Source organism: Bubalus bubalis, chromosome 2 (genome assembly GCF_019923935.1).
Source record: "Bubalus bubalis isolate 160015118507 breed Murrah chromosome 2, NDDB_SH_1, whole genome shotgun sequence".
Lineage (NCBI taxonomy): Eukaryota > Metazoa > Chordata > Mammalia > Artiodactyla > Bovidae > Bubalus > Bubalus bubalis.
Window position 1 is genome coordinate 124,319,508 of NC_059158.1, and position 70,061 is coordinate 124,389,568.

The 70,061-nt window shown below is 53.4% G+C and overlaps 1 protein-coding gene and 1 long non-coding RNA gene across 3 annotated transcripts; both read left to right on the top strand.

The window, feature by feature from the left end:
- The first annotated feature begins 12,003 nt into the window (after positions 1 to 12,003).
- Positions 12,004 to 17,617, top strand: INHBB (inhibin subunit beta B). The gene is made up of 2 exons (XM_025277483.2): positions 12,004 to 12,487; positions 14,945 to 17,617. The coding sequence occupies exons 1-2, from the start codon at positions 12,037 to 12,039 to the stop codon at positions 15,718 to 15,720; spliced, it is 1,227 nt and encodes a 408-aa protein (XP_025133268.1). The 5' UTR covers positions 12,004 to 12,036; the 3' UTR covers positions 15,721 to 17,617.
- Positions 17,618 to 30,580: 12,963 nt separating this feature from the next.
- On the top strand, positions 30,581 to 60,690 carry LOC123331690. Of its 2 annotated transcripts, XR_006548441.1 has the most exons (4): positions 30,581 to 34,973; positions 35,275 to 35,410; positions 57,822 to 57,957; positions 58,393 to 60,690. It is a non-coding gene; the product is annotated as an uncharacterized LOC123331690 (long non-coding RNA). The 2 variants fall into 2 exon arrangements; XR_006548440.1 differs by having other exon boundaries at positions 30,584 to 35,410.
- The last annotated feature ends 9,371 nt before the right edge of the window (positions 60,691 to 70,061 follow it).

Consider the following 70,061-nt stretch of genomic DNA (forward strand, 5'->3'; position numbering starts at 1 on the left):
CTTACTTTGAATCCCCTCCCCCAGATCTCTGTGACTGCCTCCTTATCTTTGGATCCCCTCCTCGGAGAAGTCTTTCCTGACTTATGTAGCCTTCTGACTAGTCTTCATCCCATGAACCACCTTTTAAAAATTCATGACACTTTTCACCCTTGGAAATTCTTTGCTTTTTAAAAAAGTCCCTATTTATTTATTTTTGGCTGAGTTGGGTCTTTGTTGCTGTGCTCAGGCTTTCTCTAGTTGCCACACATGGGCTCAGCAGTTGTGACATGTGAACTCCAGAGCAAGGCACATGGCCTTAGTTGCCCAGAGGGTGTGAGATCTTCTGGGACCAGGGATCAAACCCTTGTATGTTGCATTGGCAGGTGGATTCTTAATCATTGGACTACCACGGAAGTCCAGAAATTATTTGCTTTTAAAAACATATTTATTATGTGCTTCTTTCTTAGATAGTCAGTTTTGTGAAGACAGAGATTTTTACTCTCTTGTTCACTTCTATAGCTTCTGGGCGTGGCAGCTGGGTATTCAACTAGTATATGTTAAATCAATCAGTGGAATAAGATGACTTTAAAGAATATCTGAAAGAACTTTATCTTGGATGTCTCCATCCATCACAGAATTCCTTCCCATGTATTTGAAAATAGGTTTGCGAACACCTGTGGCTCATTCATGGTTGCTGGGCTTAGCGATGGCCACAGAAACATGAAGACAGCATAGTCTTGCGCTCCATAAGACTAGAGTCTAGAAGGCAACATGGATTATTGAGCTTGAGGGTGCTAGTGGTAAAGAATCCCCCTGTCAATGCAGGAGACTCAAGGGATGCAGGTTCGATCCCTGGGTGGGGAAGATCCCCTGGAGAAGTGAATGGCAACCCACTCCATTATTCTTGCCTGGAGAACCCCATGGATAGAGGAGCCTGGCAGGTTGCAGTCCATGGGGTTGCAAAGAGTCAGACATGAGTGAGCGACTGAGTAGCACAGTAGAGGCAAGTATTGAAGAGCTGGCTACCGGGAGGGAGACACCGAGGGAGGGGCAGTTGGTCCATTTCAGTGGAGGCAGGAGCTGACTCAGAGGAGCTTTGTGGAGGTGACTTTGGATACAGGGTGTTCCTAAAGCAGACAAGGTTTAGGGGGAGGATGCTGCAGTTGGGGGTGATGGCATCAGTAAAGTTTGACGGGGTGAAGCACCCAGTGTGACCAACTCTCCCAGTTTGCCAGGGACCATCCACGGAATGTCCCACTTCCAGGGAAACTCCTCAGTCCCCAGAGAGCCAGGAGCAGTGGTCATCCTAGAGACATATGGCTATTCGGGTCACTAGAAGTGGTCCCTGGTGGCTGCATGAGAGAGAGTGTGAGTATCTGGGGCTGAGGAAGGGAGTGCTTCATCAGAAGCAGGAGAGGCTGCGGGAGTAGGTGAGGAGCCTGAGACCTCATCAGCGATCTGAACCACTGCCCTGACAGTGGAGACCCCTATAAAAAATGCACGGCAGAGCGAGGTTGTGGGGAAGAGTTAACTGTTTATGAGCTGGAGAATGATTCTTCCTCCTGGGGCTGAAGGTCACCAGCCTGCCCGGTGGCGGGGGCAGGAGTGCCCATCGTCACTTTGTCTCCACGCAGACTCTGGCTCTAGACCAGTCAGGCTAGAGGCATGCTGTCCACCCAGCCCCCCTTCCCCGGCACTGAGGCTCATGGGCGGCTTTGGGAGAGCCACCAGCTGCTTCCTTTGGAGCCTCTGATGACTGCATCTTGCAGACCACACCTTCTTGATGTTTCTAGGGAAAGTCATTCCAGGGGAATCTGGGGAGCATTTTCTTTCTGTGGCTGTGGGGACTCGAGAAGAACGGGAGGGCCTGGGCAAGTCTGTGCTTTCCTGTCCAATGGGGTGGTGGCCATATGACCCATGTGCAAGGCCCTGTGGACCACCTCTGACATCCGGCTTGTCCACGGGGCAGGAGGAGGCCCCCATGCCAACACCTGCTGCTCCTGACTCCTCCTTCTCCATCTCCTCCCCTGTCACACACTCCTATGAATTCTGCCTTCTAAGCTTCTCCTGAAGCCAGGAGTGAGTTCTTAGAGGCCAGAAAAGGGACTTAATATTGTTTCCCTCAGTCTTAATCTCATTGGCGAAAGTATCCTGAGACTGGTCATTATCCCTGTATTTGGTGACTTAGTTACACATCTACACACACACCATACCCACACCCCTGCTATACTAACACACGTGCACCCCAACACACACATCCCAACACATAAAACACGTATGCCACCACACACATATGCCATCACACACTGGTACAAACACTAATACACACATTTGCTACACACACTTTAACACACACAAAGACCCATACCCAAGGCATACATACCTCAACACACACACATACTTTCACCATCCAGCCTTTTGAATTCAGTTCCTGCAATGACCTTTCTGGGCCTACCACCATTCTCTTCCTCCAGCTCCTGGGCTGGGCTTCAGTTTGGGCCTCCATGTCTACCTCTCAGTGTAAGATGCCCCAGGCAATCCTTTCCCCCAGGGACTTGGCCCGAGGGCTGCCGGCAGGCCTCCCATGAAGTCTGCTTACCTCTACCGCTGGGATTCAGCCATCCTGGGACGATGTCCCCTTGAAAGTGGGAAAGCTCCCAGGTTTGGAGGCTGACCCCCTGAAAAGACAACCTACCCCCTCAACCTCAGCCTTGAATTCCAGACCCTGAGGTCTGGATCAGGAGGGACACAGTGCCTTTTTGCATCCACAAGTCTCCCTTCCCCTGGGCAGGTTGCTCATTCCGAGACCACCCATCCTCTGGCCCAGGGTGCCCCCAGAGTACCCTATCCCGCCTCCCCTGGGACCCTTCTGTTGCTCTTGGCCTTCTTGGCCATCCCTACTCCTGTAGCCCCTCCAGCTTCGTGACACAACCCTGTCCTGGCTTTTATTCCACATCTCTGACTGCTCCTTGTCTGTTTCTTGTCTTCTTTTCTTCCTGCTCCCTATCTGGGTAGTCACCCCGTTTCAGCCGCAAGTCTCCTTGCTCTCAGGGCTGCTGTGGGAGGGTGCAGTCCTGCCGTCAACATGACCCCACTAGGGTCTTTCTGCTCCTTATTCAGAAGTCTGCTGTCTGGAAGGCCCCGGCCAGATACTGTCCCTAACTTCTTCCAGGGTCTCTCCAACCTTGGGCTCCCCTCTTCCTCCATCCTCTGCAGATCCCACAGTGCTGGGGAGGGGAGGAGAATGGTGGCAGTGGAGGGGAAGGGGAAGGTGTTGCCCACTCATCTGCTCCCGACATGCTGCTCTCTGGGGGGCCTAGCGCTGCTGCCACGAGGGGCCTGGCGTCAGAGTGCTACAGCCCTGTGGTTGCCTGGCCGATTGCTCTGCTCCTACCTGGTCTTCTGTATCACGGCATTCTGTATGACAGATAAAAAAGCACTTTGGGAAGAAAGGATGGAGGCATCGGGAAGGGTCAGAAATGATGCTGAGAAGCCCTGAACCCAGAACACGCCCTTGTGGCTGGAAAGGATGTCACCTCACTTACATGCAAGATTTGGGGTGTGTCAGAGTATTTCTATATTGAATTGATAAGGGATTCTTGGGGCAGTACTTCCCTGGTGTCCAGTGGTTGAGACTTCACCTTCCAATGCAGGGGATGTGGGTTTGATCCCTGGTCAGGGAGCTAAAATCCCACACGCCTAGCAGCCAAAAAACCCAAAAACATAAAACAGAAGCAATATTGCAACAAATAAGGACTTTAAAAATGGTCCACATAAAAAAATCTTTAAAAAATAGGATTCTTGGGGAACTGAGCTTAGGTAAATAACAGTTTGACCACATTCCTTATAGACATCAACAATGTCATAAGGGATTCTGTATGAATGCTTATTCTTAGCTTCTTCTCATTAGGGAAAGTGAATGTCAGTGGATGAGTGTTTTAGCTCCTGTATCCTTGATGAAAGGCAAGGCACTGGCAGCTTCTTTTTATTTTGAATTAAGTTCCTTGCTCTGTGCTGTAATTTCTGAGTCAGTAGGACATTGTGGGGGTTCCAGAAGTGTCAAACCCTCTAAGTGAGGTGACGCTCAAATGAAAGTTGAATGTTGTATGTGTCTTCATCCTAAAGATGCTGGTTCCTTCCTCCCTCCCTCCCTCCCTTTGTCTCCTCTCTCCCTTCCTTCCCCTTTTTCTTTCTTCCTTTCTTTCTCTTTTCTCTTTTTTTGGAAGGGTAGAATAGGGCAAATCCTCAAACCCCCAGGGCTTGAGAACAGCTTGCATGAAACAGCTCTGGGCAGATGGGCCCCGTGAGCAGAGAAAGCCTTGAGGACTCTGGCGTTCACCAGGGTCCTGCTCCTGGTTCTATTGATGGCGCTAATGCAGACCGACTCTGGGTCCCTTTTACCAGCTCAGAGAACAAGCACATAATAGTTATTTGTCCTTCAATAGGCCAGAACGAAAACACTTCACCCCCTGCACAGTGGGGGCTCCTAATTAGATATAAATACATTTATCCATCAAGCAAAAATCAGAGCCTTTCCTTTTCATTCTTCCTTTTTTCCTCCAGGATTTCAACTCATAAGCTAATATATGGGGGAAGGGAAGGGGCTAAAAAGAGCTGAATGCTCTCAGCCCGAGCAGGGGTGTAAGAAATGCCTCTTTTCTGGGATCAGCAATTGACTAACAGAGGCCCGGGGCCTGGCCTCTGCCAGAGGGAGAGGGCTGAACGTGGAGAGAACTTGACATTAACACAGCTTCAGGAGCCAGTTGACAGGCCTGGGCTCTGGGGGGATGAAGCTGGTAATCGTGCTGGGTCTTTTTTCCTTCTTCTATAACCACAGTGGTTACTCCAAAGAGTTACCTTCATTGGTTAGACAGAGACCATTGTACTGACTATGAGGATTCGGTTAGTGTATTCTGTAAGGAAGAGGAGACTGCGTGGAGCACAGCATCACAACGGCCTCTTTCTGAGCTGCTGTACTGCGGGAGCCCCCCAGGGATGGATCCATAAGAATGTGGGGCATAAAGTGCACTGCGGTGTGGAGTGACCTGTGGCAATAGAGGTCCTTAGCTTCACATACATAAATGGATGAACATGTTCATGGTTCTTGTTTAAAAAAGTGAAAAAGATGTCTTGCCTGCACCTGTATACAAGGTTAATTTCCCTATTTTTTTTTTTTTTTTCCTGTCTTGTCCCTGACTTTCATTAGAACCTGAGAAACCCTGTCTTGGGTCAGCCATGCATTTTTCATGACTGGTGACTCACTGGATGGATGGATCAGGCACACCTCATCCCTCAAGGAGCAGATATGAAGGTCAGTTCTGAAGTTTAAGAATGTCTGAGGACCAAGGAATGACATTTAAGCGGAGTTTGATGCTGGGACCCAAGTGTTCCTGAAGTGGACACAGTTGGGTTTGGAGACCCCAAATAAAGAAGCTTTAGAAATGCTCCCCTTGGCACTTCCCTAGTGGTCCAGTGGTTAAGACTTTGCCTTCGAGTGCATGGGGTGCAGGTTTCTTGTGGCCAAAAAGTCAAAACATAAAACAGAAGCAATAAAGACTTTCAAAATGGTCCACATAAAAAAAAAAATCTTAAAAGAAAAAAAGGAAAAGAAATGCTCCCTTTCCCTGTGTTAGCTGCAAAATAACCAGCTCTTTGGGTTCTGACCACACACAGGCATCTGGAAGCTGTATACAGGATCTCTCATGGCAGAAATGGGGTGGAGGGAGAGCCTCAATTCTTCCTGCTTATCCCCCTACTTGGCACCAGCTGCCCTGGACTTCTGTCCTGAGGAAAAAGGTCACACCCCACTTCCTTCCTGGTGGTCCTCACTGCCTCCCCGATGCCAGTGGGAGGCACTTCCAGCCCCCAATGTTGCCAAGTCTTCTTCAAACACTCCTGCCAAGGACCACATGCCCTTCTGGCCTTGACACCCCTTTCTGGACTGACAAGGCCCCTCCCCAGCCTCGTCCCCATGGACTTGCCCTTGCTCTTCACCTGGACCACATGTTCTCATCACTTGGGTTCCCCTCAGCCGATCTTCGCTCTCTCACGTCCACCTGGACAACGCCTCCTTCTGCTTCAAGTCTCAGCTCAGATCGTGCCTCCTCTGAGCCTCCTGGCAGATGGAGGTGTTCCTTGTCCTGGATCCTGCTGCACCACAGGTATCAGCAAGCTGCCCGAGCTGTTTCCCAGTACACCCAGGGGGAGGGGGTGAGCAGGGTCGGGACTTTGATTCTGCGTTGCTAGATCCCCAGCAGCTAGTTCAGTGTGGTTATCGAGTGGATAGGAAGGAATTCTGTGCCAGGACTAGTTTGTGATGAGCAGTTTGAAGTGGGACACTCACCAAATGCTGTATTTAGCACCTCTATTTTTCCAGAAAAAAACCACCAACTTGGACAGCCATCCCTACGGGCCTGCTGTTGAAATAATTCCTGAACATTCAAAACATGTTGAATCCTACTCTCGCATAGCCTCTGGCACCCCTGCCCCCAGTCTCGCTCAGGAAAGAGGATGGGGGCTCCCTATGTTCCCTCAGGCTAGCCCATTCCCAGGAATGGAACCACAAATACAGTGATTTGTGTGGTTCTTGCTAACAGACAGTAGATTTCAGGAGACGGGTGCTGAGGGAATCAGGTCAAGAGGAATGGCTAGACAGAAGCCCTGCAAGGTGATTCTGTGTTGGAGCTGGTTTAGAAACAGCACAGGGCCACACAAAGGTGTGACATGGCTGTGTCAGATGCTCATGCCAGGTGGGAAGCTGGGGAAGTGGCACGCATAAGGTGGGATGCCCTGTGGATTCACTGGAATTCTTGGGTCTGTGTTTGAACCCCAGGACCACCGGCCAGGTCACACACAGCTGCAGGTGAGCAGGTGCTGAGTTGGGTGCCAGGCATGGATGCTCCGTAGCACACGTGGAGTTTCAGAGATGACTGGCATAATTTCCAGGCCACAGCAGAAGGACTTGGGAATGTGAAGGGCTGCTGGGTCTTGGAAGGTGGGCACTGTCCAGTTGCCCTGGTGAGAAATAAGGGGCTGCCTTATTAAAGTAAGCCTCCCATGCCCACTCTCTCATCAAGGACTTTCCTCAGGATGGAAAATGCATGAGGTGAACTTGGGACTTCCTGAAAGGGCTCTGTGTTGGAGCCTGGGCTTTTATACAGGTCAGCTGATGGTCCTCTGTCCCTTGTGGTTCCCTGGCTCCATCCTGCTTTGCACCTGGCTCTGGGTTGTCCTGCTCTTGTGCCCGGGGCTGCTGGTGGGCAGGCTGTCTTGTGTGGCCTGGCATGAAGCGCCTGTTCAGATAGCGAGCTGCCCTACGGAGTTATCATGCATGATGGTGATGTCTGGCAGCTGTGGCTTCTTGACCAGTGGTGAAAGTGAACACCGATCCCTGGAACCCGACTCAGACAGAGGCCCCTCTCCACCCCAGGCCTGGAGCACCCATGTTGAGAAGGACTGTGCCCCAACACTCCGTAGGGTCCGTGTGGCCAAGAATTGCATGCTGAGATTCGCTTTTATCATTTGCTTTGTCATTTCTGGACATCTTCGTCAGCTCCAAATTGACACTGAACTGCGGGTTATGCAAAACCAAACAATACACGCTTGTGAGAACACGTGCTCTGAGCTCCCTGGGGGAAGCCTCTTAATGCTCTGAGTGCCTGGATCCGTGTTGTCGTCATGATTCCTCCTGTCTTTCCCATTGGGCCCGAGTTCCTTGATGGCGTCAGGGAGCCAGCATTCCGTGTGGGTGCGGCCCGGTCCTGCAGCCTGTCTAGAGGGCGTTGGCTGAAGTATTGATGTACATTATTGTATTCAAAACTGACAGGCACAGTCACATCCCTGGCTCAGACTGAGGGCTGAGGTCACCCTCAATCTAAAGGAGAACAGAGTCCAGTGCTAAATGAGGCTTTGAAGCAACAGGAAAAGGTCCTTGCCCCTCAGCAGGGAATGGGGAGCTCCCCCACAAAGCACAAGGTGATCTGGAAGAACTCAATTTACACCCTTGGCTCCTGAGGGCTGGGGGATCAGCAGAGGGCGGGATAATCCCAGCTTCTCGAGCAGATGGTTTCTGACTACCGCTTGACCCAGTTCCCTCCCAGCAGATGACTGGCAGCGGGGCTGCAGCTCCTTCATCAGGGGAGCAAAATGTGGACCCTCCTCTGAACCTCATCTTCCCTCCTCCGACCAGCAAGGGCATGGTGGCCTTTGCCTCTTCCCAGCACCAGGGCGATGATCAGGATGCTGCACATTCACAAAGGCGTGGAGCCCTCCCCTCTTCCCACAGCTTTGCCCAGCTCTGTCCACAATAAGAAGGGTTGTGGGGCTTCTCTGATGGTCCAGTGGTTAAGACTTCACTGCATGGGGCCTGGGTTCAATCCCTAGTCAGGGAACTAAAACCCTGTATGCTGTGGGGTGTGGCCAAAAAATAAACAAATATAAATAAATACATACATAAATAAATGGGCTTTCCTGGTGGCTCATAGAAGGTAAAGAATCTGCCTGCAATGTGTTAGGCCGGGGTTCAATCCCTGGGTGGGGAAGATTTCCTAGAGAAGGGAATAACCCACTCCAGTATTCTTGCCTGGAGAATTCCATGAACAGAGGAGCCTGGTGGGCCCCAGTCCATGGGGCCACAAAGAATCAAACACAACTGAGTGACTAACACTTTCACAAAAAAATAAATAAAGGGTTGTAACTGAGAAGGCAAGGAACACTACTGTGAGTTTGTGCTGAGAAGTAGAGGTTTTAAATCCTTTGTTGGCTTACTGACTTCTTTCAATCCATCAATCAGTCAACCAACCAAACACTGGTTCAATAAGTGCACCTGATTACCTTCCAGGTCTGGCATCACACAGAGGCCTGGTCCCTGTCCTGCAGGAACCTGAGGCCCCACACAGGAGATAGGTGAAGAGGAAACATCTGGGCACTGATCTGAGGGGCAAAACCAGCAGACAACTATTCAGGGCACAAGAAGGCCATGGCGGCTTCGCCAAGAAAAAATTGGGCTGGGTCTTGAGGACTGGGTGTGAGTTTCCCATGTAGGTTGGTGGTTGTGGTGATGGGATGGACCAGTAGACCAGAGCATGTGTGCCTGGCAGAAGAGGCAAGCAAAATCACAAAGGTGGGTTGGGCTGGCTCAGGGCCACCGCGTAGAAGGTGGTGGTACAAGCTGCCCAGGAGGCAGAGGTACCTCCTCTCTGCTCAGGGTTTCCCAGGCTCTGGGCCAGGGCCAGGGCCAGGGGTGGTAAGGCGAGGGAACAAAGGGCTGTCAGTTTGGGAGTAGCAACGATTTAGGATCTGGAGAAAGCCCTAAGGAACCAGAAGGGTTGCCATTTCGAGGACCCTGCCGGTCCCCTATTTCGGACTTTCGGTTGATAAACCCAGAGCAGCCCATTTTTGTACCGTGGGACCGGCCCTGCGCACCTTTGAGTCGGTTCCTCGGATCGGGAGGGAGGGGGCGCTCCGCCTCTAGACTTGCGGACCTGGGTGAGGCTGCGGTCCGGCTGAGGCTAAACGGCACGGTGCTCGGCTGGCCTGAGAAGCTTGCGATGAGGGGCCGCGGGTGCTGGGGGGAGCCCTGAGCCTGAGGCCGCGGTCCACCTCGGTTGTCCCGGGCTCCCAGACACGCTAAGAAAGCTAAACTCCCTGCAGTTGCGTTGTTATGCGGCGCATTCCCTGTGGGTGGGGGTCTAGGCAGTTGAGACGAGAGCGCAAGGCCGTGTTCCTGCTGCACCCTAGGAGCACCGTCCTGTTGCTCCACATGGTGGTCGGGACGCCAGGTGGAACAGAAGGAACGGACTGCACTTGGGGTTCTGGACGAGGCTGGGATTCTGGTGTTCACTGACAGCGTCTTTCGTCTAGTGGCCTAAGAACGGCAGCCTTGGAAGGGTAGTTTCTTGAGTTCTGTGAGGAACTTGGCTCCGTTGCCTACTTTAGGGCTCCCCACCAGCCAGTGTGATAATAGTCGTTACTGTGCCCCGTGTACGCGGCAGAGACTAGGATGGGAAGGCTCTAGCCATGGTCACTCCGGCAAGGCCGGCCGTAGCGGAGCCTCGTTTGGGACCTGGCTTTGTCTGAGGCCAAGATTTGCCAACTAGGGGGGTGGCGGCCGCAGTGGTGCTGGAAGCCTCTCCAGCCTGGCAAGCCCAGAGCTCGGGAGACTCATGGGCCACGAGGCCGGTTCCCCATGCAGTCGAGGAGCTTCTCGGGGAGCGGCGCCGGCAGAGGTAGCGGCCCCCCAGACCCCTCCAGTGTGCGGGGTCCACGTCTCACCCAGCATGCTGGCGGCCCGGGGCGCTCGGCTCCGGCACTGCAGCCCCGGAGCGACATCCACCGGCGGAGCCAGTCCGCGGCGCCCGCGGCCGCCCCGCCGCCCCCGCCTTGCCGCGGCCAGCGAAGGAGCACCCCAGGAAGGCCGGGGGCGGCTGCGGCGAGGAGAGGTGCCTCTCATGGGCGGGGAAGGAGGCGGCAGGGACTAGGACAGGGCCTGCGCGGCCGCCGGGAGGAGACGAGCGCTGGGATCCTGGGTCGGAGAGCCCGTCGGTGCCGCCCGCCGCCCAGCCGGGCGGGGGTCCGGGGCGCCCACGTGGTGAGAAAGTTTCGAGACCGCAGAAGTGGCCCGGTCTTGTGGGGTAGGGAGGGGAGGGGAGCCAGCCGGTTCGCTCCTCCTTCTCGCTAAGGCAGAAGGAAAAGAGCGGAGGGAAGCTGGGGTGGGCGGGGAGCGGGCAGCATCAACCTGAACAGATTCCGCCTCCCCCTCCCCCTGCATCCCCCCCGCAACCCCGGGAAGCTGAGCGGGGAGGCGCGGAAAGTCTCCTCCCGCACGGCCAGGGCGAGATTGCCCCCCCCCCCCTTTTTTTTTCCTGCCAACCTCTATCACAACGCGCGCGCACATACGGAGATAGTGCGGCTTTTTTTTCACCCTTGGGAGAAAAACCGAGGAGAGTAAAAGAAGAGGGCAAAGCGAAGAACTCCTCCTCGGCGGGCTCCGCACTCTGCCGCGGCCGGGCACAGGGACGCGGCCGCCACCCGCCGCTCTCTCCCGGCCCTGCAGCGTGTGCCGGCGGGAGAGCCAGCGAGGGCACCCGCGCCGGGGACGCGGTGAGACTTCTAGGAGCTCGAACCGACATCGCCGCCGCCGCGCAAGCAGAAGAGACCCGGACGAGGAGGGCCCCGCCGCCGCCTAGCCTGGCGCTCGGAGCCCCGCCGGCCCGCGCAGGCGGGCGGAGGGAGGCAGGCGGCGAGGAGGCGGGCGGAGCAGAGGACCCGCCGGAGCGCGCAGCGGCCGGCCCGCCTGCCCGCCTGCCGGTGGATGCGGCGCCCCGGGAGCCTGGAGACAACTTTGCCTTGTGACGCGCCGCGAGGACTGCAGGGCCCGCGGTCCCGGGCTCCGCGCCGCCTCTGAGAGGGCCCTAGCTCCGCGGCGCTCCCGGCACCGCACTCGCTCCGCTGTCCGCCCGCCAACCCGTGGAGAGGACGACCCGCCCGTCGCCACAGCCCGCGGCCCTTTCTCGGTGCTAGGCGGCGAGGGCGAGGCGCTCAGGTGCGAGCGCGGGGCCCCGCCGCAGCGCCCGCCGCAGCGCCGCGCCAAGCCGCGCCCGGCTCCGCTCTGGGGGCTCGGGGGCCTTCGCTTCCTTCTCGCCCAAGTTGCGTCGACCGGCCCTTTTGCCACCTTCCGAGCCCGGCCGCCAAGCCGCCACTGCCGCTGCTTTCGCTTCACCCGAGCGGGGGCAGCGGGGCCCCGACGCGGAGAGGATGGGGGGAAAGCTGCGGATGCCGAGGAGCCCCGAGACGCCCGTACGGCAGTAACCCTCCGGCCCCTGCCTCGCCAGGTCGCCTCTCCGGCCTCCCGCGGCCCACGGCGCCCCTTCCCCGCCGCGCGGGAACCCCCGCAGCCCGACCGGGCCCCCTCCCTCTGTGAGCCGGCTGCGGCCCTCCCGGCGGGCGGGCGGAGGCCCGGGCGGGGGCGGGGCGGGGCGGCGCGCCGGGAGCCGTGAGCCGCCCTGCGCTCGGCTCGGCTCGCCTCGCGGCGGGCGCCCTCGTCGCCAGCGGCGCACCATGGACGGGCTGCCCGGTCGGGCGCTGGGGGCCGCCTGCCTTTTGATGCTGGCGGTGGGCTGGCTAGGGCCCGGGGTCTGGGGCTCTCCTACGCCCCCGCCGTTGCCCGCCGCGCCGCAACCGCCCCCGCCGCCGCCCGGAGCCCCCGGCGGCTCGCAGGACACCTGCACGTCGTGCGGCGGCTTCCGGCGGCCGGAGGAGCTGGGCCGGGTAGACGGCGACTTCCTGGAGGCGGTGAAGCGGCACATCTTGAACCGCCTGCAGATGCGGGGCCGGCCCAACATCACACACGCCGTGCCCAAGGCCGCCATGGTCACGGCCCTGCGCAAGCTGCACGCGGGCAAGGTGCGCGAGGACGGCCGGGTGGAGATCCCGCACCTCGACGGCCACGCCAGTCCGGGTGCCGACGGCCAGGAGCGCGTCTCCGAGATCATCAGCTTCGCCGAGACAGGTGGGTCGGTCCCTCGAGCGGCCCTCGCTATCTCCTCCACCCGTTTCTCTTCGCTGACTCTGGCCGCCGCCGCCGCAGCCCGCGCGCCCTGGGGGAAACCCGGACTGCTGGCTCGGCCCTCTCGCCTTCGACCCTGTGCGCTCCGACCGGGTTGCGGTCCTTTTCTCGAAGGCAGCAACCCCTTCCTACTCTCCTATCCCCGCCGAGGAGCGCTCTGTCTTCCACCCCTGCTCTCCGAGACGGGCCCCAGCGCCTTTGGACGCGCGTCCCCCTCCCGGCGGACGCGTGCGGCCCTGGCTCCGCGGGCACTCGCTTGGTGATTGCTTAATGTTTTTGTTTCCCACGATCGGAGTCTAGGCTTAGCAGTATAGATGGAGATGTGTGTGCTTGTTGATATCCGTGGGCCGGAGGAGTGTGTGTATGTGTGTGTGACTGTGTGTGTGTGTGTGCCTGCGTGAGAGGCCCCTGGGGCCGCTTCCATCGCCGGGCGGCGTGGGCTTGCCAGGATTGCTGAAGCTTCGCTGGGGAGAGCTAGGCAACCTCTCTTCCGATTGTGTGGGCACCGGAATCGGTGGAAGGCAGGCTTCTCAACAGGTCCCATCATTTACGCAGAGAAAGGCTGCAGCTCAGGGGGCAGCCCCGTGCCTCTCGGCTTGCTTGGGAGCTGAGGCAGCTCCCTGGCTTTAGAGCCAGCAGAGTTCCTACTTAACAAAGGGTCGGAGTCCTTTCTGGAATGTTCCTCCGGCCCTATATTGCAATTTTTTTTTTTAACCACTGTCTGAATATAAAAATCAAGCTAGGAAAAACATCTTTCGAACTTTAAAAGAAGGAGAAAAATGTGCTCGCGCTGAAATGCTGCAAGTGCTTTCGGCTCTGCTGTCCTTTTCAGGACTTGAATGAGCCAGGCTGGCTTTTGTGCCTGGAGCTCAGCCCCATTTGTGCAGGGGGACTGCCGAGAAGGTCGCAGGGGGAAGCTCGGGTTTGGGCAGGGCCGGGTGGGCAGGGAGCCTTGGGGGGGGGCGGGGGAGAGTTGGTGGCAGTTGTGTCCCCAGGCTGCGAATGCCTCCCCCCAACCCCCAAGGCAGCAGGCAGACTGTGCAGGTGCCGCCTAGGGATGAAAAGGGATGAAAAGTTTTGCATGGCCGGGTGTGGAGAAAAGCAGAGACAATCAGGGCTGGTTTGTGCTTAGAAAGAAATGCATTGCCATTTTAGCTGTCCGACAGAGTCAGGGGAATCTGGACATGCAATTAGAGAGCTTGGATTAAAAGGTGCTTTGGGGCCCAGAGCAGAAATGTGATTCTGGAAGGTCGAGGAGGCCTTTTGGTCCCGGTGGCACAAAATGACAGCGGGGGCTGTTATATTTCTGGTCGGTTCCACGGAGCCAGCTCTTTGACTTATAAATAACAGATTCAGGTCACAGGCAGCTCGTCCAAGACCAGCTTTTAAGGCTGCACTTTCCCCCATTTCAAAGTCAGATGTCAGTGTTATTAGAGGAGCCAGGCGAGGCCTGAGGAGGGGGCTGGGAGGGGGGCAGTGGTAGGAGGTTTGATAAAACCATCCGAGGCCACACAGTTGGCTTATTTGTTCTTCCTGGAGGAAAAAAAAAAAGTAGGGATCGTCAGAGAGCAGGGTCACTGAAATGTAGGATGAGAAAGGATTCTTCTCTCAGTTGGCATGGCCTCTCTTCTTGTTGAGCTGAATTATTGAGACCACTAATAAACCAATTCTCCTTATCGATGGAGACTTCAAATATGCCATTCACGGAGAGCCAGTGTCTCATGAAAGGGGTGGACTTCAAGTTTCAAGACTGCGCACCCTGTCCCTTGGAAGTACTCGGAAGCAAAAGCTGCACTGTGCAGCCTGCAAAGCACACGTTCCTGTGTCAGAAATCTGAGCAGAGCTGGCTTGTTTGCAGTGGAGGTTCCACTGGGGGTTGGATCAGATCATGCTTAGGTAAACACTGGAAAGAGGCTGTAGGTGGCTCAGCTGGATTTTGCAATGCCCTAAGTTAACCAAAAAAAAAAAAAAAAGAAAGAACCCAAACTCTGCTAAAACAACCCACCCCAAATCCTTAGTGAGATCCTGGTTTTGTTTTTCAGATTTCACAGATACCCATAACAACTTGTTAAGATCTTGGCCTCCTGACAAATTCCTCCGTTGAGCTTTGAGGCCTGACAGCCTGTCTCCAGGGAACCCTGGCCTGGGAGAGGTGAGGCCGGTTTTCTAGGCCCGGACCCTCCGGCTCCAACCTGGTCCGGGCTTCTCAATAGGAAACAATTTTCCCTGCCTCTCCCAGGTTACCGTTGGAGGCCGCGGCCCCAGGAGTGGTATTTCTGGTCAGGACGGTCCTCCAGCTGCTCGGCCAGGGCCCGGTCCAGCGTCATGCGGCAGAATGTTTTCTGCAGTGCCTAGTGTTCTCCTTGATCTAACTTGGCCTGCTCTCTCGCTTCTCCGCAGATGGCCTGGCCTCCTCCCGGGTCCGCCTGTACTTCTTCATCTCCAACGAAGGCAACCAGAACCTGTTTGTGGTTCAGGCCAGCCTGTGGCTCTACCTGAAGCTGCTGCCCTACGTCCTGGAGAAGGGCGGCCGGCGGAAGGTGCGGGTCAAGGTGTACTTCCAGGAGCAGGGCCCTGGAGACCGCTGGGCCGCGGTTGAGAAGCGCGTGGACCTCAAGCGCAGCGGCTGGCACACCTTCCCACTCACCGAACCCATCCAGGCCCTGTTCTCGCGGGGCGAGCGGCGTCTCAGCCTGGACGTGCAGTGCGACGGCTGCCGGGAGCTGGCCGTGGTGCCCGTGTTCGTGGACCCGGGCGAGGAGTCGCACCGGCCCTTCGTGGTGGTCCAGGCGCGGCTGGGCGACAGCAGGCACCGGATCCGCAAGCGGGGCCTGGAGTGCGACGGGCGGACCAACCTGTGCTGCCGGCAGCAGTTCTTCATCGACTTCCGCCTCATCGGCTGGAATGACTGGATCATTGCGCCCACCGGCTACTATGGGAACTACTGCGAGGGCAGCTGCCCTGCCTACCTGGCGGGGGTGCCGGGCTCGGCCTCGTCCTTCCACACGGCCGTGGTAAACCAGTACCGCATGCGGGGGCTGAACCCGGGCACCGTGAACTCCTGCTGTATCCCCACCAAGCTTAGCACCATGTCCATGCTCTACTTCGACGACGAGTACAACATCGTCAAGCGGGACGTGCCCAACATGATCGTGGAGGAGTGCGGCTGCGCTTGAGGGCGCGGCTCCGTTGGGGCATGGGGACCAGGGTGTGGCAAGTGGAGCGCGGTGATGCCCGGGAGGTGCCCGGGGCCGGCCTGAGATCTTTTCCTGCTTCCTCATCCAGCAATCTGTCAAAAACAGAGGGAGAACCCTCCACAGACACGAAGGACTGGACAATGCACACGTAGACGCGCACAGCCAGACGCATCCTGCCACCCACATGGCAGCCTCCAGGATCCCAGCAAGTGTATGCGGTGATAAATAGCAGCTCAGCCACAAATGCTTGTCACTCGGAGAGAATGGGGTGAGCAGCCACGTCCCCCCACGCCCCCCCAGCTGGCCTGGCCACTCTGAATCGCGCCTTCCGAGCACACAGAAAAGCACAAAGACAAGAGACACAGAGGGAGAGAGAGCGAGCGAACCCGGAGCTTGGAGAGGAGCCGCAGATGCGGGGGTAGGGAGCAGGCAGCCTACAGAGGGCCGCGAGTCCCCCCTGTGCCTGTGCAAGGCCTCCGGGGTCCCTACATCTCTTGGCTGCAACATGTGGGCTTGCTCCCCTGGCCTGGGATCCTTCCTGCTGTGGGGAGCCGGGCAGCCTGTCCTTTCCCATCCTTGAAGAAGGAGGCCCAAATAGGCTACCACCTGCCAGAGACCGGAGACCATGGAGCTGTGGTAGTGACCATTTGACTGTCGCTTGGGGCCCTGGTGTGACTTCTGTGTGTGTGTGTGTATTTTGGGGGTGGGGAGGGAGGGAGAGGAGAAGGGTCTTAATTTGATGCTTTAACTGATCACTAGCAGTTGAATGGTCATTCATTCCGGTTGTATAATTGAAAAGGGACTTTTCTACCAGGTCTGACCTTTTAAGTTAAAATCTGAACTGTTCCAAGTGGAACAAAAAAAGTTGCAATCTGTGCCCTTCCCTGGGGAGATTCCTCTAGGACTGGTTAGGGAGGGGTGGAAATGACTCTTAGGCAAGGGGAGGGCGAGCTCTTAGAAGGAGGGAATGGTGGGGTGAAGGCATTCTGGAGATGCTAGGGGGGTGGGGTTGCCCCTTCTGCAGGGGTTGAGGGAGGGGAGCAGTTGAACGGGTCTGGGGAAAGGGAGAGGCTTTCAGCTGCTTTGCAAAAGTGGCCCATGTGGGCTCTGGCCACCAGGGCCAGCCACGGATGTGGCCCCTACCTGCTCGCCCGCCCCCTTCCTAGCACTTGCACACCCACCTGAACGCACATGATACAACCCTTGCCCATCTGCTTGTATCCAGAAGTGGCCCTTGGCAGAGCATTGAGCTCACCCCAGAGGTCCAAGTGCCATGTGAACTATGCAATTTAAAGGGTTGACCCACACTAGATGTAACTGGACTCGTACGACTCTTTTTATATTTTTTTATACTTGAAATGAAATCCTTTGCTTCTTTTTTAAGCGAATGATTGCTTTTAATGTTTGCACTGATTTAGTTGCATGATTAGTCAGAAACTGCCATTTGAAAAAAGAAGTTATTTTTATAGCAGCAAAAAAAAAATACAGTTAAATGTATTATACATAATTTTGGAACCAAAGAGGCCAACAGATCAGTTTTAATTTTTATTAGATGGTGAGGCCATCTTTATGAGGTGGACGTTCTGAACAATCCCTTGAGTGGCCTGCCAATGTTTCAGGGTATACATGGATTTTGTTTATTCAGTTTGATGTGTCTTTTCTATCCTTACACACCCAGAAGCTAGAGTAAAAGCGACAATGGTAGAATGCAGGTGTGTATCCTTAAATCCCCATCTTTATGTTTATTTAATAAAGCTCCCCTTAGGTTCTGTTTCATAATAATTTAAAACCAAACAATTTTTTCCCATAGACTTGCTGTTAAAGTATTTTACATTTGTGTACAGTTGAAGAAAATAAAAGATGGAGTGCCACGGGCTCCCTGCCTTGTGTGATATCTGGGGTGGTGGGCTCCAGACTGGAGGGGGCAGCTGGGGGGAGGGCGAGTCCAGGTGTCCGACTTTGAAGCCAGTGCCTCCCTGGGCCGCACCCGGCACTCTTTTGAGTCCTTGCCACAAGCTCGGATGTCAGGCAGAGTCTAGGAAAAATGGCAGGAGATCAAAATGAAGGACAATTAGCAAATTCATGAATTACACATTTGTTTACCCTTCTAGTCCCAAGACTAATTATGTTGCACCAGGGCCGAGTCTATTACCATTTGAAAGTGCCAGTGAAGCCCCCTGTCCCTGGGAGGAAATGTGAAACCTGAGAGGTTTAAGCCCACCTGACCCCATGCCCATCTCTGTTTATTAATAGAGATGACTGCAACTGGGAAGAGGTTAATATCTTGGAATGGAAGCCAGAAGCAAGGCTTCCATCTATCCTGAGGATGCCAGTTGTCCTTTTGCTGTGGGGATTTTAGCAGGTGGTAGATTGGGTGGTGGTGGTAGTAACACATGCCCAACTACAGTTGAAGGGATTCCTGGAGATACCCACTGGATGGTGTTATCAGGCAACCCTTGTATCATACCTTTGCAGGAAATTATTTCATCTTTGTTTCCTAGGGTTTGGAATCTGAGGCTCAGAGAGTTTCAGGGCTTACCTGAGGTCACACAGCCAGGACAGGCACCCTGGGCACTGGAGTCCAAGTGCCACGGCTGGTCTGCTTGTTTCCCTGGGAGGACTTTGGGGCTAAGGCCTTGCCTTCATCAGAGGCCCTCTGGGGTCAGAGGGGCTGCAACTTGTAGCTTAGAGGGGTCACATGGGGTCTTCCCCGAAACCTCAGGGCATTTGAGTAGTGGGACCTTAAGGGGTTATATCTAACCCCATTAAGCAACAATGGGGAAACTGGAGAGGCCCACCTCAATCCACATGGTCAGCTGGTGGCAGGAGGTAGCCTCTGGCCTCTGTCTTTTTCCATCCTTCTCTCGTTTAAGAGAGCTACTGCCCTGCCAGGCGTTTGTCTGAGGGGTGGATTTGTTACCCTGTGAAATATAGAGATGGTATGAAAATTAGTGGGGGCTAAGAACAAAATTTCACGAAGACAGGACTGGCCTGGGCACGTTAGGGTGTAGAGGTTACCATCCAGCTGCCTGTGGCTCTACGGTGGTCTAAGCCCTCAGCCCAGCCCCTACCCTGGCCCTGGCCCAGGAATTTTTGTTGCAGCCTCCAAGAGGGGGCGGCATGTGAGTCACTGGCGTGTTTCTGCTCTTCGGATGCTGAGCATCCTCGGGCACCCTCCTGGGTGACAGGGTGGCCCGTGGGTCCCACAGGAGCCCAGGAAATTCCCAGGACTTGAGGTGGGAGGCCAGTGGCTGGCATGCACCTGAGGGGTACCCTGCTGCCCTGAGTTGGCCTGTGCCTGTGTGGGCTCAGGCCCCCTGGGGGATGGCAGGTGGCCCCTCCTGTTCTCGTGAGGACAGACAGCAGGGCTGGGGCTTCTTCTCCATTGGGATCATGCGGCTTCCTTCCTGTGCATCTGTGGTCCTTGCCTCTCTGTTCCTTTTCTTCTGCCTGTGGCTCTTCCCCCATTTGCATCCCTTCTCTTCCCAGGGGGCCTTGCTTAGGGTCCCACCTCTCCCCAGAGGTTCCCTGGAGCCCCAATGCAGCCCAGAGAGTGAGCCTCCCAAGCCGTCCACTAGATCCGGTGCCTCTGACCCTGGCCCCTCCTGCTGTCCTTCCCTCTGTCCCTTCCTTCCTTCTTTAGGCCACCAGGCTGTTGCTGCTGCTGCTAAGTCGCTTCAGTTGTGTCCGACTTTGTGCGACCCCATAGATGGCAGCCCACCAGGCTCCCCCGTCCCTGGGATTCTCCAGGCAAGAGCACTGGAGTGGGTTGCCATTTCCTTCTCCAATGCATAAAAGTGAAAAGTGAAAGTGAAGTCGCTCAGTCGTGTCCGACTCTAGCGACCCCATGGACTGCAGCCTACCAGGCTCCTCCATCCATGGGATTTTCCAGGCAAGAGTGCTGGAGTGGGGTGCCATTGCCTTCTCCAAGCAGGCTGTTAGCCCTTCACAGGACCAGTGGGTCAGGCCAGGCCAGCCAGAGCCATCACTGCCGGCCCCACCTGCCTCAGATGTTTCCACGGGCCAGATTCGCCTTTGGTTGACCTTCAGATGTGCCCTGAGCCCTCAGGGAACCAGTGGAGTCTGAGCCTGGGGTGTGTGGGGGAGAGGGGACCCCCACACCTACCTCCCATTGTTTCCCCCCATCTCATAGACGGACAGACTGATGGTCCAGGAAGCAGAGGCTCCAGGGGTTTCCTGTGTCCCTTTCCTCTCCCAGCCCCTTTGGGCATGACACCATGACTGCGGCTGAGGCTGATTCCCCACCACAGATCCAGGAGGGGGCCCCTACACCAGGACTGGGCCCCTGACCCACCTGGAATTCAGACCGGCCTGCAGCATGCCCTCTGCAAAGTCCTGTGAGAACTCTTGCTGGGGACCCCCCAAGGGGCCTGGCAGGCTACCCTCCCAGGCCTCCCTCAAGGGCGAGAGGGGGCAGGGAGGCCAGAGGCTGCCGCCAAGCCACGGAGACGGCTGTGGGTTGAAGGAAGTGCGCCTTTGCAGGCAAAGAAGCCGAAACAAAACACCCTTCCTGTGGGCAGAGGCCCTGGGAGCAACCCCAGCCTGGTTGCCGGGCTTTCAATGGGATGTTTGGAGCAAGTGACAAATTACCTGCAGGTCTTGCAGGAGGGGGTGGGTCTGCAGTATGTGAGGACTGGGGGAGTAGGGTGACTGTGTTGGGGACCAGGGTGAGCGGTGCTGGGGTGCTGGGCTGTATGGGGAGTGGGGCTGGCTGCCGGTGGGAGTGGATGGGAATTGGGGTGAGGTGGAGTGATGTGCTCTTGTGCTGTGCCTGTAGGTGTGTCTGTCTGCTGAGCTGAGGTGAGTAGGAGACTGGCTGTGGCCATGTGTGATCAGCTGTGTGTGAGTCTGGCCATCTTGGAGGCTGTGTGGGTGAGTGTGTGTGTGTGTGGCTGAGTGGGGATTTAGACTGTGATTGTGGGTGATTGCATGGTTAGCTGTGTGTATTTCTTGCCGTTTTCATTTTCTTCCTTGTCAAAAGGTGATGCGCCTGGCCAGTTATACACTGTGACGGGCGTCGTGCATGTGCGCTCAGTTGCCTCTCTTCGCGACCCCACAGGCAGCAGCCCACCAGGCTCCTCTGATGATGGAGTTTTCCAGGCAAAAATATTGAAGTGGGCTGCTATTTCCTCCTCCATGGTATCTTTATGACCCAGGGATCAAACCTGCCTCTCTTGCATCTTCTGCATTGGCAGGTGGATTCTTTACCACTGTACGTGATGGGGGTCGTTATATATTTAAATCTGGGCTAGATCACCCTCTAGCTGGGCAAGTACTGGGGGCTGGGGTGGGGGTGGGTGCAGGCACCATTTCTGTGGCCTATATGTTTGTAGCCCCACTGCCCTCCCCTGGTCAGTAACAGGGAAATCACTGTGATGTCCCTGCAACCCCAAAGCTGGAGCACTTTAAAAGTAGAATGACACTATCTGGTCAGTCCTTGAGTCACTCAACAAACATTTCCTGGGTGCCTGCTTTTTTTTCATGCATTATTTCAATATCGTCCTCACAACAGCCCCGGGGGTGGGGGGGAATAGGTAGCGTTATGGGCTTCCCAGGTGGTGCTAGCGGTAAAGAACCCGCTTGCCAATGCAGGAGATGTAAAAGATGTGGGTTCGATCCCTGGTTTGAGAAGATCCCCTGGAGGAGGGCGTGACAACCCACTCCAGTATTCTTGCCTGGAGAATCCCATGGACAGAGGATCCTGGTGGGCTGTTGCAAAGAGTCAGCCATGACTGAGTGAGCATGCACACATACAGGGGCTTCCCTAGTGGCTCAGCAGTGAAGACTGCGGGCAATGCAGGAGATGCGGCTCCATCCCTGGGCCGGGAGGATCCCTTGGAGAAGCAAATGGCCACCCACTCCAGTTTTCTTGCTTGGAAAATTCCATGGACAGAGGACCCTGCAGGGCTACAGTCCATGGGGTCTCAAGAGTGAGACATGACTTAGCGACTAAACCACCACATCTCCCTTTTATAGATGAGAAAGTTAAGGTTGAGGAAGCCATGCACTGCAAGTGGCAGAGCTTAGATTCGCTTCCAAGAGCTGTTTCCAAAATCACTCATAGCTACTGGGTTGCTCAGGAAGGACAGGAAGAGACATGGCTGTTTTGGGGCCTCCCTGGAAGAGGGGAGAGGCTGGGGCTCAGAGTGTGCTTGGCTTTCAGTTGGGAGTACGCCACCTGCTCACTCATGCCTTGCCTCCAACCTGAGATATGCATGGCACCTGTGCATTGAAACATTCCTCTCTGGGGGGACATCCCCACGTCCTCCCAGGCCAGGTGGGTAGCATGGCTGCTGGGCCTCTCCAATGGGGGTGGAGGAGGTTGTCTGGAGTATGGGCTCAGAGCACCCCCCAACCCTAGTTTTTTGATCCTGGCTTAACTCTCAGTTTCCTCATCTGGAAAATGGGGACCATGACAATGCGGCCCCGTCAGCGGGGTGTCGTGTGCATTAAGGTGCTTGGAACAGGCGGGGCTTCAGTGAGTTGTGGGTTCATCGTTGCTGGTTTCTATGTCAGCCCCTCCCTTCTGCCCGGAGGCTTCCCCAGAGCATTCTCTTTCATCCTGTATATTCACTGTGTGAACATTCACAGAAGCTGATGATGACAATCATGATGCCACCTAACAGTCATGGAGAACTTATTGCTTCTCTGTAGCCACCCTGCTGGGCAAATGACCTATGTCCATTTTAATGATGCAGAAGTTGAGGCTCAACGAAGAGCGGTGTCTTGCTTGAGACCTAACAGTTATTCAGGGGAGGGTCCCTGTCTGGCCCCCTAGATGCTGCCTCCAATTCCCTTCCATGTTCTCCAGAGAACCTCAGGGCTCTGGGGGCTGTGGAGGGTGGGGGCTGCTGTTGGCGATGTTCTACATAGGCCCTGGAAGTGGGCCTGGCTCAGCGCGTGGTGTTTTGCAGCTCTCGTCTGGAAAGAGGGATGCGAGGGGCTGGGTCTGCCCCACTCCCCACCCTCCCTCCCCCTACTCACTTCTGCAGGGCCTTCAGGAGGAGCACAAATCAGGTCCCTGGGTCCCCAGGTGGCTGGATTCAGGCTGTGGAAGGGAGGCTCTTCTGGCCCCTGTGGGCACGCATATGTGTGTGTGAGAATCTGAGATGACATCTCCACCCGGAGGGAGCTCTGGGTCTTATGGAAAGAGCCCTGGGCCTCCCTGAGCCTGTAGCCTGGTTTCTAGGCCACTGGGGAACTCTCTCATTGACCTGAGGTTATCAAGCTCTGGGCTGGAGCTTTAGGGTGATTTCATTTCTACAAGAGATAAGTCACTGACATTCTTTCCCATTGGCAGATGAGGCTCCCAGGGGCTGCCTCTCATTCCTGGGGCCACAGAACTTCTGGCGGGTGAGCAGGTCACTTCCTAACTTCCCTACCCTGGGAGGGGCTTCAGGAACACCTGGCTCCTTTGAGGCTTCATCTTTCCCAGAGGGGTTCCAGCGACCCCTCAGCACAAATATCACAATTGGCCTTGGTCCAACGGTCCAGGAGTCGCTCCCTGGTGGCCCAAGGCAGCCTTAGGCGCAGCTTTACCCCTGGGGCTTTTAGGTAAGTCCTGCCTTTGGAGGCCAGCTGGGCTGGTGATGCCTGGGCCCTGCCAGGTGGCTGAAGGCAGGTCCTTTCACCTGACTGGTGGTGGCGGCCACAGGCCAGCATTGCGGTTGGGGGATCACAGCATGTGTGTGCTCGGTTGCTTCAGCCGCGTCTGACTCTGTGCTACACTACGGACTGCAGTCCCCCAGGCTCCTCTGTCCATGGGATTCTTCAGGCAAGAATACTGGAGTGGGTTGCCATGCCCTCCTCCAGGGGATCTTCCTGACTCAGGGATCAAACCCGCATCTCTCATGTTTCCTGCATTGGCAGGCGGGTTCTTTACCACTAGCGCCACCTGGGAAGCCCAGGGGAATCACAGATTTTTTTCCCCAAACACACCCATGACCTTCTAGAGCTCCTCCCAGGTAGTGTGAGGAAAACTTGGCAGATTTTGTCACTCCTGTATAAAATCTGTTCAAGGCCCCGTGGCTTTGGAAAGAAGTCTGATGGCTAATGGGCTCACAGTGGCCCAGGCCCAGCTGCTCCCTGACCTGCTGGAGCCCCTAGGCCTCTCCACGTCCCCAACGCTTGGGCTGCGGTTACCACCCACCACCTTCACCTTGGTGCCTCCCAATTGTGCCAAGGTACCTCCTTTGGCCTGAACATGCTTCTCCTCCTATTCACTTGGCTAATTGTGCTTCACCCTTCAGGGACCTGGTGTAGGAGTCCTGACTCCCAGTCCCACCTGCACGGTCACCGATTGGGTATACACCTGCCTCCTCCCCCAAGAGGCTGCCACCCTGGGCTCTAGGGCACCTGGAGTCTGCATTGTTCACCCTGCCACTGTATTGAGGCTGGGGCAGATGTGCTGTACACACACTTGGTACATGAGTGAAGGGACAGCGGTCTTGGGGTGAGAAGTCTGACCCAGCTTATCCATTTCCCTGCTGGAACAACTCAGGCTAAAGGGGCCACAAGACTGGGGAAAGGCTCAACCCTGGTAAGGACCAGAAGCTGGCACTCCTGACCATGCCTTGTCTCCCTGTTAAGGGGTCCCATGGCAGATTCAGGCCATAGCATTTTCCAAAGTCTGTCATTTGCCCTGAGTGTTCAGACCTCGAGGTGAAGCTCAGCCTCACTCAGGAGCTGCTGCCGCCGCTATGGCCAAAAGCAGTGCCAGCCTGGGCTCCAATAAAGTGTCACTCTGGAGTCCCTGTTACTCCCTGGGATGTGTGGGCCCTGGAGCGGGCATCCTTCTTGCCCTGGTCATCCACTCCATGAAGGTATGGTTTGCCACCCGAGGGCGTTTCATATTCACTCGCCGAGAGAAGAACTGATTAATAGGGGCCACTCCCCCATGGATGACTGTCCACTATTTCAGGAGCAATCACTGATGCACCTGCCTGCGGAAAGAAGTGCACAGTCCAGAGTCGGCTCGGCAGGCCAGTCCACTGCCCAGGGCTGCCCGCTGCTCCCTGGAGGGTCTGAGCAAGGTCTGGGGCAGGCCCTGTGTGCTATCTCAGAGTAAGAAAGCACGGTGGACTGGGATTCAGGCACTGGCCCAGGAGCAGACTGGAAGCTCCATGAGGGCAAAGCACCCCCTGGCCCCCACCCCCCACCAGCTGGTTGCTTGGGCGGTGCTCTCTCCCCAGTGCCAGGAATGGTACCTAGCACACAGCAGGTGCTCAAGAAAGACTTGTTGATGGACAGCCTAATCCAGGCCCTGCAATTCTGTGACCTTGAGTAAGCATCTTACTGTTTCTAGCATTTTTTTTTTTTTTCATTTGAAATTGAGTTGGATTAGATGGTTCATGCATTCATTCTTTTCTCTGACTTCATTTCATAAGTGCCTCATAGGAGGGAGAATCCCAGTGTCTTTGAGGACTGCCGCCTGCAGCTCCCATGCATCCCTGCTGTGACCAGCCACCATTCTCATCAAAGAGGCAGGGGCCCTGGAGATTTTCCATGGCATTTGGAGGGCCAGGGTCTCCTGAGCTGGCTTCATGTCAGCTTCACCACTTAAAGGATGATTCCATGTCCTTTGGTGCCTCTAGTCCTGGTGGGTGGCGGGTGGGGGGGTAGGCGGCCTGGAGGGGGACAGAATGCTGCCTTTGCACAGGGTTCCGACTCTTCTGTGCTCCAGGCTGGGGCAGCCCTCACCTCCTGCCTGTCTGGAGCAGGCAGGGGAGATGGCTGGTCTGGCATTAGCAAGGCCATTCGTCTCCCCCAGTGGTCTCCCCACTGGCGGCACACTTCAGGGTAAAAGTTAAGAAAGAAAGCTCCTGTTCTGTCCTGGTAAGGCAGGCCCTTCAACATTTAGTGTTTTGGGGTCTAGGGGTGGGGAGGACGTTGCTGAAAGCTGATAAGACCATAGGACCATGGAGAAGACTGCCCAGGCTCTCAGTCTGCTGAGGGGAGCCAAGGGGTAGGGATGGCCCCACAGCAAATGGTGCTCAGCTTAGTAGCCCAGGACTTGCTCTGTGCACAGGACGACAGGGTCCCTCTGAAGCAGAGTATGGCCCCCCAAGTTGGGTCCTCACCCGGCACTGTGATGTGTGCGAGTGTGCACACGTTGCTCGAGGACAGGAGGTCGGGCTGTGGGGTCATAAGGAGCCCTGCCTTCCAGAGGAGGCAGCTCCATCCAGGCAGGGTGGTCCCAGGACACCTTGCTGCAGGGTCCACTCTGAGCCCAGGGCTCTCTGTTCCTGTGGTTTCCCAAGAGGGCAGGTAGGCCAGGGCTTGGAGGCAGTTAAGAGCTTGGGCCCACAGGCAGACTCCACTTTCCAGACTCCAGGTGCACCTGGTCGCAGCTGTGTGCCCTTGGGGTGGCTACTTAACCTTTCTGTGCCTCTGTTTCCTCATCATACAGTGGGACTAGTAATAGTAATTACCTCACAGACTTGTGTGGATTAAATGAGAGAATAATCACAACACGGGCTTCCCTGGCAGTGCAGTACTTAGTGCTTCCCCTGAAGGGAAGTAAGAGGAACTAAGGCCCGCTGGTCAGGGAACTGAAGTCCCACGAGCCACACGGCCTGCCCCACCTCCCCCTTAAAAATCATAACACCTACCACTGACGGAGTGTGATTTAATGGAGTGCCTAAGCCCTTGACATACTTTCACCCAATGGATCCAACACAACGCTTGGGGTTTTTATTATTTCTATTCCACAGATGAAGAAACTCAAGTGCAGATAGTGAAAGTGGCTTGTCCAAGGTCACACAGTATGACAGGGAGGAGCTGGATGTTAATGCTCAGGCCCTGGCCTGTAGGGCCTGTTCTTTGATGGCCTCGTGAAGTTGGCAGCCTCCGTGAGACGGCAAATCTCCTGTCTTCCGCTACTTGCCCCAGGGCTTGGATAGCCCAGGTTAGCACTCAGGGTCACCAGGGTGATCATGACCTTCCTTCAAGGCTGAAGCTGAGACAGGGCTCTGGAGATGTGTTAGGAAAGAGTGAAGTGAGCAGCCCAGCATGATTTGACCTGGAGTTTACACTCTCTTATTTCTGATCTTTAGTCCCAAATCTCAGCCTTTAGCAGAGGCACCATGGATTCCTGCTGCCATCAACATGGGCCGAGGAGCCAGGTGAGGGTTGGTAAGCAATGCCAATAGGTACCAGGGCCAGTGCCTGCTTGGCTCACTGGTGAAGCCTTTTCATCATGGATCAGATCAGATGAGTCGTTCAGTCATGTCCGACTCTTTGCGACCCCGTGAATCGCAGCACGCCAGGCCTCCCTGTCCATCACCAACTCCCGGAGTTCACTCAGACTCACGTCCATCGAGTCAGTGATGCCATCCAGCCATCTCATCCTCTGTCCTCTCCTTCTCCTCCTGCCCCCAATTCCTCCCAACATCAGAGTCTTTTCCAATGAGTCAACTCTTCCCATGAGGTGGCCAAAGTACTGGAGTTTCAGCTTTAGCATCAGTCCTTCCAAAGAAATCCCAGGGCTGATCTCCTTCAGAATGGACTGGTTGGACCTCCTTGCAGTCCAAGGGACTCTCAAGAGTCTTCTCCAACACCACAGTTCAAAAGCATCAATTCTTCGGCGCTCAGCCTTCTTCACAGTCCAACTCTCACATCCATACATGACCACAGGAAAAACCAGAGCCTTGACTAGACGAACCTTTGTTGGCAAAGTAATGTCTCTGCTTTTGAATATGCTATCTAGGTTGGTCATAACTTTCCTTCCAAGGAGTAAGCGTCTTTTAATTTCATGGCTGCGGTCACCATCTGCAGTGATTTTGGAGCCCAAAAAAATAAAGTCTGACACTGTTTCCACTGTTTTCCCAACTATTTCCCATGAAGTGATGGGACCAGATGCCATGATCTTCGTTTTCTGAATGTTGAGCTTTAAGCCAACTTTTTCACTCTCCTTGTTCACTTTCATCGAGGCCTTTTAGTTCCTCTTCACTTTCTGCCATAAGGGTGGTGTCATCTGCCTATCTGAGATTATTGATATTTCTTCCGGCAATCTTGATTCCAGCTTGTGTTTCTTCCAGTCCAGCGTTTCTCATAATGTACTCTGCATATAAGTTAAATAAACAGGGTGACAATATACAGCCTTGACGTACTGCTTTTCCTATTTGGAACCAGTCTGTTGTTCCATGTCCAGTTCTAACTGTTGCTTCCTGACCTGCATACAAATTTCTTAAGAGGCAGATCAGGTGGTCTGGTATTCCCATCTCTTTCAGAATTTTCCACAGTTTATTGTGATCCACACAGTCAAAGGCCTTGGCATAGTCAATAAAGCAGAAGTAGATGTTTTTCTGGAACTCTCTTGCTTCTTCCATGATCCAGCAGATGTTGGCAATTTGATCTCTGGTTCCTCTGCCTTTTCTAAAACCAGCTTGAACATCTGGAAGTTCACGGTTCACGGACTGCTGAAGCCTGGCTTGGAGAATTTGGAGCATTACTTTACTAGCGTGTGAGATGAGTGCAATTGTGCAGTAGTTTGAGCATTCTTTGGCATTGCCTTTCTTTGGGATTGGAATGAAAACTGACCTTTACCAGTCCTGTGGCCACTGCTGAGTTTTCCAAATTTGCTGGCATATTGAGTGTAGCACTTTCACAGCATCATCTTTCAGGATTTGGAATAGCTCAACTGGAATTCCATCACCTCCATTAGCTTTGTTCGTGGTGGTGCTTTCTAAGGCCCCCTTGACTTCACATTCCAGGATATCTGGCTCTAGGTGAGTGATCACACCATCGTGATTATCTGGGTCGTGAAGATCTTTTTTGTACAGTTCTTCTGTGTATTCTTGCCATGTATTCATCATAGAACCAGGTCCTAACCCTAACCCTGAGCTGGAGGAGCATTCTGCCCTGTTGGTACAGTGGGACCTGGTGTTTTCCCAATGCCCCTGCCATCAATTCTAGAACAGGGTTTGGTAAACCACAGCCAGGGGCCAAATCTGCAAGCTCAGAATGTTTTTTTGTTTTGTTTTCATTTTTAAATGATTGCAAACAAATCATTGGAAGAATAATATTGCATGATATGAAGACTGTATGAAATTCAAACTTAGTGACAAAGTTTATATATTAGAAAAGACCCTGAGGCTGGGAAGGATTGAGGGCAGGAGGAGAAGGGGACGACAGATGATGAGATGATTGGGTGGCCTCACTGACTCAATGGACATGAGTTTGAACAAGCTTTCAGAGATGCTGAAGGACAGGGAAGCCTGGCATGCTGCAGTCCATGGGGTCACAGAGTCGGACACGATTGAGCAACCGAACAACAACAACATGTTTGTTGTGCCAGAGGTGCGGCCTACAAAGCCTAGAATATTGAATCTGACCTTTTATAGAAAAGGTTTGCTGACCATCCTTGGCTGGTCAGATGTCCCAGGAGGCCACAGTATTCTGCCTTCCGTCCTCCCTGTGGGAGCCCTTCCTGCAAGGCTATCCCAGCCCCAGGGTCCCCTAGTGCTGATGGGGGCAGAGGTGGACACGTGGCACTAGCCAAGATGATCACAGTTGGCCCAATGTTGACAAGCACTGTGAGGGAGGTCCCTCCTGGGCATTTATATCAGCAGGTGCCGGGGAGTCAAGGGGGCACTAGTGGTCCCTCAGAGCCCGAGTGGTGTCTAGTGCAGGAGCAGAGAGTAGGTTGGTATTAAAACCAACATCACTGCCTCACGCCCATGGATGGCTGCCATCAAAACCCCCAGAAGACAGTAAGTGTTGGTGAGGATGTGGAGAAATCGAAACCCTCGTGCACCGTTGCTGAGAATGTACATTGGTGCAACCACTGTAGAAAACAGCATGGCTGCTGCTGCTGCTAAGTCACTTCAGTCGTGTCCGACGCTGTGCGACCCCAGAGATGGCAGCCCACCAGGTTCCCCCGTCCCTGGGATTCTCCAGGCAAGAATACTGGGGTGGGTTGCCATTGCCTTCTCCAATGCATGAAAGTGAAAAGTGAAAGTGAAGTCGCTCAGTCGTGTCCAACTCCTCGAGACCCCATGGACTGCAGCCCACCAGGCTCCTCCGTCCATGGGATTTTCCAGGCAAGAGTACTGGAGTGGGGTGCCATTGCCTTCTCCACCAAAACAGTATGGATATACGCAGATGTAGAATTTCTGGATCTATTTTTAACTTTTTTGAGGGCCAAAACAGTATGGAGGCCCTCAAAAAAGTTAAAAATAGATCCAGAAATTCTACATCTGCGTATATACCTAGCAGAGGAGAGCAGGGTCTCGAAGAGGTAATTGTACATCATGTTCATAGCAGCATAATCTCAAGAGCTAAGAGGTGGAAGCAACCCAAGTGTCCATCAATAGAGGAATGGATAAACAGTGTATAGAAAAGGGAATAGGATTCAGTTTTAAAGAGGAAGGAAATTCTGACACAGGCTACAACACGGTTAACCTTGAGGACATTATGTGAAGTAAAATAAGCTGGTCACAAAAGGCAAGTATTGGGTGATTCCCATTACATGATGTACTTAGAGAAGTCACATCCATAGGGACAGAAAGCAGAAGGGTAGGTACTGGGAAAAGTGAGGATGTGGAGTTTTTTAATGGGGACAGAGTTTCAATTTTGCAAGATGAGAAAGTTCTGGAAAGGGACAGTGGTGATGGTTGCATAATTACTTAATGCCACTGAATTGTACATTTGAAAATAGGAAAGATGGTGCATTTTATGTTATACATATGAAATGAAGTGGAAGTGTTAGTCTTTCAGTCGTGTCCGACTCTTTTCCACCAGACTCCTCTGTCCATGGAATTTCCCAGGCAAGAATACTGGAGTGGGTTGCCATTCCCTTCTCCAGGGGAATCTTCCTGACCCAGGGATCCAACCCGGGTCTCCTCCATTGCAGGTGGATTCTTTATCATCTGAGCCACCAGGGTTATATATATTTTACAACAATTAAATTAAAAAAAAAAACCAACAATGCAGCAGCAGAAATGTCCTCTCCCGTGGGAAGCCCTGTTTATGGCCTCCCTGGCAACAGATGTCAATGTCTTCTAGCCTCACTGGCCACACTCCTGTCCAGGGGCCCGTTGCTCAAGGCTCACCTTGCCTTGGCCTTCCTCACCTGTGAGGTATCCCTGTTAGTGAGTGAGGTGTGTGGATCTGCTGCTTCAGGTTTCAGGCCTCACCTGGAGCAGACTCTGGGAGCAGATGTCACAACAAGCCCCAGAACCCCTGGAAATGGGGCTGGAGATGGCCTCTGAAGAAGTGGGTGGTTCTCTGAGGAGCCCCCCAAGAGAATCTTGGTGTCCCGTGGAGGATGCCAGGGCTGCCTAAGGCTGGGCCAACTCCAAGAAGAGCCTGGCCCAGGCCACCTGCTTGGCTACAGACTGCAGGACTCAGAGATACACCTGGGCCTCGTCTACAAAGGCCACCACCTTCCCAGCACAAGCCAAGAGGGGCATGAGACTCCCAGGCTCGGGGCGTGTCCCCTTGGCCAGGCACAGGATGGGCATTCCCCACCTCACTTGACACTACAATAACCCAGTAGGAGGCAGGATCCTTGAATTCCTGCCTGGCCCTTGGTTGCTGCCACCCTCTGGACCAAGGGGCTTGAGGGGATAGGAAGGAGCCTAGGACCTCACCAATGGGGCTTTTGAGACCTAGAGACCTTGGAGGGGTCTGCCAGAAATGCTTGGCATCCACTCCATAAATGCTTTAGTGAAACTTCCCTGCTTGAGCTCTTATAGGTGGGCCCTTAGCAACTGCTGGGCAGAACCCAGAGGAACGGGCAGTACCAGGCACAGTGCTGATGTTGGAGGGCTTTCTGGGTGCTAGACATGGTCAGAGAAGCCTGTTTGAAATACTTCCTATCACCCACTTTCAGTCCTTTGGGTCCTGAGAGGGTCCTGTGGGATCCCACAGGAGGGCAACTAATCCTGTCCAGAGGCTGGGCGATGGGGTTATCAGGGAAGTCTTCCTGGAGGAGGTGGCCCCTGAACTGGGTCTTGTAGGACAAGTGGGAATTGACCAGAAAAGGAAGGCAGAGGAAAAGATATTCTTGGAAGCAGATGCAGAGAGAGAAAAGGTACAGAGCAAATGGGCTTGGCTTTCAGGGCTCTCTATTGCCCAGGGTTCCCTCACCCCAACCCAGGCCTCCAGAAGGCTACCTTGCCCAGGGAAGGAACCCACAGCACCCCAACCTCTCCCATTTCTGTTCTAACTCCTCTCCACCCACACTCCCTTCTTGGGGTCTTGCCATAGCCCATGCCCCCAAACCTGATTTATCAGGCCCTGTAACAGAATAAATTGATGTCAAGAGGGCCTCTTTCAAGGGACAATCATATTTTCTTTTTTAAAAAGGAATATACTTCACTGGTGGTTTCATTATCATTATTGTAAGATAGTTTCACTGAAAGAATTAGGAAACCAGAAAAATAAAAGAAAGTCTATAAAAAAAATCACCTTAACCCCAACAATCAGAGTGCCTGCTGGTGATGTATTGATGTATTGACTATGTACGTAGGTTTAAGGGGGCCTTTCCCACAAATAGTATAGTATGAACTTTCCCCTATGCAGCTGAATATTCTGTCCAAAGAGCATTTTGATGGCTATTTCTTAGTTTAGGACCCCTTCATCTATTGCTGGATATCTAGATTTTCTCCTTTGTAAATGATGCTGTGATGAACACCTTGGAGTAATCGTGCTGTCAGTGGGCGAGCTCACAGGCCTCCAGGAACAGAGCTCCTGATGGCAGGCAGCAGGCCATCAGGGCGCCTGGGAACAGAGCTTCCTCAGTGCTAATGTGAGACAGGGCTCCTGGGGTTTTGTTCAAACTGATTCTGCTAAGTGGATCTGGGGTAGGGCCAGAGATTTTTTACAGTTCTAACAAGTTCCCAGGTGAAGCTGATACTTGGAGGAAGGCACTTGGAGGGGCAAGTCCTTGAAGTCCTCCCTGAGGCCACTGTGCTCTGGGGAAGGACCTTAAGCCAGACACAACTTTCTCTGCTGTCCTGGGCACCTTGGGAAGCACAGGCCCTTGGGGGTTTGTCTGAGGCTCCCAGGCATGTTTACAGCCACTCTGCACCCCTGAAATTGTTCTCCCAGAGCTCTCAGACCCCCTTGGAGGTTCCCAAAGTCTCCACGTGCCAGCATCATTCTGGCGCCACGGTCTGTAGTGGGCCGATGTTGACTGTCATTGCTCCTCTTCAGCCCCGGGGCCCACAGAAGTACCACATTTTCCCATTAGTGAAGTAGGCTGATGCTAGGTCCCACTTCACGGATATACTAAGGTGTTCCACCTGTGGTGAGTAGTTCTCTGCAAATACTCAGCCTTGGTACTTTCAGTGCTGGGGGCATCAGGTGGCCAAGGACAGGGTGTAGGCAGAACCACTCGCTCTGACTCTCCCTGTGTTGTTCCCTCACCTCCTGAGTGTCCTCAAGCTCCTCTGTGACCCCTTCCTTTACCTCTCAGCTTCTCATGAGTGTCCACCGGTGTCCATGCTGCAGAAGGGGCCAGAGACACAGGGGCCAAGAAAGCAGCCATGGTCCCCGACCTTCCCATCTTCAGGAAGGGTGACAAACAGATGTGAACAAGAAACAATAACACACAGCCTCGCAGTCTGAAGCTCGGATGAGGTGGTCAGGGCAGCTGTGCTTTCGAGAGGTCTGTTCAGCTGAGTGTGAAGAAAGACACTTATAATCATAGGAGAGGCTGTGTCAGGGTTGGATGGGCAGAGCTTTCCAGATGAGGAAACAGCACATGCAAAGGCCCTGAGGCAGTCAAAGTTTTGACATCTTGGGGGAACTGAAAGATGCCAAGTGGGGTCAACGTGAGGGGAGTGGGGAGAGGATACAGCCCCCAGAGGTTAGGGGGCTGGGGCCAGGAGTGGAGGGAAGTTCTGTGGGACTAGGCAAGACTCCGGAGGCAGGACAGGCAGGACATGGCAATGGCAGGGAAGCCTTAGGAGCACAAAGCTTGGGACTCTACTGTGGAGAGGAATACACGGGGGACCAAGCAGGAGGCCTGGCTCTCCTGGCTGCAGAGCAGGGGCTTGGGGCAGGCCCAGGATGGCACCTCCATTGTTGGGTGTGAGAGGTAATTGGGGCCCTCCTGGTACCCTGTGGGGCTGAGGCCTCCCTGGAGCCAGGCTGCAGAACAGGCTGAGGGTGAAGGCCTCCCTTCTGAGGGGCTGGGAGGTGGGAGAGGGTCTCCATCCCCATCTCACCCTCTGGCTGATGGAGGACAGAGCCTTCTATTGGCCAGAAGTGCGGGCGCCTATGGGGCTGGCTCCCATGAGCCCAGGTTGGATGGCCTCGGGTGTGGGGGTGCTGAGTGGTGGCTGGGCCACTTGCTCGTGGTGTCTGGAGGAGGAGCAGTGGCTGGAGACAGTTGGGCAGGGCTTTTGAGATGCCTTCCTGGTGTGGTTCCTACAGGCCTCCTGACAGTTTCAAAACTCACAAAATGATGAGAGAAGTAGAATTTTTCTGTGCCTAGGCTATGGTCAAGAGGCCAAAGTCTGCCTGCCAGCAGTCTGGGACGCAACGGGAGTACAATGTGGAGGTGCGGGGCACAGGCAGTACAGTTGGGAATGTGCAGAAACTACGAGTGTGTGTGTGTGTGTGTGTGTGTTGTGTGGGGGAGGTGGTCTGGATGGAAAGTGGCTCCAATGGGCAATTCCAGCTGAGTCCCCTGAAAGTTCCAGGGCCATGAGGGATGTGTGTTCTCCAAGCCACTTTTCCGGAAGGCAGATTCTGGTTTGAGCTGTCTGATTTCCTTTGCAGAGAGCATTCCCTGCAGCCTGTCTGCAAGGTTAGGATCCAGGTAGGTGCTGATGAGTAAGGGAGAGGGAGAGGGGCCACGGAGACCCACCGGAGCTGGCCCCAAACACTGAGAAGGCCTTGCCAAGCCCTGTGCCTGGATCCCATCACAGCAGTCTCAGGAGGTATGCAGCAGTGAAGCCCAGAGACAGCACGTGACTCCCCCAACATCACACAGCTACAGGAAGACCAGTGGAAATAAACTCAGCTGCCAAATTCAAGGACACTCCATAGACCAGGGGCCCCTAGAATCTGTGCTCCTTCCCTCCTTCCCTCCCCTTTCTCCTTCCTTCCTCATTACTCAAGAAACAAATTATGTGAACATCACTACAAGGCCGCCTGTGCCCTCAGAAATTCCTAACCCCTGAGCGTCTCCTCCTAGAGGCGGGGGCCCTCCGCCTTCAGAAGGCTCGTGGGTAGACTTGTGAGGAGCTATTTCTAAGGTAGGAAAAGAGAAAGTAGATCACAGAGCCCTGGGGAAGGACTGTGGTTGGCACAGAAAATAAGTGATAACGTCAGCAGGCGGGCGGGCTGGGGGCTCCTCCCCACAGCTGGCATGGGGGCATTGCTGGGGCTCCAGGGACTGAGGCGAGGCTTGTCCTGGGAGCACGGTTCCTGAGTGCATGAGCTCAGACAGGCGCTGCAGAGGGCCAGGGGTCTGCCTGTGGCCCTGGGGCCACACACACTAATCGAAATGGGGTATCTGTCTGTCTGTGGAGCTGAATGTCTGCCTTACTCATCCAGGCCCTGAGTCACCTCGTTTCAAAATGCTGCCCGGTTCCTGGAACAGAGTCGAGCATCAGTGGGTGGGCGTGAGTCATTTCTGCCACTGGGACCTGCCTGCATCTTGAACCTGGTGAGGCACCAGGGGCCCAAATGGGTGAGTCTCAAGGGCTCAGAGAAGCCCTGGTGATTCAAGGGATGTTTCAGCCTCTACAGAGGCCAAGTGTGGGTGATGCTGGCTGCAGGGGGGAGGGGAGGGGGTGGAGTGCGAGGACATCCAGGGTGGGCATCAGAGGAGATGCTTTGTTTCTGCTGGGTAGTGGCTGGATGAGGCACGAGGGAGGAAGAGGAGAAGAAGCAGGTAAAGGAGGTGTGGGGCAGGGAAGGGGTGAATGGAGTGGATTGCCTGGCACTGGAGGGCCCAGCATAGTACGTATAGCTGTGGGGTCCTGAAGCTGCTGCCTGAAGGATCCCATCTAAGACATTGCCCAAAACTGTGAGTTTGGGCAAGAGACATGCCTCTTTAAGCCTCAGTTTTCACACCTGTGAAATGGGATAATAATAGTCATATTGGCCTTGTCAGGTTATGGTGAGAATTCAAAAAGATAATGCTGGTGAAGTGTGCAGCACAGAATCAATGCCCAGCAAGATTTGTAGCTCTCATCAGCATTATTGTGTCACTAACATTGTAACCAGAAGACAAGGACATGGGTCCGAGAAGCTCTCAGGAGAGAGCTCTGGCATATGTGTGTAGGGGGTTGGTTGCCCTCACCCTGGGGACACACACACAGCAGCAGAGGCTGGGAGGAGCTGGTGTTGCCTGAAATGGGTGTGGGACAAAGGAGAAGGAGGGTTGAGGAGGGGATTCTGTTACCATTTAAGGCTCAGATAGATTGAAAAGACACCTGGGCAGGTTTCATGCCCACCACCCCCAGCTCCAGGGCCATCCCTCGAGGGAGTCCAGAGCTGTTAGTTTTTTAAGTTGTAAGAGCATTATGGAGGGGAAATTCACATACCATACATGTCACCTACTTAAAGTGTAGAGGACCTAGAGGTTCAGAGGTCCATCCTCTGAGTCATTGGTTTTATTTTTATTTTTTTTTCTGTGTAAACTTATAACCTGCTTTCCCCCATTTCAATTCCTGTGAACTATGCCAAACAATTTTGCCATTATTTTTAAAAAGGTATGAAATCTAATGGTTTTTAGTGAACTCTTGGAGTTGCGTAGCCATCACCACCATCAATTTTAGAACATTTTCATCGCCCCCAAATCCTGTTCCAGTTATGCCTCTTTTCCCCCTACCCCCACCCCCAGCCTGAGGCAACCACTAACCTCCTTTCTGTCTCTGGATTTACCTATCGTGGACTGTTCACATAAATGAACGTGTGCAATATGTGGCCTTATGCAGCTGACTTCTTTTGTTGAGCACAATATTTTCAAGTTGCATCTATATTGTAGCCTATATTATATCTATATTGTCAGAACTTCATTTTCTTTCTATAGTTGAATAACATTCATGGTGTGGATAAACCACATCTCCATCCATTAATTGGTTGATAGACACTTGGATCATTTCCACTTTTTGACTGTCATGAAGAATGCTGCTGTGAATATTTGTGTAGAAGTTTTTATGTGGACACATGTTTTCAGTTTTCTTGAGTGTATCCCCAGGAGTAAAGTTGCTAGGTCATATGGTAACTCTATGTTCAACTTTTTGAGGCCCTGCCAAAATGTTTTTGAAAATGGCTACACCACTTACATGCCTATCAGCAAATCAGGATTCACTTTCTCTGCCTCCTTGTCAATATGTGTTATTGTCTCTCTTTTTGATCACAGTTATACAGATGGGCATGAAGTGGTACCTCACTGTGGTTCTGATTTGCATTTCCCTAATGGTTAGTAATGTTGAGCATCTTTTTAAAAAATTATTTATTATTTTGTTTTATGTTTTGATTGCACTGGGTCTTTGTTGCTGCACTCTGGCTTTTTCTAGTTGCGGTGAGCCAGGGCCACTTTCTAGTTGTGGTGCCTGGGGCTTCTAAATAAGCAGGGTGACAATATACAGCCTTGACGTACTCCTTTTCCTATTTGGAGCCAGTCTGTTGTTCCATGTCCAGTTCTAACTGTTGCTTCCTGACCTGCATACAAATGTCTCAAGAGGCAGGTCAGGTGGTCTGGTATTCCCATCTCTTTCAGAATTTTCCACAGTTTATTGTGATCCACACAGTGAAAGGCTTTGGCATAGTCAATAAAGCAGAAATAGATGTTTTTCTGCATGCGAAATAGATAGGGAAACAGTGGAAACAGTGTCAGACTTTATCTTTTTGGGGCTCCAAAATCACTGCAGATGGTGACTGCAGCCATGAAATTAAAAGACGCTTACTCCTTGGAAGAAAAGTTATGACCAACCTAGACAGCAGATTAAAAAGCAGAGACATTACTTTGCCAACAAAGGTCTGTCTAGTCAAGGCTATGGTTTTTCCTGTGGTCATGTATGGATGTGAGAGTTGGACTGTGAAGAAGGCTGAGCGCCGAAGAATTGATGCTTTTGAACTGTGGTGTTGGAGAAGACTCTTGAGAGTCCCTTGGACTGCAAGGAGATCCAACCAGTCCATTCTAAAGGAGATCAGCCCTGGGATTTCTTTGGAAGGAATGATGCTAAAGCTGAAATTCCAGTACTTTGGCCACCTCATGCGAAGAGTTGACTCATTGGAAAAGACTCTGATGCTGGGAGGGACTGGGGGCAGGAGGAGAAGGAGACGACAGAGGATGAGATGGCTGGATGGCATCACTGACTCGATGGACATGAGTCTGAGTGAACTCTGGGAGTTGGTGATGGACAGGGAGGCCTGGTGTGCTGTGATTCATGGGGTTGCAAAGAGTCGGACATGACTGAGCGACTGATCTGAACTGGAGCTTCTCACTGTGGTGGCTTCTCCTGAGGTGGGGCACAGGATCTGGGTACACGGGCTTCTGGAGTTGCTGCACACGGTCTCAGTATTTGTGGTTTGAGGGCTTAGTTGTTCCAGCACATGTGGAATCATCCCAGACTAGCAAGCAAACCCATTTCCCCTGCAGGCAGATTTTTCTCCACTGTATCACCAGGGAAGTCCCAAAGTTGAGCATCTTTTTAAGTGCTTATTGATCATTTGTATATCTTCTCTGGAGAAGTGTCAATACCAATCCTTTGCCCATTTTTAACTTGGATTATTTGTCTTTTTATTATTGAAGTGTAAGGGTCTTTTATATATTCTGGATGTAAGTTCCTTATAAGACCTGTTTTGCAAATATTTTCTCCCATTCTGTCCCCTTCCCGCCACTTCATTGATGGTGTTCTTGTAAGACGAAAGTTTTAAATTTGGATGAAATCCAATGTATGTATTCTTTTGTTACTTGTGCTTTTGGTATCATATCTAAGAATCCATTGCCTAATCCAAGATACTTATGTTTTCCTTATCAGAGTTTTATAGCTTTAGCTATAGCATTCAGGTCTTTGGGTTGATTTTTGTATATGATATGAGACAGGAGCCCAAGTTCCTTCTTTTGCATGTAGATAGCCAGACAATTAGCACCAATTGTTGAAAGACTCTTCTTCTCACATTGAATTGTCTTAGCACTTTTTTCGAAAATCAGCTGTCCAGAATATAAGGATTTGTTTCTGAACTGCCAGCTCTCTCTCTTTCTCTGCTGTATATGTTTATTCCTGTTTGAGAAACAAACTGTCTTGTTTACTGTTGCCTTGTAGTAAGTTCTGAAATCCGGAAATGTTAAGTCTTCTAACTTTGTTTTGGTTTTTCTGGGTCTCTTGAATATCTATATGAATTTTAGGATCAGCCTGCCATTTTCTGTAATAAGCCAGCTGGAATTTTGACAGGGACTGATTGTATCTGCGGCTCAATTTGGGGAGTGCTGTCGTCTTAACAATATTAAGTCTTCTAATCCATGAATGTTGGACGTCTTTCTATTTGTTTAGATAGTCTTTTACCTCTTTTAATATTTTTATAGTTTTCAGAGCATAAATTTTTTATTTCTTTTGCTACATTTATTTGTAAGTATTTTATTTTTTGATACTCTGTTTTAAATCAAACTGGATTTTTATTTAAAAATGTTCTTAATTGAAACTGTTTATTTATTTTTGGGCTGTTCATCCCTTAGGATTTTCTATATAAAAGAGCATGTCATCTTCATATAGAGATAGCTTTATTTTTTCCTTCAAAGTTGGTGGTCTTTTATTTCATTCTTTTGCCCAAGTACCTTGCCCAGTACCACAGAAAGAGGGTCCACCTGGGCCCACAAGCCCTCCTTCCCCACAGTTCTGGGCTGCCCCAACCAACCCCTATGATCCCTGGGGAGCTCCAGCTCTTCACTCCTCCCGTTTCCCTGGGCTCTGACCTCATACTTCCCCCACCCTCACCCCATTCCTTTGCATTTATTTTTTTTGGCTGCACCACACAGAATGCAGGATCTTAGTTGCCCAACCAGGGATTGAGCCCACACGCCCACATTGGGATCGTGGAGTCTTAACCACTGGGCTAAAAGTGGTTAAGGAAAAAAAAGTCCCTATTTTTTTTTAACTTCAGGGAATGTACTAGCTCAGTGTTGACCTGCTATGATGTAAATATCCTGAAAGTCTCCAGGATCTCCCAAGCCTGGGTCGTCCTGGGTTAAGGGAAGTTAGTAAGTTTCTTCCCTGCAGGACTTGTCAGAGACCTCATTGTGTTATGTCCTCTGGGTGCTTTCAAGACGGGATGGACACACTGTTCCCCCACTCAGCTGGACTAGGGGGCTGTGTTCTCCTCGTGGAGTCTCCATGGCCCGGAGATGCCCATGTCTCACCTTGGGAAACACGAGCCTTATGGCAGGTCTCTGGGCTCAAACCCTTACCTTCTAGCCTAGGAGAAGCCATACCAGGGCAAGGATCAGCTCTGTCATCAGGAGAACATCTAATGGCTTGGAAAAGAGTGAGGAGTCAACAAAGTTTCCAACCAGGCATCAGCACTGGGGAAAGACCAGTTTATTGGGGAAAAAGCAGAAAGAGCAGAAGAATGCCTCTTGTGAGAGTGTATAGCGCGCACACACACACACACACATGCACACACACGGAGTTTTGTGTTTCCTGTGGACACATGTTCACATATAAAAAGAATAATGATCACCAACAAGGACCTACTGTGTAGCACAGGGAACTCTACTCAATATCTTATACTAACCTATATGAGAAGTGAATCTGAAAAAGTATATATATATATATACTTATAACTGAATCACTTTGCTGTACACCTAAAACTAACACAACATTGTAAATTAACTATATCTCAATAAAACTTTTTAAAAATAAAAAGAAAGTTTTAAAAAAAGAGTGAAAGGAGTCTGAATAACTCCACTTCCAATGCCTACAGTTCTATCTGGGGCCGGGAGCTGAAGGGGCTCAGATGGGTTTGCTGTCTGAGGGGGTTATCTATGTCTAGTATGTTATCACAAGGAATGGACTCATAAATTTACTTGCAAAACATATAATTACAATGTAAAAAAATACTAAAGAAAAAGGAAAGTTTCCAGAGTCTGGCAGGCAGAACCACTGCAATGACATATCAACCCCTGCCTTTAGGTCTAGAGCATACAAACCCTTCCTGGGATCTGGTCCCTGCTAAGCCTGTGCTTAGCTAAACCTGGATAGTCTCAGGGCAGCAGAGGAGTTCTTCATGGAAATAGAGGCTTTCCCTTTGATATGGCGGGGGGTGGGGGGGAAACTGACTGCCCAGGGGAGGGGGAGGGGATGGCCAAGCCTGTTGGGGTGGGGGGAGGCGCGGTTAAGGTTGGGAGGGAGCGTATCTCATAATACATGGCTTTAGAGGAGACAGTGCTTGGGCCAGGTCCTGAACGGTGAGCTGGCGTTATCCCGGTGAAGGAACACAGTTCTGAGTAGAGAGAACAGCAGAGACAAAGGCTCAGGAATGTTAATAATAATAATAGCAAGTGCATATAGTGCTTACAAGTGTCAGTCTCTGCTCCAAGCTCTTTAAATAAACTTCAGAGCAATATAATGTGGTAGGTCCTTTAGTGTCCCAATTTACATATGAGAAAACTGAAGCACAGAGAGGTTAGGCAGTTTGCTGAAGGTCCCACAGCAGGCAGTGAGACCTGAGCTCTTAATCACTGTGCTTCTTGTAAATAGTGAGACTTGTGTGAGAAGGTATGAGAGAGGTGCAGTTAGAATAGTGACAAGGGGCCCCAGCTGGGACCAGAGGAGGGGACAGGCCCTCTGGCCCTGGAAGGGGAGATGTCCCTTCTCTGTGGGGGCTGCGTGTGCCCTATCTACAGGTACATTGTTCCCAGCTCAAAGTAGCCGGCAGGGGAGAGGGCCAGAAATGAGGGAGGTGTCAGAGGGGTGGGGGGAAGTAAAGCCTCCTGAAGTGGCATGTGAAGCAGCAGGAAGCAGAGTCCCCAGAAGACACCTGTGGGTCTGGGGGCCACGTGGGGCCACGAAGCAGAGAAAGCCCTGACTTGCCCAGTCAGAGCCCCTGGATAGGGGGAAGCAGCCTCCTGTCACAGAGAGTATGGCAGTCTAGTGACCTTGTGTCCTACTGGTCTGGCATCATTGCCCAGGGCCAGGATGTCAAAGCAGCAAGCCCAGGGTCCTTCAGGCCCCCAGGTGCCTGCTGAGAGAGGGAGGCAAATGTGGGTGGGCCCAGGCTTATTTGCTTACCTGTGAAATGGGAAGAAAAATCTCCAGCAAATCCTCGTGCAGGGCTGCTGTGTAGCCAGCAGGGGCGTGCCAGTGGCTGTGACCATACTTAGGAGCACAGGAGAGCCGGGACCCCCAAGAAGCTCAGAGGCAGGGATCTGGGGCAGACAGATCCTGGGGCCCCCACAGGATGGGCAGTGGGGAGGCCCCTGCTTAGAAATCCACCGAGGTCAGGAGACAGTCAGCTCCGCACACTCGTCACTCTGTCCCACTGAATCCCCATAGCAACCCTGCCAAGGTGGCCTTCTTGTCCGAAGCACTGAGGGGGGATGTGACTTGCCTGTGGTCATCAGGCTTGGCGACTGGGCTTGGATCCTGGGGCTGGGAGACCCCAGTGCTCCACAGGGGATGTTCCCTGGCCTCCCTGGGAGGGATGGGGATGTCTTGGGGACATCCCACTCCTGTCCAGGAACTTCCTGGAAGTAGCACCCACCCCCATGGGACATTCCTGAGGCTGAGGATGGGCTTGGGCTGATGTCCCTGTACTTTGGATGATGTCATTCTCTTTGGCTGGGAGTTGGTTCCCCACCTAAGACGCCCACCCTCCAGGACCAACTATGGCAAGCTGAGAATTTGGACAGTGCAAGTGCCTGGGCCACTACTTGGGAGGCATCTTCTCCTAAAGGGGATGTCCCTCAGTGGTCCCCTCCCGACTCAGCTCCCCAAGGAGAAATCACCCCCAAGTCCCTGGGCCCCTTGGGGAGTTGACAAGGTGGGGCCGCCCAGAGCCTGAGGAGGAGGCTGCACTGGCTGGCTGCCCACCCGGCCCCATCGCCTCCACAGATAACCCCTTATCACTGTTGGGTCTTGCTGTTGACCAGGGGCTTCTTCGCCTCCCACTGCTGCTGGGCGCTGGCCAGGCAACAGCTACCCTTTGCCCCAGATCCTCATCGGGTTCCTCCACCCCCTCACCATCCTGCCCAGTCCCAAGACCTGGAGAACCCGTGCATCTCCTTGAACGGCAGAGCCCTGAGTGTTTCCAAAAAGCCTGACGCCACCTGGTCCCAGACCCCAGACTCACTTGATTGCTGCCTGGCTGAGAGGCCGGGGCGAACTGGGTGTCCCTATGCATTCCCATTGGAAGCATGGGCACTGGGGTTCTTCCCGGCAGGGTTGACTCGAAGGAATGAGAAGGCAGTAGGTCCCCCCAGCCCTGCCGCTTCCCACTTCCATCGTGGCTGGGTGGGATGTTCTCAGTGCTGGTTCCCACCCCTGCCCATCAGGGCCCCGTGAGTTCCAGACCCTTCCTGCAGCCCACAGGGATGCTCGGGGCCAGCAGACCCGGTGCCTGGCTGGGTACCGCCCCTCTCTGGCCAGCCCTGTGTGGGGCAGCTTAGCCACTGCCCTGCTGTGTGGTCTCAGGCAGGATCCCTACCCTTCAGATGGCCCCTGCCTTATTGGCTTCAGTGAATTTTGAGAAATGAGTCTGTTAGAGTAGGTGGCTTTTGGAACCTTTCCTGTGAGTTCTGCGCCTGGCAATGACCATGACCCCTCCTTCCTGGAGGCCTACCTCCCAGCTACACCTCCTTCCATACCCACCCCTCACCCCACACTGCAGGCTGCAGGCCCCAGGGGGAAGGGCTGAGCTTCAGGCTCCCATCCAGGGAAACCAGGATGACAGAATCCCCAGGCTCAAGGACTCTCCTCTAGGTGGGCCTTTAAGGTGGGAGGGTTTTGCTTGGAGGGGTTGATGGAGCAGTGACTGAGCCCTGGACACTGGGTCCAGGTGACCCAAGTTTGGATCCAGGCTCCACCTCTGGCTGGCTTATGCCCTCGAGGTGGGAGCTGAGGCACATGCCAGATGGGTAGAACGACAGAGGAGGTGCTTTCCTGATGGGTGAGAGGTCTCTGGTGCCGCTCCTCCCAGGGTACCACAAAGTTGTCTCAGCCCAGAAGGCCAGGTCTAGGTCTGGGTCTCAGTGGCTGAGTCAGCCCCATCCTGGTGACCTTGGCGTTCCTCTGTTCTCTAACCTACCCCTCAGTGCTGCAACCCACCACCACTCAATCACCTAGTGGGGATGCCCTCCCTTCCTCCCCTGCCTCCAGAACCTCTGCCCACCTGCCCTTCTCCCTTCACCTGCTTTACTAACTTAAAACATAAGCCAGCACCAAGAAATGGTCTATTGGAGAGACTCATCCCACAGGTGGAGGTCCTGCTCAGTCCAGAATGAGCAGTCAACGTGGGCTCCACTCTCACAACCCCTGGTCTGGGGCTGCCTCGGGCATCTTGGGATTGACCTTGACAGCCAGCAAGCTCTTGCTGGGTGCCTGGCACCTCAGTGGGCTTGCGCTGCATGTGGCCTGGCTCTTGTGACCACACAGCAGCCCGAGCATGGAGGATTGTCATTGGTTTCACTTCCCAGCTAGGGAAATCGAGGCACAATGGTGTAAACACCTTGTCTTAGATCACAGATGGGTAGAGCCCGGATTGGAACCCAAGTCTTCTGGCCCCAGAGTCCAAGCTTTGAAGGACGCTGCAGCAGCAGATGTATCCTTGAGCCTCCCTGAGCCTCAGTTCCTTCATCTGTAAGATGGGGGCATGATTTGATGATGTCCCAATTATAAAAGGTCTGGCATGGTGCCTGGGATGTGTGTTCCTTTCTCTTTCTGGTGTCTTTACTGCATGTTACCTGCGCAGGGGGCTTCCCAGGTGATGTTAGTGGTAAAGAACCTGCCTGCCAATGCAGGAGACATAAGAGATGCGGGTTCTATCCCTGGGTTGAGAAGATCCCCTTGAGGAGGACATGGCAACCCATTTCAGTACTCTTGACTGGAGGATTCCATGGACAGAGGAGCTTGGCAGGCTACAGTCCATAGGGTGGCAAAAAGTCGGACATGACTAAAGTGGCTTAGCACACACCTGCACAGGACCCTACAAAGTCTGGCTCACTGGTTGGGCCATAGGTGTGAAGGGCAAGCAGGCCCCACAGGATGCTTCACCTGCTCCCTGCCACCCTTCCCCCTCTCAGGAGAGTCTGGCAGCTCCACCCCTGTCCACACCCTCAGCAGTGCCTCCTGAGTATGTGGGGTGGATGTGCTGCTCTGCAGATCTCCTCCCACCCGACCCCCCCCATCCCCATCCTGCCCATGTGGTCCATGACCCTCTGCACCTGCATCCCTGCCCAGCCCAGTCCCTGGCCCCAGGAGTGGAGAACCCCTTGCATGAGCCCAGCCTTGGTGTTTGGCTCCAGTTGCTTTGAGAGTGGATGGGAAGAACCAAGTGCGGGGTGGGGGGGGGGGCGGGGAGATATGGGGGGGCAGGAGTCCTTTGTTCACTCTTCCCAAACCCCACTTCACACCTCTCCATCTGCCTCCTCTCCTGCTGCAAGTGGGGAAGGTCCCTCCTCTCCCAGTCAACCCCTCCTCTTGGATGCCAGGCCCCAGCTCCTCCTGCCTTTCAGGGAGCTTCATGCTTACATGGTCCCTCTCTTCTGGTCTATCCATCCCAGGACGTGATCTAGAAACCTCGTCAGGACACTCCCCTCCTCTGTGCCACATCAAGGTCAAACTTTTCCAAATGGACCCACGTCCTCTCAAACCTGGCTTTTGACCCCAGTTCCCCCACCCCCTCCATTAAGTCAGATGTCCCGCTGCAAGACTGCCAGGTCCAGTGGCTTCTTCTTTGTCCTCATCTTGCTACGTGTCACTCCTCTGTGGCTCCTGTTTCCTTTTTCTAGCCTCCTTCAGGCAGGGTGGGCCCTGACCCTGGCCTTGGCTTATAGGCATGGGGAGGTGAGCACCCCAGGCTCAGCAGCCCACAGCCTAGCCTCCCACAACCCCACAACCCCTCCTTGCTGTCTCCCAGGCACCAAAACGCAACGGGAACCGCACAGATTTCTCCTTTGCCCCTTGACCCAGTCTTCCCTATCAATATTCCCCAACCCCTGCCTCCGCCGTCACTTGTGCCAAGAACCTGTGCCTCCCCTTGGCTCCCTTGCCACCTGCCCCACACTTGGCCCACCAGCCAGGTCCATGGTTTCTGCCTCCAACCCCTGTCATGTCTGTGCTTGTCTGCTTCCCCCGGCTCCAGCTGGCACCTCGTTACAGGCCACTGTCCTAGGTCCCCGGGGCCCCCTCACTGGGCTCCCTCGTTTCCTGGTCCCCTCCAGCCAGTGCTCCTGCCTGTGAACAGAGGGAAGCTGTAAACTGATGATTGAATCACAGCACTCAGCCTTCAGAGGCTCCCATCCAACCAGATGCTGCCCTCTAGTCCCCATCTTGTCACCCCAGGTGGCCGATGCCACACGTTCACTTCCTTCTGGCCCCAGGACCTTGGTGCCTGCCACTCCATACTCTCCACAGGGCACCTGGGGTTCTCCTGGCTGGCCTCATCTCACTTTTACTCTCTCATGTCTTAGAGTAGGGGGTCCTCAAACTCTGGGATCTGATGCCTGATGATCTGATGTAATAATAATAGAAATAAAGTGCACAGTAAATTTAGTGTGCTTGAATCATCCCCCCTACCTGCCCTGGTCCGTGGAAAAACTGTCTTGCATGAAACCAGTCCCTGGTGCTGAACAGATTGGGGATCGTTGGCTTACAGGGTCAGCTTCACCCCATTTCTAGGCAGGACAACGGAGCCCCCGTGGCCAGACAGAGCCTGTTCTTGGTCCCCATGGGGCTCCAGAGTCTGGGACAGCCAGGGGTCATTCCACCGGGCAAAGCCAGAGGGCTCTGTATTGCGCTAGGTGGTTTCCTTCAGCCTGTTTTCCTCATGGTCTCACTCTGCAGGGAAAATGTCAGGACCACCCTTCTTTGCTTTGGTTTGCCTCTGACCCCGTTGTCTCTGGCTGGGGACTCTTGTTCACTTACTCAAGCTCTCTGAGCCTCAGTTTCCTTGTCTGTAGGATGGGCTCATAACTACTCATATGCAGGACTGTAAGGGTTAAGCAAGTCAGTTTTGTAAAATGCCTGACTCACGGTAGGCAGCAATAAATGATCATTTTCATTATGACTGTGGAGCCGTACGTCTGAGGAAACCAAGGCTCAGAGAGCTTAAGTGACTTGCCCCAGGTCATATAGCTGTCCTCAGTTGTAGACTCCAGATTAGAATCTGGAAAGCAACAGAAATGTGAGCAGATTTTCCAGCTGGGGGAGAGCATGGAGAAAGCAGCCTGAAGTGGGCAGAGGTGAAGGGGAAGATGGGCTGCAGGTGGGGGTTTGGAGAGCCTGCATGGGCTAAAGGGAAGGGACAGATGGAGGGTGTGGGAGTGGGGGAGAAGCCTGGCCTCTGCACGCCCTGAGGGTCAGGTAACTCTGACTGCTTGGCTTTCGACACCGCCAACCCCAACTGCGTGTCCTGGGGCTCTGCTATTCCCTCCCCGCTCTCCTGCTCCCCGCATTAAGCTGGGAGGTGCTGGGCTGCGCCTCAGGGTCCCAGGCTGCCTTCTGACCCAGGCCCAGGGAATAAGTCCCAGGGCTGTGCACTGGCCTCCAGGCCTCCCATTTCTCAGCCTTTCTGCTGTGTGTCCTGCCATGGGCTGTATGCAGCTACATCCCCACCAAGGGACCCCAGGAGCCATCCATGTCTCAGGCAGTCCCCAAGTTCCCCACCAAGCTTGTCCCAGGGGTGACTTCTGCCCTAGGAAGACCTGTGGTTTATTGAGCTTTGCCCAGGAGCTGGTTTGTAAACAGCATGGCCAGGCAGGGCTGGTGGCTGCCCTGCCCCATCCAGACACAACACTGAATCCTCAAAGCACATGGGCACAAGGATGATGGGGTGTGTACACCAGGAGGAAGGCCAGGATTTCAGAGCAGAGGCCAGGCCCAGGATTTCCGCTGACTTGGCTGCCCTGGGCATGGGGCGGCAAGGAGCTAGGGAGGGCAGGTACCCTCAAGTCTCCACCAGTGGAGCCATCCTCTGCGTGGATGTGTCCAGCCTTGAGCCGGAGCCTCCCTGAGAAGCCACTAGGGATGCACACGGACACTTCGACATCAAGGCTGGGAGAAGAAGGTACCCAAGGAGACATCTGTGGGAAGAACCTGCCACCGGATATGTTCGTATTTGCTACAGATGCTCACTGCGGGAAGCAGCCATTCATTCATTCCAGGAACTTTTACTGAGCACTGACTATATACCAGTGCATGCCCAGCACTAGTGTTTCAGAAATAAAAAGTTGGAAGGAAAAAAGCTCATTTCTTGATCTTCCTGCTCTGCACAGAACACGAGCCTTTATTACTGCTCCTTACCAGCCCCGATGTCCTCACCCCTGTGCCTTGGCTCTGACTTTCCAGCCCGGAGGCCTCACCTCTGGGCAGCTTCCTTGCTGCCCTGCACTGAGGATTAAGTGTCTTATTCCACATTCAGTCCCAAGGCCGGGGCCAGTCACAGGGAAGACCACTCGGGAAAGATGAGCTGATAAGGAAACAGGTTCAGAGAGGTTGTGTAAGTTGCCCAGGGAAACTGACAGGTAAGTGGCTGAGTCTGGGTTTATACCTGGCCTGGGAGATGCTGAAGCCCCAGCAAACCAGAGCCCCACCCAGCTGACTCTCCATCTATTGCCCTGGCCTATTGGCCAAGCAGGCTGGCATGACTTTTGGGGGCTATGCCCTGCAGCACCCCTGAGTTGACTCATCTCAGGATCCCGCAGGCTTCTCAGGGTACACTGGCCCTAGCTGGGTGTGGGTCCCTGCTGTCTGGGTGCCAGGAGCACCCTCCAATGCTCACTCAGGGAGAGCCGTTCCTTCTGTCTTCCCGTCGCACCCTGGTTTGCTCCTGTGGCTGGCAGCTGGGTTTAACGGTAATGTTTGTTTTGAACTTGACTGTGTTTGTTAGAGGAAAACGCTTCAAGGAGAAGGGCAGGTGAGGCAGCGAGGCAGGGAGAGGGGTAGCCCGCCCAGCCCCACCTGCTTGCTCAACAGCCCCTGCAGGGCTCTCTCTGCCTGGTGAGCCCCCCACACCCCACCCCAGCCATGCACAGATCCTCGGCTGCAGGCACGGGAACAGGTGTCAGAAGCACCTGGCAAGTGAACAAACCCAGGAGGCAGGGAAGACTATTGGGGTATCAGCCAATTTCACTCTTGACTTGCTGGGCAGTCTTAGGGGTGAATCTCTTCCTCTCTAGCCCTCAGCTTTAAACGCTAAAACACGCGTCAAGCGCTTGTCATCGAGGTTGACCAACAGGCCCTTTTTGCCTAGGACGACCTCAGGTTTAGTCCTGAAAGTGCTGCACACCCCTCAACCTCAGCGCCCCAGAGAAACTCCTCATTCCTGGGCAAACCGGGACAGCTGAGGGCGTTACAAGTCTCCTGTGTGTTATCCCCTAGGGCCTCAGGGTGCCATCAGGTGGATGAAGTCATGACCTCACAGGTGTGGAAGGTAAGGTGGGCAGAACTTCAGTTTTAGAGGGCAAGACATCCTGGTGCTGCTGCCCTAAGACAAAGTGCTTGACAAGCACAGACATCCATGCAGAAGCCAGGCCAGGGGCTGTGCTGGTCCCGTCCTGGGGCCACCTGCGGCAGAAGCAGGGATCCGGGAATGAGAGCTGACCCCCAGTCGGCTGTGGGGGTAGGCTCCAGGGATGTGCATCTAGCACCTAGGGCCTCGGGCCAGCAGGCCCTGAGAATGAGAGACAGCTTCCATTCTGTTTCTGGGAGGCGGGGGAGGGAGCGGGGGTGCTGATAAGGGCACTTGAATTGAGATCCGGAGGATGAGCAGGGAGCTGCCGGAAGCTCTATGGGGTTGGGACTACGCTGGTTGCTTCTTAGCTGTGTCCTCAGGTAAATCATTTGGCCTCTCTGAGCCTTGGGTGCTGTCCCTGGAGATGGCACACATCTCCCAGTTGACTGGAAGCTTCAGTGAGTCCTGGAGAAGCAGCTGGCTGAGGCAGGCTCTTTCTTGGAGGAGAAGCTACATTGAATTGTTGACTTGTGTGCCTGGCTTGGTAAGCGGGGTGGGAAAGATCTGGTTGGGACACTCCCAACCCAGGATTCTGCCCGAGTGACTTCCACCCCAGAAGAGGCACCTGGCATCACTCCAGCCAACAACTGGGGCCTGGGGACAATTACATTCCAGAGAGATAACCCTCAACAATTAACACACAATTATTAGAGCGCAGCAATTAGGGAATCGGATGGACTTAATTGTGTCCTCCTGCTTCGGGGCCCACAGGGAGCTCCCCAAAGCCATCCCCTCTGAGCCCTAGAGCCCATGTTTTATTACTCCTGCCAACGGGGCTGTGTGTGAATTTTTTAAATTTCAAGCTCTGCACAGTGCACTGTGATTCTCAAAGTGTAGACCCCAGGTCAGCAGCATCACCTACACGGGGACTTTCACAAAAGCAGATCCTTGTGTAGTGGGGGCAGGGAGCCGTCCAGGTGATGTTGATGCTTGTGTAGGTTTGAGAACCATGGGGCTCTAAGGCCTCAGACTTTCAAAGCTCCATTCAATCCCTATTACCAGTAATAGTCATAGTAACAGCAGGAGTCCATGTGAGGAGTCTCCCATGTGCCACCTGGTTCTAAGCACCCTACACGAACTGTCTCATAACAGCTCATGAGATTGACGTGGTCATTACCCATTTCACAAATGACCACACTGGAATTTGGCAGGTCACACAGCTGGCAGAGTTTGACCCAGCCATTGGGTTCTGGGTTCACGGCTTGAACCCCCAGGCCACCCTGAGGCCAGAGTCATAGCTTGAGCCATCGGGACCTGGAGGTCACCATTCACCTCACATTTTGGCCAAGGGCAAATGACTTCACTGGCCTCAGTTTTCCCATTTGTAGAATGGGGACACGCGCACCCCCTTCATGATAATGTTGTCAGGATTCCGTGGGGGTGACCAAGGACACAGCTGGTACTCGGGAGGTATACATGGAACCAGGGACTCCTCTTGCTTGGAGCTTGCAGAGGAAGAGGTAACTAGTCCATGCCTCAGTTTACCCATTAGCACCAAGGGAAGGAAGCCCTCTAAACCAGGGGCTCTCTCCCCACAGGATGGGTGAAATGGGTGTTCTTGACCTGATGATGCAGTGGGGTATGGTGGAGTGGGCAGGTTCTGAGGCCAAGAGACTGGGCTTGTACGTGACTCTGCTAGTCACGCTATGTAGCCCTTGGCAGGCCGCTAAACCTCTCTGGCCTCGGTGTCCACATCAGTCTAAAAGGGCTGAGCCTAGGTCTTCCAACAAGGCTTGAGAGCCAGCAGGCATGTGGACCAGTTAAACAGGCCTTCAAGCCTCACCTGTGTCACCTGCCCCCACCCCACCCCCACACTCCCCATCCAAGAGCCAAGAATCTTCCAGGCATGAAACAATCTCTCGACTTCTGCCTCCTCATCCAAAAAATGAGCATTATCATTGGATCTGGAATGTAGGCGAGCCTTGTGCAACGCCAGCCTCTGTCATGCCCTCGGCCTGAGGGGTCAGGAGGGCAGTCCCCTGGGACTTTCCAGGGCTGTCTCCAGAAATGGTGCTGGGTTCCCAGAGCCCTTCCAGGTCCTTCACCAGCCCTGACTGGAAGATGACAAGATAGCCTGTAGAGATGACTCTCGCCTCGAAGACACAACAGAGGGCCCAGGAAGCCTGGGCTGAGGTGAGGCTTGAGGAAGCCACACTGACCTCACCATGTCTGCTGACCGATAAGGTGGCCGAGGCTCAGCAAGAATGTCTCTGCCTGCTCCGCACTCCCCACAGAGCAGCTGGCCTTGGCGCGGGGCAGTGGGAGGGATCCTCTGATAGGAACATGGATCTGTGCCTCTCTTTCTCTTGGGGCCTTGGGGTGGGGCGGGGCTGGGGGCTCTCCACTGACCTGCGTTCAAGTCCAGGCTGCCACCTCCCAGTTGTGGACTGCATCAGCTCTCTGCCTGGGGATTTTTCATGTGTAAAGTGGGGATGGGCCTGGAGGACCATGACCCCGCAGTATACCCTGCGGGAATGGACACTCAGCCACGGCAGGGTTGCAGGGGTTGGACCAGCGGGACTCATCCTCAGACTCTGACCCTGCCCTGAGCCGTCGGCCGTCCCACAGCCATCTACTCTAGGGCACTGTTTTGAGGTGGCCAGCCCGTTTATGCTCCTGTAGGCTTCCTTGATGTCTGGGTTCCACTGTCTGTCCACTTTGGGGGTCTGGGGCCTGTTCCCTGGGGGTTGCCAGGCCTCCCACTGGAGAGTCTGGCCTTGCAGGTCCCCCCACTCCTAGCCCTGGGGAAAGACTGGGGCCAGGAGGGCTCAGACCAGGGGAGGAGGTCACAGAATCAAGGCCTCAGCCTCCTAGGCCTCCACCAAATTGTGTGCAGGGGGTTGCAGCCCCAGGGCCTGGCCATGGACGGAGTGTCTGTTTGGATCCCAGGAGACCCATCTTCTCACCTGGGGACAAGCCCTGCCAATGGCCGGGCGTCAGCAAACCTGACTTGGTACTTTGGGGTTTGGGGCTGCGTGGAGAGGGTGTGACCTTCTGCAGGGGGACGAGGCTTAGAACCTGGCGTGTGGGCAGTAAGTGCAGGTTTTGGAAGGAGGCCTGAACCACGGTTCCCCAAGGAAGTCCCCCTCTCCCCGCCCAAATCATTTTGCCAAGGTCCACAGGGCAAGGAACCACTCTGAGATTCATGAAGCATTTCCGGCTCTGGGATGGGGCTTCCAGAGCCACTGGAAAATGTCAACTGGGAACCGCAGATGCTCGATCTGGGAGGAGCGGCTGGGCTGGGCTGGGGGCGGTGGGGGAAGAGAGTGAGTCCTGGCGGAGAGAATGCAAATCAGTGTCATGAATTATGCATCAGCCCGAGCTTCTCACACTTTGGGGCTGAATGAAATCATGTTTGCCTGGAGAAGGGGGAGGGGAAGATAGGACAAAGATGAGCAGGGCCTGGCCCCGAGCAGTTGTCTTGCTAGGCTTCAGGAAGGGCCTTGAAAAGGTGCCTGACCAGGGGTTGGGGGCATCTCCCTGAGGTCTGTGTTTTTGCTGTGTGACCTCAGGCCAATGTCTTAACCTTTCTGATCAGTGCATTTCCTGATGGACATAATCTGGTTGAGAACCTCTGCTCTGTCTCACTGTGATTATGAGACCCAGTTCATTTGTACAATTGAGAGTGATCTAGGGGAGAGTTGTTATTATTTTACAAAAGTAAAAATGATGATCGCTATGTGATTATTATTTATTTATTAGTATTTATCGATGGATGCAGAGCTAAAAAAGGCTTTGCACTTATTTTTTACATGATCCTCACAACCATCTTTGTAACCAGGGGCTATTATTCTCCACATTTTGCAAATGAGAGGCATGGGGCTCAGAGAAGTGAAGTCATTGCCTAAGGTCACACAGCTGGCTAAGGGGCAGGGCCAGCGCTGGATTCCGTCCTTTTGGCTGCCGGGTTGCTGTGTTGTGGTCCAGGGCAAGGGAGTGGTTTCCTGGCCTGCATCAGGTCAGTCTGGCTTCAGAGAAGTGGCCTCTCTTCTCCTGAGTGGTGAGAATCGGGTGGCTGGCTGGGGCCTTGTTGGGGTTGATCAGTGTTGTTCCTAGAATCCCTATGATGACGCTAAGCCTAGAAAAACTGCTCAGTTAGCACTCCCTGAAATGTGTGATGATTTCAACTAAACAGAAAAGAAACCAATGTTCATTGAGCAACTATTATATTCTGGGCCCTGTTTCAGGGGTTCCGCAAGGGCTAATAGACCACCATACTCTGGTGGGGGGCAGTGGTGGAGTGCGTGACCCCTCTCTAAGATGCAAAAGTTGTTTTCTTCCTCTCCGCTCCTTCTAAATCAGACTCATATTGTGGAGATTCTCTGCAGAAGAGACAGCTCTGCTCTGTTATCAAGTCGAGGTCCTGGACATAATAAAAGGAAATAGGGCTTCCCAGATAGCTCATTTGGTAAAGAATCTGCCTGCAATGCAGGAGACCCTGATTTAATTCCTGGGATGGGAAGATCTGCTGGAGAAGGGACAGGTTTCCCATTCCAGTATTCTTGGGCTTCCCTTGTGGCTCAGCTGGTAAAGAACCTGCCTGCAATGCAGAGGACCTAGGTTCATCCCTGGATTGGGGAGATCCCCTGGAGAAAGGAAAGGCTACCCACTCCAGTATTTTGGCCCGGAGAATTCCATGGACTGTATTAGTCCATGGGGTTGCAAAGAATCGGACATGACTGAGCGACTTTCACAGAGGTGGATGTAAGGGGAAGTACTGTTTGATTCCCAGATTGCAACTGGATGAAACATTTGAACTTTGTAACCAAAACAGTGATGATCAAATTAGTGGAAAACACTGGCTGGATGATATTTAAATAACTGTATTCTGATCTGATCTGATTCATGGGAAAACATACTGTATTTCTGGTTTGTTTCAAAATGTTTTGGAGGATTTGAGTGGTCACTTACTGCACCCAAAGCACATCACCCAGCTGTTCCATCCACACACCCATTCACTTATTCACCCATCTACCAACTCATTCACTCTATCCATCCATCCACCTGTATACCCACCCACCCACCCACGTACTCACCTTCCTGTCCATCCATCCATCCTATCTGTCTGTCCATCCAATAACTGGGTGGGAGGGATGGGATCGGAGAGCTAGCTATTACCTTTACGTGTGGTCTATCGGTAGGGCTTCCCTAATAGCTCAGTTGGTAAAGAATCTGCCTGCAATGCAGGAGACCCCATTTTGATTCCTGAGTTGGGAAGATCCCCTGGAGAAGGGAAAAGAAACCCACTCCAGTATTCTGGCCTGGAGAATTCCACGGACTTATAGTCCATGGGGTCGCAAAGAGTGACTTTTACTTTCATTGGCAGGATGCAGCGGAACCCTCTTTTCAGTAGTTACTAAACTGCTATAAGCTAGTTTGGGATTTTGAAATAGTTCAATTTCCTTTTATCATTAGGATTCCATCCATCCATCCATACACCTATCTGGGATGCATGCCTGTCTATCTTCCCAGGTGTCCATAGGAATTTATGACAACAAAGTCCTCAAGCCCTGGAGGACCAGCGCTCTGAAGTGACGCCTTAGTGACTTGAAAGCAAAACCTGTGTGTCCTTGGAAGTGCCCGTCCTGCCTTTGCCAGGCTATGAAGTCCTCAAGGGGTGGGGCCGGGTCTCTGCCACCGGGGGCTGGGCCCAGCTGCATGCCTCAGAACCGGATGGCCTGCCCCGCCGCTGAGGCCTTATCACTTCTGTTTGGTGTTCCTCGTTATCTCCTCCGTGGGAGGGCCTTTCTCGCCTTGCCAGCTTCCACTCCCTTCACGCCTGCCTCCTGCCCTCCTGCTGCCCCCATGGCCACTGCCAAGGTCACTGATGACCTCCTAATTCCCAGCTCTGACAGGCACTTGGAGGCTCTTATCGCGGTTGCCCTCTCCGCGGCATTTGACGGGGCTGACCCTGCCCGCCCGCCTCCTCCGTGTTGGCTCCCGCTCCCGTCTGTGCTCCTGACCTGCTCTGCTCCCCCTCCTGGGACCTCGCCTCCGCAGACATCTGCAATGTTCCTGGCACTCTGACTGCAGGCTTTCCTGGGGGTACACACTCCCACAGCCCCTCCCCACCCTGCAGCCAGTTTCACTAGTTCCATTTTACAGTAAGTGAGGTTCTGAGAATTAAAATACTTGACTAAAGCCACTTAGGAAGAAAGTGGTCCAGTGGGGATGCAGACTCAGGCCTGTAGACATGGGGACCCACCCAAGTCCCGAGACTGCCTTCTTGAGGGAGAAAGGACAAAGGATGCCATATAAACACACACAAAATCTGAGAAGTCCTGATACTCAGGTGTCTGGGTGGTGATTAGGATTTTATGTCTCCATTTCACAGTTGAGGAGATAGAGGCTGGGTGAGTTAAAGGACTTGCCCAAGGTGATGTGACAGTCAGGATTCAGAGCAGAAAGCTTCAGAGTCTGGACTCTGGGGCCAGGGGCTTTACTGGATATCCTGGCTCTGACATTTCTGAACTGTGTGACCATGGGTAAGTTAATTACCCTCTCTGTGCTTCAGTTGTCTCTTGGGGATAAGGCTGACTTAATCCTCAAATGAGGATCAAGTTTGCGTGTCTTCATCGGTCACTGTGAGGATTAAATGAGCTTAATCACTTAGAAGAGCCCCGACCCGTGGTGATATTCAGTGCTAACTGTTGTCGTTCCGGACTTCCTGCCATCCTGAAGGAATATGCTTTTTACTTTGTGTTGTTCTTCCTCCTGCTGCTCTCTTTACCTGGAATGTTCTTCCTGCCTTATTCTTCCGGCAAATTCATGCTCATCTTTGAAAACTCTGCCCAAATATCTTTGGGCAGAAAAGTGGTCCTTTGATGATAACCCCATCAGACCACATCAGGGAAGTGTCTGCAGCTGCAAAGCACAAAAGCACCCCCACCCCTTGGTGGGCTTATGCAGTGGGGTGCTCTGGGGCTCCCAGAATGACAGGTCTGGGAGCACAGGGCTCTGTGGGAGACTCAGAGCCTGGCCTCCACAGTTCCCTCAGCTCTGCCTCCTCATGTGCTGGCAGCCCCTCTGGGCAGGAGTGAGACATCCAAGTGACTCTGGGCTCCCTTCTCTGCAAGACAGTGGCTGGAAGAGGATGAGAGGGTCCCTTCTTTCTGGAAGAGAAAGGAGAAAGAGAAAGGAGCCAAGTGAGCCCTTCCCTGAAACCTCCATTCCAGCCTTCTCATGCCACATCTGGACTGATAACCAGCAAGGAGGGGTGCCATCACTCCTGGGGCATCAGTCAGCAGCCGCCCACCCCTGCCAGCCTGCTTGCAAGAAGGAAGACAGGAGTGGCTGCTAGGTGGTGGAATATGGGTGCAGAGTCAGGGCACTGGTGGAAGGGAGGATGGGACCAACAAGTGAGGAACGGGTGCAAGGTCTGCTATTGAATCACTTTCTAATTTCTGATGGGTGTGTCTTCCTCCCTCATAGAACCCTTGAACCCTTTTCCCAGGGACAGTGGGCAAGGCTGGTTCTTTTCCTCTCTGACTCCCCACCCTGCACGGGTGCTTGTCCACACAGGTACCCTCTTACTAAGTACTTGCGGGGGAGATCAATAGTGATCTTCTAGCCCATGGCTGTCAAACATTCATTCATTCATGTATTCACAGCTGGGAGGCTTTTCTTCAAATGAAATAATACTTTTCAGGAGCCAAATACAAGGAACACACTTGTTGGAATAGCTTTGAGGTCCCTGCTTGACACCTCTGGGGACACTGATGCAGAGTATTCATTCCACGGGAGCAGGGGTCATGCCCTAGAATTCTTGGTGCTCTTGCTTGCTCTGTCTGGCATCAGCTAAGAGCACTGTGCCCCCAGAGATGGCCATAGGAATCTGGCAGAAAAAGTGGGCTCCACTTGGTGTCTGGTCAATAGCCACTGGACAAAAAATGAAACAAGCTTTGCTTTTCCTTGGGCTGGGGCGCGGGCACCCTCTGGGAGCTGCCACTTGGCTGTGACTCCCGTAGGTTTGCCTGGATGCTGATGCTGAGGCTGTGGTACCCAGGCCATTCTGTGCCCCGGTCTGGGTCCAGCCCCTTGGCTAAATGGAGGCAAATCACTCTGAGGCAGGAAGTCATCCTGGGGGTCAGTGTGTCTGGGCCAGACCTGAGGGGACTCATCTGCACCATATGTTTTATCACCTTCTTCTGATATTAGCATTTCTCAACGTTTATTTTTCTCTTTGGAAAAGACCAAACTGACTGATTAGAAAAGACCCTGATGGTGGGAAAGATTGAAGACAGGAGGAGAAGGGGACAACAGAGGATGAGATGGTTGGATGGCATCACCGACTTGATGGACATGAGTTTGAGCAAGCTCTGGGAGTTGGTGATGGACAGGGAAGCCTGTTGTGCTGTAGTCCATGGGGTCACAAAGAGTCAGACATGACTGAATGACTGAACCGAACTAATTTTTCCCTTTAGGGTCCTTGGAGGTCCTTTCTGGAGCCAGCGAGACTTGTGAGAGAGATGTGCAGCTGAACCTGGCCCAGGTCCGGGGGTGGGGAGCAGAGAGGATTTGTCCCACATGGTGTGGCAGCGCCACTATGACTTCCTGCAGGTGATGTCCAGATACGAGGCAGCCCTGCTTAGGGCTGGGGTCTCCGCCCAAGCTTTTCAGCCTGGGGTGCTGGGTGCTGTGGGGAGACTCGCTATGTGGGGGAGACCTCTCTGTGGGTGATTCAAGGACTGCCCTGAGTCCACAGGCTCAATTGGTGGGGTGGCAACTGATCATTCTTTGGGTACATGGATGTTCATTTTCTTTGACAAATGCACATATGCATTTAATACGCACTTTTGTATGTGTAATATAATTTCACAAATAAAGTAATAGAAAAAAGTGATTTACTGCTCTCTAAATGGTCCTCAGGCCTTTAGTTAAAATGCCAAGAAGGAGAGTGGCTTAACTCCTCCCTTCCCCTCTACCCCTCTTCCCTTTGCAGATGCTGCTAGTTTCATACTCAATATTCATTCTCTATATTTTCTTTTCTGATAGAAACCTGATTTATTCCCGGTGGCCAAGTTCCCAGCTCATGGACCACATCTCCTGTCCCCCTTTATAGCTAGTGTTGACTAAGAAGACATGAAAAGATTTGCTGGGGCCACTCAGCTGGAAAGCACGCTCTTTAGCATACTGCCTCCTCTGTCTACCCCAGTTTGTTCTGCTTCTTGCCTGGAATAAAGACTGATGGCTGAACTCCAACAGCCATCTTGGAACACAAGGCAACCTTAAAGGTGGAAACTACATTGAGGTGGCAGAGCAGAAACTGGGAGAAGTCAAGAATCCCTGAAAATTTTGAGAAGCTGCCCTAACACTTCTGGATAGCCACCTCAGGACTTCTTTCGATGACAGAAAGAAAAACGTCTGTCTTGTTTAAGTCATTTCCATGTGCTTTCTGTCTGTGGTAGAATGATTATGAAAATAGCTGTCTTATCCTCTCCTTTCCACACAATGTGATGTGTCCTTCCAGTTCCTGCCTCAGAGGTGGAGCTGGCTTCCTCACCCTTGGAATCTGAGTGGGGCTTGTGGCTTGATTCGGTCAACAGTATGTGGCAGGGGGACCATGAAACAGTTGTGAGTTTAGGTCTCGAGGCCTTACAAGCTTCTGCTCACCTTCTTGAAACCCTGCCTCGCTGGTTTTCTGGGGGGTGAGAGACACATGGCTCTGTCCCCATCATTTTCCTAGCTGACCACCACCAGTCCCCAGATGACCCATTGCTGATACCTAACCACCTGGCCAGGACCAGCCTACAACCTGCAAAGACCAGAGGATCTCCCCACTAAGCCCAACCCACATTACTGACCTGCATGACCTTGGGCTAAATAAGCTGTTGTTATTTTAAGCCTGTGGGTTTTGGAGTGATTTGTTATACATCATTAGTTAAATGATGCAGTTATACCCACCACCTTTAACCATCAAAGATACAGTGAGATGTCCAAAAGGCAGCTTTGCCGCCTTTCTGTCACCTCTAAGCCTCCAGGCTACATCTCCCCCTGCTCCATTTCTCCTTTCCTTCTCATCCTTATCTGTTCTTCTCTGCCCTTCATCTACTCATAGCATCACAGAATCTCAGTGCTGAGATGCCCCATCTCATTTAGTTTGACTTTCTGTTTGCCCACAAGAGGGAACGTCCCTAGCACATGTGATTACACCCCTTTGCATGTCTTCTACACCTGGGGGCCTATTGCAGGGCCAGGAACCTTGGGGAAGAGTTGGAAAGAGGTCTGCTCACCTGAGAACCTCACACCATCTGTGAGCTGGAAGGCACATGACCAGTAAGATCTGGCAAGATCCACTAGGATTGGCAAGATGAGCAGAGAAGCCGGAGGTGGGCGATAGGGAGGGGTGGGGACTGTGGTGAGCTGTGCTGGCTTCTCCGTCGTGGATGGCTATTACGCACCTACAGCAGGTAAATGCCTTGGAGGACTGGAAGATTCTCAACAGTCACCTAATTCTGAAAAGTCAGCAACTAGGATGACTTTTTAAATGTTATTTGTGGACCACAGTATATCGGCCAAAGCAAAGCTACCTAAGCCTTTAGGTCCTAAGTGTGTGCCTCTGATCCAGCATCTGGTCAGCCTCAACCTCCCCAAAAGTACAAGCACCCCAGGCCCAGTGGCTCAATGGCCCTGACGGCTGACTTCAGTCCCCGAGCCCAGGACTCTGGGCTGAAAGGACTATAGACCCTCTAGGGGGCCCACCCACAGGCCTGGCGCTTCTCTGACCTGCCTTGGTTAGAGCAGTCCTTGTGAAGAGGTGTCCCTGGCCATCCACTGCCTCCATGTTGTTCTCCCCGCTTTCCTCTTGGGATGTGACCTGGACTTCAGAGCGTCTTACGTCTCCCTTCAGAGCCCATGTGAAACCTCCCCAAACCCAGAGCGCCCAAAGTTGTGGAGTCAGATAGACCTGGGTTCCGACTCCAACTCTGGGTCACCTCAGGATGTTGTGTAACCATTGGGATTGAAATGCAATTAGGATGGTGAGCTAGTGTGTCCAGCTGGATGTGGGGACCCTTGAGCATTTGCTGATGGATGGTAGCTGTCTGGAGAGGTTCAGAAGTTGGGTGTGGGGTGCCTGTCTGGTCACCTTTCCCAGTCCATGGGCATCTCCTGGGTTTGTTCATCAGAACCCTCCCCCACATCCCAGCCTGCAGACTCTTGCATCTTCATGGAGTCAATCTCACCATGGGCACCTGTGTGTCTGTGGATCTGTGTATGTGTCTGTGTCTCTGTGTGTGTGTGTATGTCTGTGTGTGTGTCTGTGTGTATATTTGTATGTGCCTGTGTCTCTGTGTGTGTATAGGTCTGTGTGTGTGTGTCTGTGTATCTGCATATGTGTCTGTGTATGTGTATGTATGTGTGTATATGTCTCTATGTGTGTGTCTGTATGTGTCTGTGTCTCTCTGTGTGTGTATGTCTCTGCATGTGTCTATGTGTGTGTGTCTGTGTATCTGTCTATTTATCTGTGTCTCTGTGTGTGTCTGTGTGTGTGTATATGTGTGCATATGTCTGTGTGTGTGTATCCACGTATGTGTCTGTGTCTGTGCGTATGACTATCTCTGTGTGTGTATCTGTGTATGTGTGTGTGTATGTATGTATATGTCTCTGTGTGTGTGTGTGTGTGTGTATATGTCTGTGTGTGTATCTCTATGTGTGTGTCTGTGTCTGTGTATATGTGTCTTGTGTGTGTGCCTGTGTGCCTCAACGTGTGTGTGTGCACATCTGGCAACAACACAGCTCTGTCCATCTTTAGGTCTTACTGCTTTAGACAGCTTCAAGACTGCCACAGCTGAACTAAAAATCTAGAAACTATTCAGGGTGGCCACCACAGTCCCAGAGTGAGGCTCCTTTCTCTTTCTCCTTTGGGCTCCCTCGCGGCCTTCTGGAGCCTCTGTTTCACCGAGGCCTGGTCTCTGGTTTGATGGGAAGACCCAAGTCAGCTGGGTTGACATGCTGGTGTGGCCACTTCTCACCTGGGGCCTGAGTCCCTTCCCCCACCTTCCTGAGTCTGGGTTTTCTTAGTGAAACCACAAGGGTGATGAATGAAGAATCACTGCCCATCTTGCAGGGTAGTTGGGAGGATATAAGGGAAGGTGTATGGAAATCACTGTGGGGTCACTGTGGCGGTCCCCCATCCTGATCTCAGCAGGGGCTTGGGAAGCCCCCGACAGGCAGGCTGAGGGGGGAGGGATGCTTCTGGGGGACAGGCCGCTTCCGGAAGCCTTCAAACCATCCTCCAGAGCCAGCTGCCTGTGCAGAAGGCTGCCGCGGATGCTGAGCCAAGAGCGGGGGGCTCTGAGCGAGCTCCAGACACTCAGGCACCCACCCACCCGCCCGCTCACTCACACACACACGCACGCAGGGCACTTGGGGAGCACTGGTGGAGGGTGGAGCTGTGTGTGCACATGGCTGTGAGTGTGTGTGTGTGTGTGTGTGTGTGTGTGAGTAGATGAGCATGCTCGAGAATGAGGATCGAATGTTAAGTGACTTGCCTGAGCTCGTCCTGCGGTCGGCACTTGTGCTAACACAAACCTGACTCCAAGGGATTCACTGGAACGCAAGGCAGCTCCCCTTTCCTAAGCTTCATTCTAGCATCTCTAGGGTGACTCTGCCCACCATGGGGTACCAATGAGAGAACAGGGCTCACTGTCCAGCAAGGCTATGGACCATCCTATCCAGCTGCTTTTTCTTTCCCAGGGAGTCAATGATGGGCGGGGGCTGGTTGTCTTGGAGGCCAGAAGCTCTGAAGCTGCTTTCAGCTCTGACACTGGCCTTGTGATGACTTCAGTCTCAGTTTCCCCACCTGTCAAATGGGGATGATGGTCCAGGCTGCTTATCGGGCAGGACAGTTGTGAGAAACAGATTGGTCCCACCCAGGGAGATGCCCACAAAAGATGCTCCTGGGATGTAGAGATGGAAGGAATCTTGCCCTCACCCCCGCCCCCTGCCCTGGTGGGTCAGGGGAGGTGGAGGTGACCTCGGGAATGACCTCCTCTCCTGGTCCTGAGGCAGGCTGGAAGCTGACCCTGCAGCTACAGATGAGGCCTTGGCCATGCAGGTACTTGGCGCTGAACCCTTACTGGCAGGCTGGAAGCTGTCCCAGGTGACCTGAGGGGAGGGCCAGGGGCTGTGTGTGGGCTTCCCACAGGGCAAGGCTTCCCCTTGCCTCAGAGGGTTATGGCAGAAAGGGGTGCAGGTGCTCTAAACCCTGCCTGGCTCTGTGGGCATAACTCACACAGAAACCTGGACAGCACTTTCATCAATTTACTCTTTAGACACGCCTTGGCCCCAAGAAGGATGTGAGGAAGCTTATCTGAATGGGAACTCACCCAGTGCCGGGCACTTCAAGTCCTCACTGAGATCTCTCTCCTGGGTCCCCAGTTTTGGCTGCTGCTGCTGCTAAGTCACTTCAGTCATTGCATTTGGGGACGGAGTCGTCACCTGTGAGTTTATTTCTACCACAAAGGCAGCAGTGATCGCCAATCCTGGTGAGGTGGTCACACTCCCTGGAGCCCCCTGGGGGCCTCTTTCCTGTGTACACCCCACTCTCTGGCAGAGTGGCTGCTGCTGGCAGAGAGCTCATGGGGAAACTGGTCTGTGGATCCTTAGGGTCCGCATGGGCCAGTTCCCAGTTCAGAGCCTGGCTTAAGCTGGCAAGCAGCAAGGGGTAGGGAGAGTGTGTCACATGGGTGGTGGACTGAAGGACAGGTGTGAGGGTGCAGGGAGGCTCAGCCACTGTCGGTCGGTCGCCCAGTCACTGAAGCTGACTGCCAGGCATGAGAGCTGTTCATAACCAACTCAAGTGTGAAGGACTTGCTATTTCCTTTAGCCCAGTGGGCTTGCAGCACACAGCGCAAAACTGAATTTGACAAGAACCTGGGATGGGGGTGTAGGACACACCCTGAGTTTCGGGTGTGCAAACATCTCAGATGGTGGGATGTTCCCAAAAAGCAAAAGGACCCACCTTTCTCAAGGCTTTCCAAGAGGAAAGGCAAGCCAGGGTGGAGAAAATACACATGTAAAATTATGTCCTTGCTCTGTTCCCTCCTGCCTGAGTGATTATGGACAAGCCATCTAACCTCTCTGAGCCTTGGTTTCCCATCTTTAAAGTGGGGACCAGAGAAGTGCCTACCCCTTAGTTTGCTGTGAAGTTGGAATGAGATGATACAGGAAAAGCAACAGCTAAGCAGCTGCTGCTAAGTCGCTTCAGTCGTGTCCGACTCTGTACGACCCCATAGACGGCAGCCCACCAGGCTTCCCCGTCCCTGGGATTCTCCAGGCAAGAACAAAGGAGTGGGTTGCCATTTCCTTCTCCAATGCATGAAAGTGAAAAGTGAAAGTGAAGTCGCTCAGTCATGCCCGACTCTAGTGACCCCATGGACTGCAGCCTACCAGGCTCCTCCATCCATGGGATTTCCCAGGCAAGAGTACTGGAGTGGGGTGCCATTGCCTTCTCCAATGTGTGAACGTGAAAAGTGAAAGGGAAGTCGCTCAGTTGTGTCCGACTCTTAGCAACCCCATGGACTGCAGCCCACCAGGCTCCTCCGTCCATGAGATTTCCCAGGCAAGAGCACTGGAGTGGGGTGCCATTGCCTTCTCTGACCCAGTGTGCAGTCAGTGAAAATTAGCAGTTTCTATCACTCATTCATTCGCTCCGGGAATATAAAGCCCTGACGATGTGGTATGCCCTGGGAAGTAGCTGAAAATAAGATCCTCCCCCCCATGGAGGCTCAGGCTCCACCACGAGATATGGACTGCACAGCTGCTTTGAGGGGATGTGAGTTTGGGGCGTGAACCTGATTTCCAAATTGCCAAGCGTTAATAATGATGAGACTCCTGAGAGACTGGATGGGAGGCAGGCCTCCTTCTCCCTGGGTGCCTCCCAGCAGCTGGCTCAGAGACAGACTCCACGTGGGAGGCAGGAGGCAGAAGCCCGTCTGTTGGGGCCACAGGTCCCCTGAAAGCAGAGTAAATCAATATGGCCCAGGGAGGGTGTGGGTGCAGGCTGTGGGGGCATTTGGGTTGTGAGAACAGAAATGCAGCCAGTTGAGGAAAAGGGGGTGATTGTGCTGACATACAGCTGGGCTGCTGATGGGAGGCCATGTTCACACCCCAGTATTTTTCCTCTAGGTCTGGGGCCACCATTCTGAAGATGTCTTTCTCTTTCACTACAAGGCTCCCACCTCCTCCCTCTGCATATGGGGACTCTGGATGGCAACTCAAGGCCTTTTCCACCAGCTGCTGCCAGCCCAGCCTTTGGACTGGATCTGTCCAGACTTTCTTCCAGGGGCTCTCAGGCTGCTATCCTTCCTGCTGGACTGCAGCAGGGCCCCCTCCAGCCAAGCATGAACCCCACCACCTCAACAGCTCCTCACCTCCCCTGCCCCGCAGGCCAGTTCCCAGAGGCAGGTCCAGGAGAGGACCGGCTATGGTCTAAGTTCAACTCATTAAATCCTCCCAACCTCCCAACATCTTCCCCACCCTGGGTCCAGGGCACAGTGAAATACCCTTCTCCTCCTTACTCAGTGATAGTGGCATGCTGTGGGTACGCAGAGCCCCTGGACACCACCCTGGCCCTGCCTTAGGGAGCTTGGGGTCTCCCAAGAGGCTCAGAGGCCCTGAATGATGACCCAAGTTTTGAGCAGAGCTGGACTCTGTGACCTGGGAGGTGGGGCCAGCCTGGGGCCCTGGCACCACGGTCCACCTGGCCCTAGGGGTGGGAGCTGAGCCAGCCCCTCCTGGAGTTCCTGCTCTCCCAGGCTGGGTCTAGGAGCAGATCTGGGAAGCATTGTTTGGCCTGGTGTTTTTAAAAAAGAAACAATGGGATGCCTTAGGGAGGGCTCACCACAACGCCAGCCAGGGAAAGAACCCTGGGAGCTCTTGGCTTTCGTGCTGGGCTTTCATGTCCCCGACTGAGCAATCTTTCTCGCCCCCGCCCTTAGGTGAGGTCACATCTCCCCAGAGGCCTTGCCACCCGTCCTTGCTGCCAGCCACATCCTGGATCAGAGGATCCTCCAGGAGAAGTGAAACTGGACTTGCTCCTCCAGCCCCAGCTGGCAGCGCCCCTCAGAGCTGAGCGTTCCCAGCTGTGTGCTCTGCTGGGTGAGCGGTTTAGGTGGTAACTGAAAGAGCCACCGACAGTTCAGGGGAACTTGTGGAAAGGCATTGCACCAAAGGATGATGCAGGGTTATCATTTGGGGGCCATATCATGAGTTTTCTGAATGTTATTGTGATGACCTGGCAGTGGAAGCTTTACTCCAAGCTTCTCTAAATGACTAAGACAACAAGCCAGTCAGGGTGACATACATTCTTTCATTCACTGGAAAATATTTGTTGCCTACTTACCATGTGTCAGGCTCTGTGCAGGGCCCCAGAGGCTGCAGCCCCAAGGCTGGGGACAAACCTTCCCCCCATGCTTGTGGTCAGATGACAGTGTCAGACACAAGTGGGCAGGTCTGTGGGACTTTGAAGGCTAATCATCCCATGGAAAACAGGACAAGAGGACAGAGGTCCCTACCTGCCTGCTGTGTCCGAGGAAGTGTCACTCCTGGACACTGCGGGCCAAGGAGGAGGGATTTGGCCAGGAGTTAGCAGAGGGGGTCAGCAATGGGGTGAGGTCATCAGAGGTGTGTGTGCTGCAAGCCTGACCCTTCCAGATCTGTCTGGGGAGGGAGAAGACAAGAAAGAAAGTCAAATGGCGGGGCCAGTGCAAATATCCTTCCTTTAGTTGGCCTCCATCACCTACTGGATGGGGAGAGGTGGCAGGGGGCTCAGAAGGCCCCCAGATGGAGCTGTTTTTTTCTCCACAAGTGGACTTTCCAATTAACATATAAATACTACTATATATAAAATAGATAACAAACAAGAACCTAGTATATAGCACAGGAAAAGTGAAAGTGTTGGTTGCTCAGTTGTGTCTGACTCTGCCACCCCGTGGACTTAGCTGGCCAGGCTCCTCTGTCCATGGAATTCTCCAGGCAAGAATACTAGAGTGGGTAACCTTTCCCTTCTCCAGGGGATCTTCCCCAGTATTGGGAACCTGGGTCTCCCACATTGTAGGCAGATTCTTTACCATCTGAGCCACAAGGGAAGTCTACTCAATATTCTTTAATAACCTATATGGGAACAGAACAGCAAAGGAGAATGCATATATGTATACACATAACTGAGTCACTGTGCTGTACACTTGAAACTAACACAACATTGTAAATCAACTACACTCAAATAAAATTTTTTAAAATAAAGTGAAAATAAAAAGTGAAAACTAAACAAAACACAAATAAGCTTCCCATCCTTTCTACCTAAATACAAATAGGGCAAAAATTCACTGAGTCCTTCATTTACGGATAAATAGATAGTCATTCCTCATCTGTGCTTTGACCCTGGGTGCCAGGCACTGGGGATCCGGCAGGGAAGGTGGACAGAGTCCCTGCCCTCCTGAAATTCACATTTTGATGGGTGGGTGGGTGGGTGTGGGCAGGATTAGCAGAGATGAAACCCAGATAAATCCGCGTGTGGTGGGTCAACGGCAGTGGGGGTAAGGAAGAGGGAGATGGACAGCTCCAGCACCAGCGCTCTAACATCCTCCGTGGCCCCAGAATCCAGGTTCCTTACTCCAATAAGATGCAGGCCTCTCTCCTCCCCCACGCGACAGTCCTTGTCCACGCGTCCCCTTCCCCCTCCATCCAGTCTTCCCATGTTGCCCTCTGGACAAAAAGCCATTCTCCTGAAGGCTCACATTCAACTCCCTGGGCCTTCCTCCTGTGATGTAGAGGAAGTGGGCAACACCTGCACAGTTCATAGCTCCCAGAAGGGGTTTGGGATATGGGGATCTCCTCCCTGCTCTTCTCTGCCAGTGATGGGGAGCCATGGTGGGCTGAAGAGGGAGGGGCGTCACCTGAACTGCGCTGGGTGGGTCTTGAGGGCAGAGCAGCTCAAAGGCCCACTGATTGCTCAGGGAGGCGGGGAGATGCGAGCCACAGATGTGAGCTCCCTCCACTGCAAGAGGAGGCCCAGAGAGTAAGAGATGGACACACCCCTGAGCTTTCCAGTGGGCGCCAAGATAGGACTGGGGCTGAGCCGTGGTGCCATGTGCGGTCTGGGGAGGAGGAAGGCTGGTGGCAGATCTGGGGAGAAGCGGGCAGGTTTAGGGTAGCAGAGGTGGGGACCATCGCAGTGAAGGGCGTGTCCGGCTGTGGGGAACTTGAGTCAGGCCTCGGGAGAGATGTCAAGGCATTTCGGGAAGCTAAGGTCAGGTTTGGGTTATGTGTTGCCTCTGAGCTGATACATCAGATGGGCTTATGTCCAAAGATGGCAGAAACTTAGTGACTTTGCCATGGGAGGGTGTGGATGGGGTGGCAGAACCAGGCAGAGTCAGGATCTGGGTGTTAGAAGCATCACCCCTCAGGCCCCCGAGGACCTGATAGACCCAAGGCTCCTGGCATGGGACAGATTTAGGGTCTGTGTTCTTGGCTCATGGAGCTCAGCATCTGCAGGGAAGGCAGCCATGTGAACACAGGATTACCATGAAAATACAGGAAGGCTCCAGAATGTGGGATGGTCTATAGGGGGCAGAGTCAAGGAGGGCCTTTTGGAGGAGGTGACGCTTGAGTCATATCTTGCCAATTTCTGGAATTCCCTATACCAGCATTTATGTAATATCTTTCTTTAGATTAATATACTAAAAAAAAAAAAAAAGCGCAAACCAGAAAACCAATTTATTTATTTTAAAGATTTTTTTATGTGGACTATTTTTAAAGTCGTTATTGAATTGGTTACAATATTGTTTCTATTTTTCTTTATGCTTTGCTTTTTGGCTGGGAGGCATGTGGGGTCTTAGGCCCCCAACCAGGGATTGAACCCACATCCCCTTCATTGGAAGGTGAAATCTTAACCCCTAGACTGCCAGGGAAGTCCCAAACCAATTTATTTGCAAAGGAAATATTCCATACCACTGCCGTCAATAGAAAACCCTATCACCTGCCATTTGTAGGAGACAATACAACCATCAGAGAAGGCGCTGGCACCCCACTCCAGTACTCTTGCCTGGAAAATCCCATGGATGGAGGAGCCTGGTAGGCTGCAGTCCATGGGATTGCTAAGAGTCGGACACAACTAAGCGACTTCACTTTCACTTTTCACTTTCATGCATCGGAGAAGGAAATGGCAACCCACTCCAGTGTACTTGCCTGGAGAATCCCGGGGACGGGGAAGCCTGGTGGGCTGCCGTCTCTGGGGTCGCACAGAGTCGGACACGACTGAAGCGACTTAGCAGCAGCAGCAGCATACAACCATACTAATAAAGAAGTCCATTAAACTTCATCTAGATGTGGCTACCTGCCGGACCTCTCTAAATTTGAGGTCTGGTGAATGAGTGTTAGAAAGATGTTCAAGTTGCCAGTCCCAAGCTCCTTGATAGACTGAGCAGTTGTTGAAAAAGAGCTTACTTAAGAGAAAGCAATTTTCTTCTGGTGGCATCGGCCTTAACAGAGCTACCAGCCTCACTTCCTGGGCCAAACTGTCTGGTAGAGCAGGTTGAAATCTGCTAGCCTGCGTGCGAGTGTGTATGTATGTAACGGTGTGTGCCAGTGGTGAGTGTGAGTCTGTCAGCGTGTGTGAGGGCAGGGGCACAGAACACAGAGTTGAGAAGGCCCCTGGGTGTATAGAGGGAATGGGGCTCCCTGGAGGGATGCTTAGTGAGGATGCTGTGACTTGCGACTGCGACGAGGCAGCGTGTGGGACTGGCCCTCAAGCGCACTGTCCCGGGAAACCCCGTGCGTTGTGGGAGGCCTGGGGGACCAAGGCCCCTTCAGCTGACGAGCTGACCAAGATGGCCTCATGGGCTAGAGGCATAGGGGGCCTTGGGCAGGGCTATATGAAAAGGACTCTCTCTGGCCCACCCCTTCCTCTAGAGGTCTCACCTGGAGCATGTATGCTTGTGTGTGTGTGTGTGTGTGTGTGTGCATCTCAGTACCTGCCTTTGGGAGTGTGTGTACCTGCCTTTTTGCCCTCATGTACCCCTGCCTCCACACACATGTGTGTGCACCCCCTGCACGGGGTGGTCTCACACCAGCTTACATAGCTGAGCCCCATAGGGAGGGGCCCTTTCCCGCTCAGGAAGCTTTCTGACTCACCGCCTCTGTGTCCACACTTGCAGAGGTTGTGTGACCTGCTCCCGGTCATGTGGTATAGACGCCATGTCTTCTTAGGAGGTTTACTTGAAACTTTCTGGAATTTCAGGAATTTGGGGGGTTGCCTTCTGGTCAAAGGCAGAAAGGGCAAGGAGATAGGGAAATTAACTTGAGACAGAGACATTCCTTCTGAGTGACAGCCTCCCCAGGAGTGGAGTGGTGGGGATGGGAGGTGATGGGGTTGGTGGTAAGGATTCCCCAGGTGCTGGCTCCTTCCCACGCCAGACCCAGGAAGAGCACACAGAATCAGGGTTATTAGACTCCTGAGTATGGGACCCAGCCTTGGATGGAACGTGGTGACTCCAACTTCGAAGGGACAAAAACTTTTAAGCTCCCCAGAGCTCCAGTCCTCCATCTATTAAATGAGATGTGGTGGAAAAGCCTGTCCCCGAAGCTGGCGAGGATTGGCTGGAATTAAGTGTGAAGTGACTTAACACAGTGCCTGGCATCTAGTCAATCATGGATGAAAACAT

Bases quoted from the DNA above. Each gene is read 5' to 3' on its own strand.
- INHBB (XM_025277483.2), top strand. From the start codon at position 12,037: ATGGACGGGCTGCCCGGTCGGGCGCTGGGGGCCGCCTGCCTTTTGATG. The intron at 12,488-14,944 runs GTGGGTCGGTCC...GCTTCTCCGCAG, and splicing joins CATCAGCTTCGCCGAGACAG to ATGGCCTGGCCTCCTCCCGG.